The sequence below is a fragment of the Dreissena polymorpha genome, chromosome 14 (genome assembly GCF_020536995.1).
Source record: "Dreissena polymorpha isolate Duluth1 chromosome 14, UMN_Dpol_1.0, whole genome shotgun sequence".
Taxonomy (NCBI): domain Eukaryota; kingdom Metazoa; phylum Mollusca; class Bivalvia; order Myida; family Dreissenidae; genus Dreissena; species Dreissena polymorpha.
In genome coordinates, this window is record NC_068368.1 from 67275675 (window position 1) to 67347763 (window position 72089).

The window sequence follows — 72089 nt, forward strand, 5'->3', positions numbered from 1 at the left end:
ACGCTTTCGCCATTATGCGTGAAACACGTGAATTTACCAACACTCGCATCGCTCGCTATTCGACTGTTATATACATATTCGTAAATCACGAGATACCCGAGGAATATTTTTTGCATTCTGGAAAAACGTCTCATCTGATAATACTAAGCAGATGATCCAAAGTAATTGTGTATTTGATATGTCCAATTACACTTTTTAATAATTCAGGGTGAGTGCGTTTTATTATAATCATTCAATGAATGAAATCTTCAATCAGATAAGATCTATTTATTTACGAAACGATTATGCATAAATTGTGGGACAGTTGTGAATAAATCAACGAAACCACACCTTCATCCAATCAAAAAATATACCATGTGAAGTTGAACAATAGCGATTGGTTAAAGGCGTATCCAACGATCAAGTAATTATTTTTGATTGGTCAGAAGTAGTTTGTAGCAGAACCGTTGTGCATATCATTAACGGATAACTATTTTAGGCGTGACGCAATAAAGACAAATGATCGAAAGGATGCTAACACTATACTTTACACTTTGATCTTAGTCAAAGGCCGAGAAGCGATAATTGGTGGCATGAAGACACCTGCAACTGTTGACAGTTTGTATTTACACGGATTAACTTTAAATGGGTACAAGTGTCAGCAGTCGATTTACTATTGTTCTTAGCAGACAGCGGGCGATGTATCAATAGACAAATTGCCATGTATAATTTTCACCACTTTACCGTATGTCACAAATGTTTAATATTTTCGAAGTTATTTTTACATGTTTTTATTTGGACTTATTACGAAGATTAATGAATTAAAAACCAATGTAAACATGAATATTTTGTTATCGGCGGACATATAAGTAAAAGACGAGTCGGCCTTTCCGTAAACAGTCATCATTCCTCCGCTTCAGAGATTTATTACTTTAAAAAAACGGTACAGAAATATGTTTTTTTATTTTTTTTATTTAGTACCTCATCCATAAGTCGAGTTGACTTATAAAGTCAATTTTGGCAGCGTTTTTAGGTCGACTTATGGCTGCAAATTTACGGTAATGGTATTTTTGTTTGTGCCTCCAGCAGAAAACAATTTTCTGGAAAAAGTATCGTTTCTGATTAGCCTGTGGACTAAACAGGCTTTACTGAGAGGACACTATCAACATGTGGACTAAACAGGCTTTACTGGGAGGACACTATCGACATGTGCATTAAGCCTCATTTTCCCAGAGCGTAGTTTGTTAGTATACTGTCATAATTATGCATATTTTGTTCATGTCTCATTGTGATTTTATCTTTTAGGAAGCAATGTTTACAAAATAAGTAACTTGTTTGTGATATAATACCTTAGACAAACACTTGAATGAAAAATAAGTACAATACATTTGCACTTTTGTGTGTGATGTTTAAAAGTGTTTTCATTCATTTAACACTTTCCTTTCATTTTTAAGCAATTATTAACATCTGTTTTTCATCTATAAAATACTGTTGTTTCAATGTTAATTTCAAAGACTAGATGAGGCAGTTAATAATTACGTCCTTTCAATTTTAAACTCGTATGATTTTTTTGTTTATGTTTTATGCCGTCCTTTCTGTGTAATAAACATTTCACAGTAGTTTCTTTTGACAAATACCTAGCTTTCAATGTAAGAGCAGGATAAATGCCAAATTGTCCAAACTGGAAGCAAAGTATAGATTTTATAACTCAATGGTGAAATCAGATTTTTAATACTTTGCAAAAGTTAAGTTTTCTACAACAGTTATTTGTGTTATATAATTATTTTATATCAGGCACCAAAAATCGAAATCTACCCTCCAAAAAAGAGCTAGTCTGTACATGTTTTTATTTGTTTGGAATATTGCTTTGAACACTTCTAAATGGCAGACTGTTTTGTTCATATTCTGGGTTGTGGAACATTGGCGAAATCATATAGGTATGCTATAATTTGTATGTAAGATTGTTTAGTTGTTCATGAATTGATACAATTTTGTCACTTATAAATAAAGATATTACTGTTTCTGCTGGTTTGTTGTATTCATCATTAATCAGAAATGTTAGATTGTTGTTAGACCAATCAAAGATCCCAGAGTGACCCAGGAAATTGTTGTGTCCAATTTGAAGTCAAGGGGCAAAATATACCTGAACAATCAGTATTACAAAATAATCTAACGATATACACTTGTCAACCCTGTTATGATGCTGGATATGATATACACTTGTCAACCCTGTTACGATGCTGGATATGATATACACTTGTCAACCCTGTTACGATGCTGGATATGATATACACTTGTCAACCCTGTTACGATGCTGGATACAAATGTATGATATACACTTGTCAACCCTGTTATGATGCTGGATATGATATACACTTGTCAACCCTGTTACGATGCTGGATATGATATACACTTGTCAACCCTGTTACGATGCTGGATACAAATGTATGATATACACTTGTCAACCCTGTTATGATGCTGGATATGATATACACTTGTCAACCCTGTTACGATGCTGGATATGATATACACTTGTCAACCCTGTTACGATGCTGGATACAAATGTATGATATACACTTGTCAACCCTGTTATGATGCTGGATATGATATACACTTGTCAACCCTGTTACGATGCTGGATATGATATACACTTGTCAACCCTGTTACGATGCTGGATATGATATACACTTGTCAACCCTGTTACGATGCTGGATATGATATACACTTGTCAACCCTGTTACGATGCTGGATACAAATGTATGATATACACTTGTCAACCCTGTTATGATGCTGGATATGATATACACTTGTCAACCCTGTTACGATGCTGGATATGCACTTGTCAACCCTGTTATGATGCTGGATATAGGGTTTTAAAAGTTCAAATTATTGTAACTTTGCGTGGTGCAAAATGCAGAGAGGGCAGAAATTGAAGATTATGGGTAAAAATAATGGCAGAAATGCCTTTCACACATCCGTACACAGATGGACAAAGCTGACCATGTTTTCTATTTTGGGGGAACATACAAGTATTCATTTTCCAGTATGCATCATTTTAAATGCAACAATAGTGGTGCGTTTGAAATATAGGTCATCACGTGTCAAGACTACACATTATTTTAAATTGTGTTCTTTATAATTCAAAAGTCAGCAGACTGAAAAAAACTAGAGAAAAGTCATTTATTTTTGGATTTTTTGGCAAAATGTTAATATTTTGTAGTGTATAGGTTTGATTCCTAACATCAACATACCATTAAAACACTGGCATTTTTTCGTACGCTTTTTAAGCTTTCTTGTTTATAGATAATGAGTCTCAAGACGGAATCTCTGGGTGCCAGAAGCAAGTTTCTTAAAGGCCAGTGACCATTGCAATACCGGACAGAAAATACAACACAAAAGCATACACTGTGCCAATTTATACTTTAAGCCTGCCTATTTTGACATGAATTTAATACACACACAAAATTCAGTTATTATTTTAAAGTGAACATGATAATTTGTTTAAATTATTATCGGTCAAAAGTTTGTATTCCAAAATTCTACACCACAAATGTACTGTACAAAGTGTCATACGTGTGGCTAAAAACATTAAAACACCATAAAGTTTATTAATTTAATATTGAAGACTATTTCCAATTCACACAAAATGGTAAAACAATACACATGTAGTGCTTCATACTTGTTTGGTCTTTAACAGCTGATATGTGCAACTTGCAAAATTGCAGGAAAACACAAAAATGATGGTGAAACTTTGCCTCTGACAGTTCCAATGCATTATCATCTTTTCTGACAATATATAATACAACAATATGTAACATTATATATCAGCTTAAAATAAAAGGTTTTTAAGTTCTGAAATCTGCACTGGGATAGGTTATTGTAAATAAAAAATCAAAACTACACACATGTCCATTTTAAGTGACTTGTACTGCTAGGTGACATGAGATTCTGCCATTGAAAATACTTTTCAGTGAATGGTCTTACACATCGACATATTTAATTTACATGTAATAAATTATTGAATAGAACAGTGTGTTCCATGGTAAAACTTGACGCAGCACAATGTATTGGAGTTGGAATGTACAACATTGTATTGATAATGTTTGAATTTGAATATCAATGAACTGCAATCTGGGAAAACAGGGCTTAAAGGTCAATTTTAACCCTTTTGAAAACTTTATAATATCAAAGATAAATGTTTAAAATGCGGAATAAACATATTTGCAATAATTTAGCGTTACGCCTTAAGCCATAAATCACCAGGTAAAGCTCCCAATAACGCACCGTTTTCCAAAAGTTTGACTGACTTACCTCCCTTGCTGTAAGGTCAGAGCTGTACATCCGCAATATTTACAGCGTTATTTCAGCCGAGACGATCAACTGCTTTGCTATTATATCAATACTTTTATGTTAAATTATGGACTTTTCTGACGAATCTGATCATTATGAAGATGTGCCTAAAATGTCGTCCCAGATAAGCCTGTATCAGGGACCACACTTTCTGCATAAAGTGGAGGTTCCCTAGGAATGGACCTCTTTTGTGGGGTGTGTGTATTTCAAAGTTTACGAGGTCCTTCCATGCCTGAGGCTGCATTATGTGTGAACCCAGAGTGAGTCCAAAAACTCCTTCCTTATCAACTTAATAGATTCACAAAAAGATGGAATACTGGAACATTTTGTATTTAAGCTGCAATTTTCAGCTACTTAGTTGTTACTGAAAGAATTTCAATCGCTATTGTTTTGTGGGGGGAAGCTGGAGTATTCGGAGGAAACCCCACCCTTCTGGTATTGTGACCAACAATTAAACTAACATGCTTCTTGGAATGCGGCCTAAACACCGGATGCTTAGATGAGAGGCTTGTGAACTAAACATTGCGCTGACCGGGACAGCCAGAGACTTTCTTTAAATGAAAATAATAGTGGAAACTGTTGTCCGTAGTTTTGGACGAGGCATTCTACAAATGCATTAAGCCCTGTTTTCTCAGACCAATGCTGAATAAAAACGACTGTAGCAATAGACGAAAGGTCATAACTTTACTGGGCATAATAAATAGATGTGTAAAACACATACACAAATATCTCATAGTAGGTTATATTCACATATATATGTATGATGATGCATACTGTTTATATCATTATAAGTACAAACATATTGGATTGATATCCCCTGCCAATATGCTTCTGGACACAAAAGTGTTATATTTGACACTCAAAAAAGCATTTTTTCAAGGTACAAAGGGCCATAACTCCATTATTAACAGATGGTGTACAATGCCATTTGGCGTGCATCATCCCAGTATCCATATATATACTCATACCCAATTTCAATGAAATCCGTCAAAGCACTTCCAAGATATGGCTCCGGACAGACAAAAGTACGGACAGAAAGACGGACAAGGCCAAAACAATATCCCTCCACCAATGGCGGGGGATTAAAAATACCAGACTCTCACTGTGTCTTATTATCTCTGGAACATGGGAAAATGGGGCTTAATTTATGTGCGAAATGTGTCGTCCCAGATTAGCATACACCTCCATCTGAACTGGATTTTTGCAAAGAAGAGACTTCGTCTGAACAAAAGTACAATAAAAGCAGACTGCACAGGCTAATCCGGGTTGAAACTTTATGCACACGCAATAAACAGCGTTGTCTCAGATGGAGGCCCAATTTGTGGTTACACTCAATACATTCAACAAGCTTCATTCAAGAGTCACTGGTTACACTCAATACATTCAACAAGCTTCATTCAAGAGTCACTGTCGTTTCCATTTTCTGCTTCCCATTTTTTTATTATTTCAAAATATTCACTGGCTTTGATCTTCTTAGGGATTATATCTGAAACACAGATTTGAAAGAAATAACAATATTTTTAAAATCAATATAATTATCGCAAAACAAGACATATAGGATGTATGGTCAACAAGGACCATTATGGGAATTAAGACCGAAGCAAACAACAACGAATGTACTGGATTTTATTCAGTCAGATGACAGGCTCCTTCCTTATTACATATGAGAATTGTATCTGGGAAACTTGTACGTTTTCAGATATTCTTATTTTTGTTTCCATGCCTAGTTGTAAGTTTGAGTGTATTTTTTTACAGAAATGCAGAATCTCATCTACATGTACATGTATATTATGTGCATAACATGCCCGGGATTATGTAGTGAACATTTGCTAATCCTACAGTGTGAGCAATAAATGTGTGCTTGAAAACGTAACATCTAAAATGTATGTATATAGTTTAATAAAAAGCACAATAAGTGAAACACTATTTAATACATGATGTTGGAATTTACGGAAGACAAAACACCAGGCTTGCGATAGAAATTGAACATTTTAATTTCCATTCATTTTGATAACCATAGTTAATCTGTTGTTTTTTATATCAATGGATACAAAACAATTGACAGTTTCTGTTCCCATAATGTTAAGTTCTCTACCTGGTGTTTGTTCTTTACAAAATCAATCTATGCATACCAATTCTCTCAACTTAAGTATCTGTAAACAAATTGCTGGATTTTTCAGTAAACTTTGAATATTATAGGAAATCAATCGGGATTTAAATTACAACTGGCTTTGACATCAAAATGAAATTAAATTCTAAAAATACTAATTTCACAGGAATTTTGTATCTGAATACATGTTTCATAATTATATAAAGTAAATAGGCATGTTTGTTAATACTCAAATGCATCAATTAAACAATTAGTTTTTTCCAGTAAATGTTTTATGTTTTTGTATGTTCAACAAGTGTGTCAAAATGATGCTTCAATACAGGTGATTAAAATATTTTAATCAAATCACAAATGAGACAAGAGCTGTCACAAGACAGTACAATCGACTACTGTTCTGCTTTGATAGTATAATGTACTCTTTCTGTCAATCTCCTGATATAATAACCACAGAGGTATTGGGTCATAAATATCTGTAATAGTCATATAACATGTTACATGTAACTTAAAGGCAATCTGAATTTAGTTATGTACAATCTCACACTCTCTTGTGTTACTATCTCTACAAAAACAGCTGATTGGCCAGTGCTTTTTTTTCATTCAAAATTGGGTCCGGTAATCAGACCTATGCCCAATGGAAACAAGAATATCAGTGAAACTGATGGATGCTCCCCGATGATGCGCTTTGTCAATCTATGTGTTAATACCCACCTAAAAAAATATATTATAAGCCTTGGTGACCTTGACCTTGACCCCAGTGACCTCAAACCTCATCAAAAGGTAGAGGTCCATGCAAGGTACCTACATGCCAAATATGTAAGAGAACAGTAAAATAGTGAAGGCCCTATGAGAAACTGTAACAAAATTGTGACGGAAAAATCTATTATTAGCCTCGGTGACCTTGACCCAAGTGACCTGAAACCTCATCAAAAGGTAGAGGTCCATGAAAGGTACCTACATGCCAAATATGTAAGGGATCAGAAAAATATTGAAGGTGCTAAGAGAAACTGTAACAAAATTGTGATGGGAAAATCTATTATTAGCCTCAGTGACCTTGGCCCCAGTGACCTCAAACCTCATCAAAAGGTAGAGGCCCATGCAAAGTACCTACATGCCAAATATGTAAGAGATCGGTAAAACATTGAAGGCACTATGAGAAACTGTAACAAAAGTTTGACAGAAGGAAGGAAGAAAGTAAGGAACTTCAAACTGGCAACTACAATGTATAGTTATGGCCAATGTTAAAGTTTTCTGACAGAATCACAGACTGACAGACGGACTGATAGTTCGACTACTATATGCCACCCTACCAGCGGCATAAAAATGGAATTAAGCTAGGATCATATAATCACGATTGTCATTGGGTTTTTATGCCCTCCGGTAGGATGCCATATAGCAGTTGAACTGTTCGTCAGTCAGTCAGTCAGTCAGCCTGTCAGTCAGTTTGTCCGTCCATCCGAAAACTTTAACATTGGCCATAACTATTTAAATATTGAAGATAGCAACTTGATATTTGGCATGCATGTGTACTTCATGGAGCTGCACATGTTCAGTGGTGAAGGTCATCCTTCAAGGTAAAATGTAAAATATATGGCGTCTGTCCGTCCGTCCGAAAACTTTAACATTGGCCATAACTTTTTCAATATTGAAGATAGCAACTTGATATTTGGCATACATGTGCATCTCATGGAGCTGGACATTTTTAGTGGTGAAAGGTGAAGGTCAAGGTCATCCTTCAAGGTCAAGGTCAAAATTCAAATTTTGCAATATTGAAGAAAGCAACTCCATATTTGGCATGCATGCATATCTCATGAAGCTGGACATTTTGAGTGGAGAATGGTCAAGGTTATCCTTCAAGGTCAAAAATATTGCTTCAAAGTGGCGCAGTAGGGGGCATTGTGTTTCACGAACACAGCTCTTGTTCTTTCCATTTTTGGAAAAGGAGTCTGTTTTTAAAAATTGTTATTTTTTCTATATAGTACCCCTATATTCTCTGACATATTTGAACATATCAGCAGACAGTAGTCGGTAATGCTCTGTATGTTACAGCGATCTTTTTTGGTCCCATTGGGAAAATTCAGTAAAGAACTAGTAACATTCTTATTGGGAAAAGGAGCAAAAAATCCTTAAATTTAGACAAGCAAGTTGTGACATCCTCAAATTGGGAAGTCTAAATAATTACTTTGTACTAAATTTCTCATGTCCATTAAAATAATCATTACCAGGCTTTCAAAAATGAACATTTTGTAAGTTTGTATACACAAAAAAATCTAATAAAGGACAAACATATTTAATAACTTGTTGTTTTTTAACTCCCACAAAACAGCGTCTTTTTATATATATTGTTCATTTGCATTGTTCACTGAGTTGTTTGCATCTTTTTCGGCACAGCTGAATTAAAGACGCTCATCTGTTTTAGTGAAAGACAGATTCTGTTTGTTACATAGATTGTTAATGAAGTCAAACTTTGTCAATAAAATGCATCCATGTGACTGATGACCTTGGTCATTTTGTTTGCATAGTATTTATTATTATCACTTATAAGAGTAAAACCACAGATCAGGTTAAAAAGAATCTTAAATCAATATAAAGATACACCATAAACAGCTCTATTGATATAATGCCATGGAATGTAAAACCAGAATTAATAAAGCACAGGGTAAAACACCACTAATTAATTTGATTTGTTCACCAGCTGATTGTTCTATTTTGGACAGAAACAGAAGCAGGCTTAGTTCAATTTGGGATTTTGTTCAACCCCAGTTTGAGCATTTTTGATCCACTGGGAAAGTACTGTTTACCAAAAATCTCTGTTTTTCCACAAAAGAGGGTATCTATATTTTAGTATGTATTCAAATTCTAAATCATCAAGCGCTTCATTACAATAAACACTTGAAGAAGTTTAAGAATTGCTTATCCAACATTTGATTTACAAAAAAATGTGATATGGGATTGGGCCTTTTTCAAAGAGCCGAAAACCTGGACTTCTGATTGAGTATCGGTACCTTGTAGGAACTGCAGAGTGTCAATGCTGTCGACTATATCAGCCAGATCGTTGTACCGGAGCTGGTTTCTGTCGGTGCTCTGTTCCAGGGAGACCTGCGCCATACTCTGAATAAACATCTCCTAGAAATAATGCAATGAGTAAATAAAAATGAGGCTGCATTTTTGTTTGTTAATAAACTAATTTTAATTTAAAAAGTAGTACTGTTTAGTCAAAAGTTTATGGGTTTGAGCCCACTTTGAGCACACTTTTCTTTCAGTTTACTCTGTATCTGGATGGATAGGTCAAAGATACCACTTCTTGTATTTACTAGAGGATAGGGAGTTAATGTTATGGATAGGTCAAAGATACCACTTCTTGTATTTACTAGAGGATAGGGAGTTATGGATAGGTCAAAGATTCCACTTCTTGTATTTACTAGAGGATAGGGAGTTTGGGATACAACACTTTTACAGTTTTTTTTCCTTCTTTGAGACCTGCCTAATATTGGCCCTTTCCCCTAGACAAATTTGTCCACTACTTGAGAGATTTTCCACTAAACAATGATATCTAAACAAAATAAAAATAAAGTTTTTACACCTTTAATTATATAAGTTCACCTGATCCATTGTAGAAAATATAAAAATATTGCATACTTAAAATATCTGTTGCTTTGAATTTGTTTTTAAAACGGTAACATTATGTTAAACTGATTATTTAAGACTCGTTATTTTTTCCAAAATCTGGCGCATTGCGCCATATTTTTACCCCTACAAAAAGGCCAGGCCCTTTCCCCCAAATCAGATTAAAAACCCTGCTGAGTATAATTGCCTGAACACATAGGTTACAGAATTGGGTGAGTTCATTCTACTCATATAGAGCCTTACTAGTTGCAATAATTCAACTCAGCTTTATAACCAAACGGGTTGCTGAGAGTTCCTATGCCCTGCCTGTTGTCCTAAGGTGCAAAATTTGATCACTGCAACCGCTTAGAAACACTGATACTTCAAAAACGTATTAATCAATTAATGTTTACCTGTCTAAAGCACAAACTCATGCAAACAGTACCATTAAAGCAAGAAATAATTGCTTTTTGTTTACTTTGTTATTCTTTGGTACTTCTAACCACCATATAGGAACATTGTCGCAATTTTGCTGACTCAAAGTGTCACTATCAGTTAGGTTGCAGAACACCAATCTTGTTTGCACATTGTTATTTGTGATGTTGCCTATGTTGATAACCATTTAAGAATATTTACACTGTTCCAAATTTCGCCATAAACATTCCAACACAAATAGTGTGTTGATACATTGTGGTGTTTTTGAAGGGTTCATGCAAAGAATAACAGTAGGTTGCCATTCAGGTAAATTTAATGTATTTCTGAAGTTTATTCATTGCTTTCCTTAAAAGGTAACGAACGATGTCTGTTAAGAGATGCGCACTAATCCACTGTGGAGAATTGCCATTATGTTCATGAAGGGGTGCAAATGGAGTCTGTTTATATGGACTAAAGTTTTAAAAGGAAAGAATTGTAAAAAGACATCCAATTTTGCTGGAATTTGTTGAAAGCTGTGGGAATAATTGTTCATTTGATTGCACCTATTGCTCTGGTAAATGAAGTCATTGTATTTCTTAGCACAAATTGTATGTTTAGGCCATAGTGCCTTACTGTCTTAGGTAGTGATAGATTGGAATTAACGTATGTGCACTGTATCCATGTTGTGCAAGTCAACAGTGTCAACTTAGGATAAATGTAGGCATCAAACAAGGACATTGACACAAACAATAACTTTAGTGCAAATGAAAACAACTTTTATTGGACTTAATGGGCGATTAAGTTTAATCTTGAATGATTACCGCCAAATCGGTTAATGTAATGTCTGGATGTACATTTGTAACCAAGCTAACCAACACCAATATCTCTTAGACATTGCAGAAGAACACAGTCTTGAACAAGTACAAATAAACTTAACAAGAAAAGATCATAATCTCGACCTTTGCTTTATTTCCCACCCAAGTCTAGTTAAATCATGTGACACAGCGCCTGGTATCTCAGACCATGAAACAGTGATTATAGACTGCGACATCAAGCCAAAGTATAACAAGCCTAAAAGAAGGAAAATCTACAATTATAAGAAAGCAAACTGGAGTATTATACAAACAAACATGGCTGAATTATCTTCCCAAGTGTGTAATATGTCATCACCAGAAGAATGCTGGAACACTTTCAAAAATGGTATTAACAGTGCACTTGATAAGAACGTACCATCAAAACTAACATCTAAAAAAAACAGTCATCCTTGGATTACATCAAGTATGAAAAATAAAATCAAGAAAAAACATAAACTACACCAAAAAGCTAAACAAACACAGGCATCAGAAGACTGGGACCAATTTAAACTTTATACAAGTAAACTACAGAAAGAACTAAGGAATGCACACTGGTCTTACGTGAATGAATCCCTATCAAAGTCCATGGAAGATGGGAACAATAAGTCTTTTTAGAAATAAATAAAAATCAAAACGCACAGACAATGTGGGTGTATCAGGACTAAAAAGTAACGGAAAATTATATCAGGACAGTCAATCAAAGGCTGAAATTCTAAACAACCAATTCAAATCAGTACCGGTGTTTACCAAGGAAGACCCAAAAGAAAGAAACCCTGAGTTAAGTGAACCTTGTTACCATGAAATAACAAAATTAAATATAACAATTCCTGGAGTAGAAAAACTTCTAAAAGCACTGAATGTAAATGAAGCTAGTGGACCGGACAGTATTCCGAATAAAGTACTCCGCCATTGCTCACAGGAACTTGCACCCGCAGTAACCCATATCTTCCAGTCAAGCCTATCTACAGGCATCTTACAATGTACCAACAGACTGGAGAAACGCAAACGTCACACCTATATTTAAAAAGGGCAATCGTAATGAAGCTAGTAATTACCGCCCAGTATCATGAACAAGCATCTGCTGTAAAACTTTAGAACACATTTGTGCCGACACATCTTAAATCATCTAGAGCGATATGACATACTAACATCACTTCAACAGGGATTTTGTAGTGGACATTCCTGTGAAAGCCAGTTAATACTTATTATGGATGATATTATGAAAATGTATGACAAAAAGAAACAAATAGACATGGTTATATTAGATTTGAGTAAGGCGTTTGATACAGTACCACATCGGAAACTACTATACAAACTTGAAAATTATGGAATAAAGGGTAACATCTTAAAATGGATTCAATTTTTTTTAATGGAAAGAAGCCAAAAAATTATTGTTGAAGGTGAATCCTCTTCTACATGCACAGCAGACTCAGGAGTGCCCCAGGGTACAGTGCTCGGTTCCCTACTATATTGTGCCATATCAATGACCTCCCAAAAAGTGTAACATCTCAAGTACGTCTCTTCGCCGACAATTGTCTTTTGTATCGACCCATAAACTCTTTAGAAGATCATATCAACCTACAAAAGGGCTTACATTCACTTGAAAAATGGTAAAAAAACTGGGGAATGAGGTTAAACGAAACAAAGTGTTATCAGGGATCATCCTAGAGGGGGACGTAGGCGACTTTGTTGCCTCACGATGCTTGATATCGCTTTCTGATTACATCAAAGTGAAAACAAAATCGCCGACATTTTCTTATATTTTCTCCTTTAATAATCTGCCGCACGTGTGTGCAATGCCGTCACTAATACTGCCATTGTTTGCTGTGTGCAATAATCGGTTATCTGATCTACTGACTGCTGATGCAAGTCACTTTGGTTTATTCCAGTTGAGGCATTGTGTACAAGCCGGTCTTACTGACAATAGTGTATTGACGTAACCATCTATGTATAGAATGCCAGGCTTCTGATCTCATTTACAGTTTTTCAATCAGCTCTTGTTATTTGTCAAGGCTGCCGGGAACCAATACAGCCATTGTTAACATGATGGTCAATTATTGTTATGCTTGACGATTTGTTCAACTTAAAACAGTCCGAATCTCACTGCTAAATTTCAGTCATAATATATTTGAGTACTGAGCTTAACAAATATCACAAACAGAGAAACAGACTTACAAATTAAAAGTTTAATTAAAAAACCCAGTCAAGCACGTGGGAACATTCCATTTAAAGTCAATGACGCCATTTAAACATAAGAATTACTGGCACGCGACACTCAGTTGGGAGAATTACAATTTAGGGTATTTCAGAATGTTAGGGTGTGTTTCATCAATGTATGTATAATCGAATAAAACACAACAAATCTTGAAATAATTAAGCTATGGCTGGTATAGAACATAAACATGTATTGTTGAAAAATATCCCACGAAATGTTCGGGAGGTTTTTAAGAGTACAGGTTACTCTCTGTCGTTAGTCAAATTACAAATTGAGCCTGCTGCATAATGCGGAATTAATTGGGATAAATTGCCAATTTAAATTCAGTTAAAAATGTGCATAAGCAATAAAGATCGAATAGAAATAACCAACGGCTAAACAGTGACTTATTGTGCGCAAACAGTCTTCGAATTAGCCTATAAGCCCGAAGCCCGAGTCGATTTTTTGGCCGGTCGGTCGATCATAAATGCATATAAAATAGCCCGACCGGTCGATTAAATTTTTGAGCGTAAAATTGTAAACATAGTGAAATAATTACATGAACACCGGTCAGTCACTTCGGGTTAAAGGCGTATCGGTCAATGGAAGTAGTCGGTACAAATCGTTAGCCAATAAACACGTCCGTGTTCCAATCTGAACGCATCGGACAGTGGGCTACACCACACCGTCTCTCTGATGTACGAAGGCGGCCGTCATATTGGATTTGGAACTACTTTTGAAAACAAGATGGCGGCCCCTCGGTTCAAACCCGACGTAAAGATGAAAAATTAAAATGTGTTTTTTGTAGCTCGTCTGTTGCAAGATTACATTCTTTAAATAATAATAAGTGTAGATCTGTGAATTCTCACAACTTAAAAAATTGTTAAAATTTAAAGATGCCATTATTGACATTGAATTAATTTTAAAGCGACTGTGTTCGTTATAGTTTGTGACTCTACGAGGATTGCTTACATAAAGTATAAAAAACATCACTCATAATCATTGTATGAGCATGGATGGCCGAGTGGTCTAAGCGGTAGACGGGTCATGGTTCGAGCCCAGTTGAGGGTTACTTTTTAAATTGTATTCTTGTTTTTATTGGAGCTTTTAAGATCCAATGTTTACAATTACATGTTCATTTATGAATAGATCTATAGCATTGAATGACAAAAATAATTTGGGGAGTTCTTTTGTTATAGTTTGATTTTGTGACATTACAAGGATTGCTAATATAGTATAACATAAACCACTGACTATGTGAGACCCGATGGCCCATTGGTTTAAGCACTTGATTTTTACTCCAAGGGTCAGTGGATCAAGTCCAGTTAAGGGAAATGTGTCAACAAAAGATCTTTCAGACCTGTGCAAATGAGCGCTAAGCATTGTGGGGAACATACTATTTTCTAGCATGGCGCTGGTCATCAAAAACACATGGAAGTGAAAAATGGTAATTAATTATATAAAAAAAGACAGGCTACATCAAACCCGGTCAGCTATAATATATTCTTGGGTGCAGTTTGTGCTTCAAAAAGAGCCCCTTTTCATGCCAGTCTATTGTTGGAATATTCACTGAACACGTTGCAATGACTGTTATCTTTGAAATCATAAATTTAAAACCTGCTGAATTTTTTGGACTTAAATGATTCAAAATAAAACATTGCAAGGAAACTTACATGGAATGTGTGAGAGGACTATTCAGGGATGAAATGGAGTCGGAAGGATTCAACTTTTGGAGGAGGACGTCATGGTATCTTGGACATTTGGCATTTTTATATATTTATTTATCAGTAGATACTGAAAATGCTGAATGTGCTTATCGCAACATCAAAGTAAAACTGGTGAGATTTTTACAGCTTAATTATTTCTCTTGACATAATATTGTACGTTTTCCATTTAATTTATTTGCTCATTTTTTATATAATTAAAAACAATTTATTCATAACCAGAATAGTTGATGCATGTATAAATAAAAAGATACATGAACAGTGTGTTTTACTTTTTTATGTGACCACTTATAGTGGAGGAAATATTGTTTTTGCCCTATCTGTTGGTTGGTTGGTTTGTGTGTTTGTTTGCTCCAGCTTTAACATTTGCCATAACTTTTGAAATATTGAAGATAGCAACTTGATATTTGGCATGCATGTGTATCTCATGGAGCTGCATATTTTGAGTGGTGAAAGGTCAAGGTCATCCTTCAAGGTCAAAGGTAAAAAAAATAAAATCAAAGCGGCGCAGAAGGGGACATAGTGTTTCTGACAAACACGTTTCTTGTTTTTACATATGATAATTCATAAATCTCTTATTACATTGTAATTACTTTAATCTTTATTGTAGACATTATATTTGATTGGTTTAATGATAATGGGAATAATATATTCTAACAATTATTTATAACATATAAATTAACATGCAACAGGAAGCATTCCAGAAATGCCAGCGCGCTCGAAAGTGCCCTTTTCACAAAACACTTATAATCATCATCACAGTCAGCAGCAGCATTATCATATTAATCATCATCATCATTAGCAGCTGCATAATTATGTTGTATGACCAGAATTCAATACAAATACAAACACAACCACTACAACTACTACAACTGCTACTACTACTAATTAATTAACTTCTACTACAACACGAACAACAACAACAACTACTACTACTTCTTCTATTTAACTTCTACTACTATTACAGTGCTCCAGCTGGGATTTGAAAAGGGCAGGGGGGCTTTTTTGTCAAAAGGGCACTTTCGACACGAAGTATTTTGTGAAAAGGGCACTTTCGAGCGCGCTGGCATTTCTGGAATGCTTCCAGTCAGGGTTGGCATAAAACCCGGTTTTTATGGTATTGACTGGCCCGGGCTGGTAATACTGGGAAAATCCTGGTTTAACTGGGTTTTACTGGGCAATACTGGCTAATAAAGATATTGCAATATTGTATAACTTATACGATAATAATGAGTTTGTACATATTAAAAGAACATGTCTATTAAAAAAAATTAACTTTTTGTCAACTTCTAATTCATGTGAAAAAACATATTCATAATTCCTTCTCATTTTCATAAAAATGGAAATTCTTTTTCATTGTCTGTTTTGATGGGCATTTCTTGGGTATCAAAGACATTACAAAATTATACAACAGCACAACTTGCATAATGATAATAATGATTTAGTACATAACAGAAAATAACTATTAATTTTAGCAATTCTATTCTATAATTTACACATTAACTTCTACTTCATGTGGATGCATGTTAATAATTACTTTTTTTCTGCAAAAAAAGTGCAATTCATTTTGTGTTTGTTTTGGATGGTTGGGATGGGCTTTACTGGGTAATAAAGATATTACACAATTATATAACTTATATAATTATTAGTCTCTATAAAACATATCCATGAATTATTAATAATTAGAAACTATTTGTTACATTTTAACCAACTAAATCATGCGCTTGATCCCTCATTATCAATTCTGACTTTAAGTTTAATTTCTGTTATAGTAATTCTTTTGTAATCTGCACAAACATGAAACCTAGAGATCCTATTTGGGGATTTTATGATAAAATCACAGAAGGAAATAAGGCTAAAACCAAGTGTAAAGCATGTTCTTGTGAATTGAGTGCCAAAATTGAAAGACTAAAAACTCATCTTCAAAAATGTTCTAAGGCAGTGCAAGTGAGCAAAGCTACAGATAGTGCTACATCATAGGCTGACAGAAAAGTAAGGATGATAAAAAACAACTAGAAATGGCGCGGCAGAGGCCGACGCGTATCCCCACGCCGAATGTTTGACCTAGGTGTGCCCCAGGGTTGGTAATGGGGCCATGCATAGCTGAGATTGACCGTATTGTCATAAGAGAAGTTCATCATCAATTAGAAGTGAATTGGTGTAGAAATGAAGAAGTTATAGTAAAAGGCAATTTTGGGTGGGTGTGACATATGTGGGCAGGGCGCCCCAGGGTTGGTAATTGTGCCATGCATAGTTGAGATTGACCATATTGTCATAAGAGAAGTTCAGTATCAATTTGAAGTGAATCGGTGTATAAAAGAAGAAATTATAGTAAAAGGCAATTTTGGGTGGGTGTGGTCTATGTGGGCGGGGCCCCAGGGTTGGTAATGGGGCCATGCATAGTTGAGATTGACCGTATTGTCATAAGAGAGGTTCAGTATCAATTTGAAGTGAATCGGTGTAGAAATGAAGAAATTATAGTAAAAGGCAATTTGGGGTGGGTGTGGTCTATGTGGGCGGGGCGCCCCAGGGTTGGTAATGGGGCCATGCATAGTTGAGGTTGACTGTATAGTCATAAGAGAAGTTCAATATCAATTGAAGTGAATCGGTGTAGAAATGAAGAAATTATAGTAAAGGCAATTTTGGGTGGGTGTGGTCTATGTGGGCGGGGCCCCAGGGTTGGTTATGGGGCCATGCATAGTTGAGATTGACCCTAATGTCATAAGAGAAGTTCAGTATCAATTTGAAGTGAATCCGTGTAGAAATGAAAAAATTATAGTAAATGGAATTTTTTGGTGGGTGTGGCCTATGTGGGCGGGCGCCCCAGGGTTGGGATTGGGGCCATGCATAGTTGAGATTGACCCTAATGTCATAACAAAAGTTCAGTATCAATTTGAAGTGAATCCGTGTAGAAATGAAAAAATTATAGTAAATGGAAATTTTTGGTGGGTGTGGCCTATGTGGGCGGGGCGCCCCAGGGTTGGGAATGGGGCCATGCATGGTTGAGATTGACCGTATTGTTATAAGAGAGGTCCAGTATCAATTTGAAGTGAATCGGTGTAGAAATAAAGAAGTAAATGTAAAATAACCTAAAAAAATTAGTGATAATTTCTGACGCGGCCCCACCCCAACCGCTATAACTTTTGACCCAGGGGTCAGATCAAAATTCCAAATAGTGCAGGGTCGCACATATGCTCATAGCTACCATGTGTGTAAGTTTCAAGGTTCTAGTGCTTTTAGTGTAGGAGGAGATAGTGGCCAGGACGGACGGACAGACAGACAGACGGACGGACGGCGGAGATAACCACAATATCCCCACCTTTTTTTCAAAAAGCGTGGGGATAATTACAACTGCATATTAAATGAAGAAAAAATAGTATTGCCCATTATTGCCCACTTTCAGAGTATTGCCTGGGGCGGTAAAAACTGGGTTTTCCCAGCGGGTTTTACCGGGGCGGGTTTTTCGTTCCAACCCTGCTTCCTGTTGCATGTTAATTTATTTGTAATAAATAATTGTTAGAACATAATATTATCCCATTATTATTAAACCAATCAAATACCCTATAATATATATCTCTATCTATCTATCTATACTGTCTAACTCCCCTACCATAAGGATTAAAGTAATTACAATGTAATAAGAGATTTATGAATTATCATATGTAAAAACAACAAATTTATATGATGGGACTTAAGTATAAGAAAATTTGTGAGGTTCAAACAAGAAACCTGCTGGATAATGAAACATCTCAGTCCATACACAGTTCGTGACTGCCCGGCTGGTCACTATAATGCCATTGGGACCAAAGTGGAGTTTACTATTTCTTATATTACACCGAAGAGTTTTCCCTGTACCACTGTACAGTGTTGTAGGATTGTTTATGGGTTAGAACCTAAACATATGGATTAAATCTCAAAGTTTGTCGCCCTGCAGAACATCAGCAATGTTGTAATTAATGTAATTTAAGAAATACTGGTTCTTTTCAGTTTGAATAATGTTGTTATTTTCACTTCAGGAAACAACTAATTGGCTTTCTAAACATTTAATTAACATTTGAATATTTTTTGTATGTAATGACAACTATTGTTAAACAATAACAGACATAAATATTATATATTTTACTCCTCAGAGATATTGGTCCTTCTATATCTATATTATCGGTCAATTTAGTGCAAATTTATTGGTGTGTAACCCGAACTATATTTTCGGTGTAATATCTTCCGCCTAGAGGCGTTAGACATATCCTTCCACCAAATACACCCGAGTGACGATCGCCGATATGGCGTAATTGTCCGAGGAGTCCCGATTGGTCCGTGTTCCACTCTTACGGGACTCCGGTGATGGACGTAGTGTTACGATTGGTCCGTTTGTTCAAAGCGGACATCGACGTATGATGACTCATTAAAAAAAAATCCATGCGTTAAAATCGCGCTCAAGATGGCGTTCAGCCAACTTCGATACCAGAGCGGGGCGTTACCAGGTAAAAAACGTAAGCAGCCGACCGACCCTGTATCTTCTAAAAGAGCTTACGAAGTCAAGAGAGTTCGAACATTTCAACAATCATGGCAATCAGGTAGAGAATGGCTGCAATACGATCCTGAAACGCAATTGATGCGGTGTCAATTATGCATCGAATTCTATGGACCCAGTAGCAATGACAATATATTTATAAAAGGCTCGTCGTATCTCCGCATTGATGGCATACAGCTACACGAAAATTCTCCGAATCATTTTAAAGCAGTTCAAGCCAAACAGGCAAAATCAACACCCAAGTCGTCTAGCACTGCAGCCAAAGCATTGAAGACCTTAAGACAGGCGGATTATGACAAACTTGTAAACAAGTTCAGAAATGCTCATGCTGTTTGCAAGAACAATTTAAGTTTTAAAACTTATGAGATGATATGCCAGCTCGATAAAATGAAGGGGTTGCCCACCAGTAGCCAGTATGAAAGTGACAAAGCTTGTGCTGAGTTTTGTACCTCCATATCCAGAACCACTCGCAATGACTCTTTATCAAGCATTAAAAGTGCAAATTGGTGTAGTCTCATGATTGATGGATCAACCGATTTCACTGGAGACGACATGGAATCCCTGTATGTGAGATCATCATCAAATGGTTATGTCCGAGACATTTTCCTCGACATTGGTTGCAGCGCATCAGCTTGTAGTGCAGACATTCATAGTCATGTACTACAAGTATTACAGGATCTGGAACATACAGATGTCATGAAAGAAAAACTGGTTGGATTTTGCTCTGACGGGGCTGCAAATATGATGGGTAGGTCTTGTTTAAATGTATACGTAAAGGTTGAGGAGCTGTTATATAAGTTGATATTTTATCAGTATAAAGAAGTGAAACTCCAGCTGTGTCAGAGTATAGCACTTTTATCATTTACCATCTTTTGTCCTTTTAAATGGCAAATTGCTTAACAGCACGGCACAATGGGAAACAACACAAAATAAAACATCATTGAATAAAGCTGGGGCCACCGCCTAAACTGTGTCATTTTACAATCTTTTATTCCAACATGTATCACGATTACCCATCAATGTTAAAAAATCGTCCACATATTGTCATTCATTGTATTCAGGTATCCACAGCGGTGTATCCTCTCTCCTGAAGAAGGATTGGCCCCACCTTGTGGTGACACATTGCGTTGCTCACAGGTTAGAGCTGGCATTTAAGGATGCCATGAAAAAGTGTGCCCCCAAGAACTATGAGAAGCTCACAAGTCTTCTCATGGGCCTCTTCTATCTGTTTCGTCGAAGTCCAAAGCAGAAGAAAGGTACAATGCAATCAGATATAATATTGATTAATAATAAAATTGAGAATTTGTAATGTTATCTGCAAAAGAAAACCACCCTTTATTATGAACTGTTTTCATATTTTTTGCAAATTATTAAATGATTTATTTATAATCCAATTTTATTAAATTAATTTAACTTTCAAGGAATTATCATGAATGTCAAAATAAAAAAATATATGTGTTCAATTGTTAGGTCTTGAAAGAGCTGCGGAGGCTCTTCACATGAAAATGCTTCTACCTACTAGAATTGGGGGAACACGGTGGTTGCCACACTTCGAGAAAGCTCTCAATATATTCTCGAGAGGGTATAAACTCTTCCTGTATCAACTGGAAAACGCATCACATCAGAATGCCAAGGCAGAAGGGTTAGCTAAGATGATGAGGGATGGAAACCTTATCCTGTACATGCTGTCACTAAAGGTAACTTGAAGGTTTTGCTTATTTTTTCTATAGTGAACTTCTAGCACTCAAACGTTTCTAACATATTTTTTTTTAACATTAATGATTAATGATTACATATATTTGCAAAACAATAAAAAAAAAAAATTAAAATTATTAACAAAACATTAAAATCAATCTTATCTTGTTTTGTTAATGATTTTAATGTCAGTGTTCTTTGTTAAAATTTTTATAATAAAAGTTTTAAATACATTTTCAGCGCGTCATCAGCAACTTGCAGAGCCTCTCCCTGTACCTACAGACAGACCTCATCAGCCTCGCAGATGCTGCTCGACGAGTGCAGTCCTCAAAGACTGCCATCTCACAGCTGTGTGAGAAGTTAGTATTTTTTTAGTATTGATATTTGTATTGTTGTATTATATAAACTCACAGGGAAATATTATCCAATTGTTAGCCAAATTTACTGAACACAATAATGTATTCAACAATAAGTGGGTTTTCATGAAGAACAAGTTGTAGCAAATTTGATTTTTCTTCTGCAGCATTTTCTAATTTGAAGCTTGTGGTTAATTTTGTGAATAGCAGAGTAAGTCCTTGCAATTTTTTGCTAAAAGCTGATTTAGGTAATGATATTATCAGAGAATCGCTAAACTTTCAGAGATGATAGCACTGTCTCTGATGTAAGCGCATCAGAAACCTACAAGCAAGAGAAGCTTGTATTCAGAGGTGTTAAGGCTAAGGCAGATCAGAGTTCTCTTATAAAAGAGATTGTTGAAAATCTAGAGGCTAGATTTCCAACATCAGATCTTGTATCTGCAACGATGGTTTCTTCATTTAAAAACTGGCCGGACCTTACATCGGATGAAATTAAAGGTTTAACAACGTTGAAAGTGTTTGCTGGTGTTTGAAGTTAATTTCATCAAGTTGACAATGAAAGGGACCTGTTCACCGATTTTGATTAAAAAAATAAAATTGTGTTACTTATTAAACCGAAACATTTGAGGTTGAACAGGCCCCTTCCCATGTTTTTGTTTAAAGTGTTGTGTTCATGTAAAATGACATTATATTTCAGTTACTACAGTTACTTTGATTATCAGTTTTTTCAGTACCTTATAGGGCTGCCAGTGGATTCCTTTTTAAAATTATATTGTTTTACATTTTTAATCTTAGAAGAATTTACCCTCAAACATAATGTTTAAAACGATTTTGTAAACTAGTATGACGAAGTTAGAATGCAACTATTACCGGTATTTTCAAAGATTTCAATGGTTCCATAATGCTTTTGACATTCAGAAATAATATAAATTGATATTTGTCAGTCATTCACTTAGATTAAATATGCGTTGAAATTTGATAAGTGATTAAACATGATTTTGTATTTCTTAATGTGTATCCAATTTAGATAGCACTTTCGGAGACAAAGAAGTTGAGACTCTCTACAGGCAGTTTGAAGATGTTGCATTTGGGAAATCTAGTGAGGGCATCGCCTTAGAAGATGTGTTGGACCAATGGGCAACACTGAGGACACTGATCTACCACAGGTTTGTAATCTAAACTTACATAATATTCATTTCTTGTGATTAAAGTATGCTTTGAAATCAATTTCGCACTGTCCGTCTGTCTGTCCTTCTGAAATTCCGTCACACTTTGCGTTTAGGTTTTGTGTTTAGGTTTCGAAAAATGTTGAAAAAGGGGGCATATGTAATCCTACGGTGACAAGCCTTGTTTTATTTATAGATATCCATTCCAAGACAGGCAGAAGCTGACTTGGGTCACTGTAATGGGCAGCATGGCGGATCAGCAACTATATGCAGTGTTCACACTGATTGACATTACTCTGGCCCTGCCCCCCACCTCTGTCAAGTGCGAGACATCATTCTCCGCCATGAAGCTCCTCAAGAACAAGCGAAGGGGCCGTCTCCGTGCTGGACGCCTCAACGATGTGATGATGGTGAAGCTCACGTCTCCATCCATCAATGAATTTGACCCAGACCTTGCGATCAAGCACTGGATGGTAATTTTAAAGCCTATGTTATTATAGTTTTTTATTAGAAAAAATTAAATTTCAATTGTTATCATAACCGTTTCCTCATCAATGATGCAGGAATTAGTTATACTGTTATATAATTATTCATGATTGATTTAAGAGTAATTTCTTATTTAGACTTCAACACCCAGTGGACAACCCCGCAGAATCAAGAGAGAAGCCCCAGGATCCCAAGGGGACTGTATCGTGGTGTCAGAAGAGGACGAAAAAGATGTTGCCAGCAACAAGGTTACAACCCCTTAAATATATATTTAACTATAACTCATGTATACATTCATTAATTAATTGAATGATTAATGATAGGCAACCACAATTTTTGACAATAAAATAACGCATTGTTTGGGAAAATGACTTTTTATTTAGACAGACATCATTCTACTAAAAACAATCTAGCAAACATAACATTGTATGTGACATTGTGTGTCTTTCCAGGTGCCAGAGAACTCAGAATATGAAGATGATGATGATGATGATGACGATGAAGATATGGAGATGTCGGCGGAGCATGCCTTTTCTGTTGTTTTGAAAAATGAATAATAAATGTTGTAAATGGGACAGGCATATGTTTTTACTCATTAGAAGTAGTTATTTCTGATTAGAAATGAATATTTTTGTTGTTCCTAGCGAAACATTTATGTTTACCTTTTCGGGCTATTGAAAATGTCTTCGGGCTATTAAAAATTCTATCTAATTAGCCCGAAGGGCTATTGGTCTAAAAAAGTTAGCGTGAAGACTGTGCGCAAAGGGGATAAAATATAGCATTAAGAATATATAGTATTTGTATTGGTATTGTTATGCGTTTATTATATCGTCATGAGACATTGTCCGATCTTTATTATTGATTTCTGATTGGAACTGACATGAGCAGTAAATGATGAAACCTCTACGGTACTGTCCGAAAACCGTACAATCTATGGATGTTGCTAATGTCCGTAATCTTGCTATTTTAAACTATCTTTTAGCAAAGTAAATCACTGCAATATTGTATTTTAAAGCAATATGTCAACTAAATAATATATTGATTGCGTATTTGCTAGGTTACAGTTTACTGGTTTTAATTTTCTGCCGTCAAACGATATGCAAGTGCAGAAGACGTATATCGACATGTTTTCGTACAGTCGTTTTCGGATACGAATGGTTCATCGATTTTAATTATTTTATACGTTCTTTATAACATTTTTATAGAATGATGAATAAACATGCAGTGTAACGGATAGTCTGGTTGACAATATTTGCAATGTACTAACCAGAAATTGCACCTAGGAAGACTAAAATAAGAACAATATGCTAGGGCTCTGCCCTATATTCCCTTTATCTTACATCATCAGGCTCTTGGCTTAAGTAGTAATTACATATGAATGAAATGTGTATTTTGGCCAAATAAAACACACGTTTTACAGTTTTAGTAAGTGTTTCAGCATATTTTATTTCAGATATATGTATGGTTATTAATTGTGAAACATTAATATTAAAGTACCTTTACGCGTGTGATCAAATGTCCTTTCACTTCTCCCCAATACCAATGGAAGGAGAAGTCACTGCTCCCTCAAATTTTGGGCTAGGATGATCCCTGGTTATCTCACAACAATGCATAGACAACGTGTACTATCAACATTTAACTATTCTCTGAACAACCATTTCTAATCCATATCTAGGAGTCCAGATCAGTGAAAACTGAAAGTGGTCAACACATGTTAATTAAGTCTGTAACAGAGCAAGCAGTATTCTTGGATTCATCAGGAGAAATTTAAGACACAGCAACAAAAACTTCAAAGGGCAGGCATACATATCACTAGTACGTTCAATTTTGGACTATGCAAGCATTGTTTGGGATCCATATCTTCAAAAAGACATTGATAAACTGGAAGGAGTATAACGGCATGCAGCCTGTTTTGTCTGTAACAACTACAAAAGCAAGAGCAGCGTAACAGAAATGCTCAAAGAACTGAAATGGCAACCATTGAAGGACTGACGTAGAGACCAATGATTGGTCTTCTTCCACAAGATCATCTACGAATTGGTGGACGTCCCCTCTGACAATCTTCTAGAAGTCAAAAAACGCTCACAACATAACTCTAATTCTAAATCCATCAAACTGACAACATGTAACACTGACATTTATAAATACTCTTTTATTCCGCGTACTATTTGGGGCTGGAACTCGTTACCAGACAGCGTAGGCACACACCACACCCTCGATATGTTTTGCTCATAATTGAACTAGTTTCGAGTACCACATAGATACAGATAGCTTTTCGAGTTTTTAAAACAGCTATAAACATCGCGAAAACAGATAACACGAGTGTCTATCTATAAATATTTCGTGCAAATACCAGATTCATTTTACCGTAGCTTTTGCAGCTAGAAAAAGAGCTTCTTGATTTATGCTGCTAACATCAGGCGAGCTTTTCATGATAGTCCTAACTCGCGACAAAGGTAAATCGCACTTTCCTTTGTCATCCGCCATCTTTCGTATCTGGTTGACTTGATTGCCGAAAAATATTTTTTTTAAATCATGTGACTAGACATTTTCCTTTAAGATAATTTATTTGTATGTCAAACTTTTCATGCATGTAATAAAATTTTTAATCACGCTGTAATGGTTTTTTTCTATAAGCAGAGGCAAACAGGCGATTAACATATAATTAATCGATTAGATTAATGCTTGTTACACCCCAAAATTTGCACTGCGCAAAATCTCGAGTATGTGTGGATATTACGATTTGACAGCGGACAGCTGTTCCATTTTAAGCTAAAGCAATCAAAAACCCTCATGGCGGATTTTGATACATCTTCGATTATACGTGCGGATGTTCTTAACATCCAACATCAAGTAAGTGTATTGAAATTCGGATATCACTTCCGGATATTTCCTAGTTACATTATGCAGTTCCTTGATACACAGTTTTCTTTAATACTTTAAGCTTTTATGAGTACAAACGTACAGCTCAAGGGTTTTTCTCATGTAGGACAAAAACCATTTGAAACAAAAGGTGTCACATATGTCTATACAATCAAGTTCTATCAGCCGTATACAGTACCTGTAGTGTAATGTAAGAAACACAATTCCTCTAAGTGTCAACATCAATTTGTATTTCCTCTGTGGATAAATGTGGAAAACAAAACTTGATAAACACTGTTTATCAAACCAAAAACGGAAGTTTAGCATTGACCATGCAATTGAATCTGTTACACCACATTTCCGGAGACAGTCAATGTGTCTCGTAGATGAGACAAAATATCTATCTTGCGTCAGTGATTTTTTTTGCTTTTATTTGTTACAGCCTGTGTCATTTGAATGGGAAAATTAGCACAATACACCATGGAATTGGGAAAAATAGTGTGATAAACCATGAAATTGGAAAAAAGTATGCATTATAAATATGATTATAGGAACTACCTAATTTACAGGCAAAAGCTTTTTTTGATACCGTAATTACTCTATGTTTTCGGACACTCTAAGTTTTCTGACGCCCCTTTATTTTGCAAAAATAATTATTTTTTTCGTGACTCTTTATTTTCAGACACACGAGTTTTCGTCTATAATTAATGTCTCTAAGTTTTCGGACTGTATATTTTACAGCGCTATTTTACCAAATTTCGGTTCTGTTTTCGATATCTAATGACACTTCGATCATGGGGTTTTACAACCAGATTAACATCATAAAACATGGCAGGTGCATGCCTGAGGGCAACATTACATTACATTTGCGTTATTGGCTAAATAACCTTGAAAACCGGCATTGAACAATGGTTTCGCCCGATAGCATAAGCATTATGACAATTACCAGGGGTAGTGCAAATTAACAGTTCAATTATCTACCACAATGGTACTACCCCTTCTCAGTAAAATAACTGTGACAAATACTAAATGCTTCAAAGTGTGATGCACCCTATTGCAAGTTTTACGAACAATTGAAGGTGTTAGACAACAACTATCGAAAATGAACAAACAAAGAATTTATAGTTTGTTTTTTTATTGCGTTTATAACAGGTTCATACTAGCGAGTATCGGTACATCATATTCTCATCTTTGAAATCGTTGGTCAAAGTACAACCTTGTAGTAACTTTCTGTTAAATAAATTAAGCATTTAAAATGCAATGAAAACATATATAACTGTAATTTATATTATACAGCATGGTATATTACCGGTAGTCGTTGATACAATTGACGCTATTTTCGGACACTTCAATTTTCGACTCTAAGTTTTCAGACACCTTTTTTTGTGTGAATATATTTCGTATCTAAGTTTTCAGACACGAACATAATTAATTATTTTTAAATGTCTGTAAACATAGAGTTATTACGGTAACCATGTTTTTTTTGTAAATATATGGACATAATTGTGTTCAAAATATTAAAGTTGTTTCAATAATAAACTAATGCATCCAAAAAATTCAATCTTCAAATGAGTAACATGTTCCTAGCTTTAAGATCTAGCATCTTATAATTTTGTGTGTTTTCTAGCCGCAGGAATTTAAAACTGGTTCGATGGCTGCGGTATAGTGGATATTGTGTCTGCTAAGTCACTGGGAGGCCTCTGTATTGATCCCTTATATGGGAGCGTTCTTTAGAACACCTTAAAGACACTATATAAGTACTGGTTCTACCCAGGAAACAGTTTGTTTCATCAAATGTCTCAATTCAACTTAAGCTTGCTAAAGCAGTTGATTTAAGCATACACTTTTTTAACATATTCAAAATAATGTGACGTGTCAAATCAATTTTGGTTGACAGTATTTTTATTATATTATCAATGCATAATTATGTGCAATAGATAGACAGCATACTTGTTTTGCAATTAAAATAGTTCATAAATACAGGTATCTTGCAAGGTTCTAATTTTCTTTTGCAAACTATTGGCCAATAGTTTTTATTTTGTCGCCACTAAAACACTAGCCATTTTGTAGTAATTCATAAATCAGAGTGTAAACTGCATACACTTAATTTGTAGCTGTATAGTTAAAATTTGAATGCAAATAAACATAATGTTATATCATCCATGTTTTTTTATTTAAACATTCAAATAACACATACAATAAAACATAGATTATCAGTAATCATATGAGCTTATTTATATGTCAATCATTGTCTTTCTTGGCTAAGACTCTAGCAGAAGCATGTACATGATGTTAGTACATGTATATATATATATTCAGTACATATATAAAAAGGTATGAGGTATAGTGTGGAGATACAAAAGACTTCACATCACATAAAATAATAGTTACATAATAAGTAATACTAAAACACTGTCATCAACTTACATGAATATTTACATATATGAAATTTCAATGTGATTTTATCTATTGAAAAACTGTGGAATCAATGAAGTAACATTTTATTGCCTTTAACCAAATTTACAATGCCGGTTTTTTACTAGTGCATAAAACATTTATCATGGAACAATAAGAAACAACCAATTGATTAATTACACTTGAATAGAAAGGAAATCATATTAATGGCATTATGCATTAACTAAACAAACTTTTTCCTACTGTTTAGAATTACACTATCTTATTAAGAATGATCACAACAGGTACTTAGTGCTTTTACATACTTGTGGTAAGTTTTGTATTAGATCTACTAGTTTGATATGTATTGGCAGACACTCGTCTATATACAGAACCTTCATATTTCTTCAGCATAATTGCCTTCAAAATGTTTATTATACAACCCTTTGACGATGTTTGCACATCTGATCGTATAATGCCATAGCTGATTTTTGTTTATAGATAGACAGATATAGACTTTTCAAAGTTCTATAAAAGTTCACACACATTCCATCCAAGTAAATCAACAGAACCAATAAAGAAGATCACCACAGCTAATAACTGTGTGTATAGCTTGGAAACGTTGATAGAATCCCTCCTTTGTTGATTTCTGGAAACCAAAACTGTCAGTGTTGCTCAATAGAAGGGCTTGTGTGAAGCCCAGCTCTTGCCTTGGCAGAACAGCTTCTAAAAAACGGAAAACCAACAAATATCTTAAAATTTGATAAATGATGCACAATTTATAAATGTCTCGGTTTTGTTTTTGATTTCAAATTTGGGGGATTTGTTACAAAAGATTTTGGTACGAAAATCCAACGGTATTAGATTTTGTGGTTTAAGGCCTTAACTTAATATAGTGATAGTAATATATTTTGGGATATCCGCCAGTTGCGAGCAGACGCGGTGTAAATACATTTAAAATAAGCTAAAAGACTAAAAAGTTAAATCAGAGTAACGTTACATTTTGTGAATAAATGTGTTTCTGATGGATAACAACCACAACTCACCAGAATATTGCCCATGATCACATGTAAAAACTGCTGTCTGAGAGCGAATGGAAAATGCGTCACGAATTCTGACAAGTAAACACTGGACGCTGTATGCTCAGTGGTAAGCTCCCCTTAAAATTTGAGAGCTTGAAATCAACGCCGATGTTCATGAATTCAGCGAATCAATTGTTTAAACAGTTTTATTTATTGATTTGTGAGGATAATAATAACATTAAGATGTTGAATTTATAGAATGAAATAAATTTGCAACTAAACAAACGGAGGCGAACATGGACAAGATAAGTATACAAGGGAGGTAATTGCATCGCGAAAACATATGTCGCGTGTCAATTTTTTTTCAGATGCATCCCTTGTCTTTTTTTTTGGTCTAAATTTCCATATGTATGAACGGTCAACGCCCGCTACGCAGGCTTTTGCCCGTATAAGTAACATAATTAAAATTGTTTTTAAGTGCATGTTCAGGGGGTTTTCTAGCCATTTCGGGACAACCAGTCTGGTCAAATTGGGATTGTTTTAATTGATATAAGTGTCAAATTTTGGAAAAAAAATTCGTGAAAAGGACTTAATTAAAGTTATATATTTTGAAGGATGTTTAAATAAAAAGTTGAGATCTAGAGTTAAGAAATCATAAGAGACTTCTTTCTTAAAAAATATTATTTTTAAATTGGGCTTTTGTTGTGAAATTTTGGTCAGCTTTTTGGAAAACAACGTTGATTTTTGCGATTGGGAAGCAGCCGAAAATAGGCGGTAATTTTTAGCAAAAAAAAATCACTGTACATAGTGTATGTATCATGATTAATTTCCAAAAATTGATTATCTTTTTTTAGCATATTTAGAAATGTGCAATACTCTACTTTGTTGAGTGCAAAAGCTTACACGTTTTAGTGAACTGTCAAAGTCTTCAAAACTTTGATAAATACAATAATTGTTCAAGCACGCCATATCACGCAAGTTGTTTTAATTTATTACTTTTTTTCCATCCAAAATAGTAGGACAAGCCATGCAAAACCTGTTGTTGATGTAATTCCTGTTTTCTAGTCTATTCAAGAGGAAATGGAGAATGTAGCACGAGACAGGGGTGGATCAGATAACCATGGTCATCGTGGAAACCAGCCTCGACCCAGGGTCCCTACTGACCTGCGTGCCAGTCACAATGCTTCTGTCAGGTAAACAGTCATAAAGAATATGTAAGGTAAACAGTAAACTTTCCTATTTTAGGTAAACACTAATGCCAATGGCATGTTAACAGTCATCCTGTTAGGTAAACAGTAATGTTTCTGTCAGGTAAACAGTAATGTCTCTGTCAGGTAAAAAACATGGGTTTTTTATCTGATTTTGGGGAAAGGGCCTGGCCTTTTTTGAGGGGAAAAAATCACGCGAAATGCCAGAATATGGGGGAAAAAATCATGCGAAACGCAGTGATGTCTCTGTCCGCTAAACAGTGATGTCTCAGTCAGGTAAACAGTAATGCCTCTGATGTAAACAGTAATGCCTCTATCAGGTAAACAGTAATGCCTCTATCAGGTTAACAGTAATGTCTCTATCAGGTAAACAGTAATGCCCATGTAAGGTAAGCAGTTATGCCTCTATCAGGTAAACAGTAATGTCTCTATCAGGTAAACAGTAATGCCTCTATCAGGTAAACAGTAATGTCTCTATCAGGTAAACGGTAATGCCTCTGAGGTAAACAGTAATGTCTCAGTCAGGTAAACAGTAATGCCTCTATCAGGTAAACAGTAATGTCTCTATCAGGTAAACCATAATGCGTCTGTCAGGTAAACAGTTATGCCTCTATCAGGTTATTAGTAATGTCTCTATCAGGTAAACAGTAATGTCTCTATCAGGTAAACAGTAATGCCTCTATCAGGTAAACAGTAATGTCTCTATCAGGTAAACAGTAATATCTCTATCAGGTAAACAATAATGCCTCTGAGGTAAACAGTAATGTCTCTGTCAGGTAAACAGTAATTTCTCTGTTAGGTAAACAGTAATGTCTCTATCAGGTAAACAGTAATGTCTCTATCAGGTAAACAGTAATGTCTCTATCAGGTAAACAATAATGCCTCTGAGGTAAACAGTAATATCTCAGTCAGGTAAGCAGTAATGCCTCTATCAGGTAAACAGTAATGTCTCTTTCAGGTAAACAATAATGCGTCTGGCAGGTAAACAGTTATGCCTCTATTAGGTAAACAGTAATGTCTGTATCAGGTAAACAGTAATGTCTGTATCAGTTAAACAGTAATGCCTCTATCAGGTAAACAGTAATGTCTCTATCAGATAAACAGTAATGCCTCTGAGGTAAACAGTAATGTCTCTGTCAGGTAAATAGACATTTCTCTGTTAGGTAATCATTAATGTCTCTATCATGTAAACAGGAATGTCTCTGTCAGTTAAACAGTTATGCCTCTATCAGGTAAACAGTAATGTCTCTATCAGGTAAACAGTAATGCCTCTATCAAGAAAACAGTAATGTCTATCAGGTAAACAGGAATGTCCCAGTCAGGTAAACAGTAATGTCTCCATCAGGTAAACAATAATATCTCTATCAGGTAAACAGGAATGTCTCAGTCAGATAAACAGGAATGTCTCAGTCAGGTAGACAGTAATGTCTCTATCAGGTAAACAGTAATGCCTCTATCAGGTAAACAGTATTGTCTCTGTCAGGTAAACAGTAATGTCTCTCCTCAGGTTAACAGTTATCTCTCAGTCAGGTGAACAGAAATGTCCCTATCAGGTAAACAATAAGTACTCTGTCAGGTAAACAGTAATGGTTATATCAGGTAAACAGTTATGTCTCTATCAGGTAAACAGTAATGTCTCTATCAGGTAAATAGTAATGTCTCTATCAGGTAAACAGTAATGCCTCAGTCAGGTAAACAGTAATGCCTCTGTCAGGTAAACAGTTTTGCCTCTATCAGGTAAACAGTAATGTCTCTATCAGGTAAACAGTAATGCCTCTATCAGGTGAACAGGAATGTCTCAGTCAGGTGGACAGTTTTGCCTCTATCAGGTAAACAGTAATGTCTCTATCAGGTAAGCAGTAATGCCTCCATCAGGCAAACAGGATTGTCTCAGTCAGGTAGACAGGTATGCCTCTATCAGGTTAACAGTAATGTCTCTATCAGGTTAACAGTAATGCCTCTATCAGGTAAACAGTAATGCCTCAGTCAGGTAGACAGTAATGTCTCTGTCAGGTAACCAGTAATGCCTCTGAGGTAAACAGTAATATCTCAGTCAGGTAAACAGTAATGCCTCTATCAGGTAAACAGTAATGTCTCTATCAGGTAAACCATAATGTGTCTGTCAGGTAAACAGTTATGCCTCTATCAGATAAACAGTAATGTCTCTATCAGGTAAACAGTAATGTCTCTATCAGGTAAACAGTAATGCCTCTATCAGGTAAACAGTAATGTCTCAGTCAGGTAAACAGTAATGTCTCTATCAGGTAAACAGTAATGCCTCTGAGGCAAACAGTAATGTCTCTGTCAGGTAAACAGTAATTTCTCTGTTAGGAAAACAGTAATGCCTCTATCAGGTAAACAGTAATGTCTCTATCAGGTAAACAGTAATGTCTCTATCAGGTAAACAGTAATGCCTCTGAGATAAACAGTAATGTCTCAGTCAGGTAAGCAGTAATGCCTCTATCAGGTAAACAGTAATGTCTCTTTCAGGTAAACAATAATGCGTCTGTCAGGTAAACAGTTATGCCTCTATCAGGTAAACAGTAATGTCTCTATCAGGTAAACAGTAATGTCTGTATCAGGTAAACAGTAATGCCTCTATCAGGTAAACAGTAATGTCTCTATCAGGTAAACAGTAATGTCTCTATAAGGTAAACAGTAATGCCTCTGAGGTAAACAGTAATGTCTCTGTCAGGTAAACAGACATTTCTCTGTTAGGTAAACAGTAATGTCTCTATCATGTAAACAGGAATGTCTCTGTCAGTTAAACAGTTATGCCTCTATCAGGTAAACAGTAATGTCTCTATCAGGTAAACAGTAATGCCTCTATCAGGTAAATAGTAATGTCTATCAGGTAAACAGGAATGTCCCAGTCAGGTAAACAGTAATGTCTCCATCAGGTAAACAGTTATATCTCTTTCAGGTAAACAGGAATGTCTCAGTCAGGTTAACAGGAATGTCTCAGTCAGGTCAACAGTAATGTCTCTATCAGGTAAACAGTAATGCCTCTATCAGGTAAACAGTATTGTCTCTGTCAGGTAAACAGTAATGTCTCTATCAGGTAAACAGTAATCTCTCAGTCAGGTAAACAGAAATTTCCCTATCAGGTAAACAATAAGTACTCTGTCAGGTAAACAGTAATGGTTATATCAGGTAAACAGTAATGTCTCTATCAGGTAAACAGTAATGTCTCTATCAGGTAAACAGTAATGTCTCTATCAGGTAAACAGTTATGCCTCAGTCAGGTAAACAGTAATGCCTTCTGTCAGGTAAACAGTTTTGCCTCTATCAGGTAAACAGTAATGTCTCTATCAGGTAAACAGTAATGCCTCTATCAGGTAAACAGGAATGTCTCAGTCAGGTAGACAGGTATGCCTCTATCAGGTTAACAGTAATGTCTCTCTCAGGTTAACAGTAATGCATCTATCAGGTAAACAGTAATGCCATAGTCAGGTAAACAGTAATGTCTCTATCAGGTAAACAGTAATCTCTCAGTCAGGTAAACAGAAATGTCCCTATCAGGTAAACAATAAGTACTCTGTCAGGTAAACAGTGTAACATAACGCACACAAAACGCACATTTGGGGCATTGTTGGATTTATATAATGATCGAAATTTGTACCACATTTCATACAATCTTAAATAGGCAGCCATCTGGATCAACAAATCATTAGCCTCGGGTTATAATTACCGGACACGAATATTTGCTTACCGTATGTGCCAATCTTCGGTCATTTCCGTATGTATTCGTTAGGTGTCCGTTGCATACGTATATTTAGGTTGCAGACACGTGACCTAACAAACGGCTAATCAGAATTGTACATGTAGACACGTGACGTTACACAGCCAATCAGAATTGTACACATAACAATTATCAAAGCTTTCGTTGTTTATATCTATATTTATAGACAGTCTTACTTGAACGGCCGAGGATATACAAGTCGCATTATTGCTGGCTTTCGCGGAATGGGCCCGTTGCGGGCTTCGCATGTATCTTGTATTTGAAAAACATTTTGGAAACGTTGTGTTGTGTTAATAAGCAGAAATAAAACGCAAAGAAATCAGAAATGAACTTTGTTGGTTACTGTGTATTATCAACGAACAATACGCAATTACGCTACACAGTACATTTTATGGAGCCGTGTACCATGGATACGACCGAAGTACGATCACAAGTGCGATCACGTGCCGAAAAAATGAAAACATCACAACCACAACGCGACATGAATTCAGGTCAGTTGTTTAAAACAATTATGGCAAACTTGGAGAGGGAATTTCAAAATTTATAAAGTAGAAAATGAAAGTAAAAGGCGTCATGACAACGAAATTTTTAAGAATTGTTTTAAAGAATTTTATGTAGTTAGATGTTAAAATAATATTGTTGATAATAAATTATGTACGAACAAATTTTACAAGTATCAAAATCATACAGTTTTTCATTGATCTGTAGTTTTTCTAAAATATAGGGAAATTAAGAATAAAATAAATAAAAAAGAAAGTAATTTAAATTTACAGAATTTTCTGAGTTATAGAAATAATGAAATTAGAGGCGAACAAATCATTGAGAATATTTAAAGAATTTTGAATAAATTGTGTATGATTATAATATAGATTGTATACGAACGTGCGTTTTTTTGCGCACAAATCCATTTTAAATTGTTGGTATTTTTTGTAAAGTTCCATTTAATTAAAACGTACAAGGAAATAATAATATCTTATATAGTTTTGTTTATTATTTTAATAAAGAAACTTTGGCGGTGGTTTTATTTATGAATATAATAGAAAAAAACTCGGAAATGATACAAATATTCAAAGAATTTACCTAGTATTTTACATTGGCAGAATTAAGAATTTAGGAATTTAGATTATTTAAGACAGTTTTGTTTATTATTTTAATAAAGAAAATAAGGCGGGTTTTGTTTATTAGAATGATAAAGAAAATTAAAGAGGACGAATAGATAAAATTATTGGAAAATTTAAAAATAGTTTTCCGAATTGTAAAAGAAAGAAAATAGGAAAATAAGAAAAATAATGTTGATTGCGAATATGAATAAGGCAGACACACAAAAAAATATTATGTAAATATGTATATACGTCATTGTGTTGATGCAAATATATGTAGGATATCGGTAATATTGAAGGTCTTGAGTAATTTTAAGTAAAAATTTAATGCGATCTGACGCGTATAGCGCAGTTAAAATATAACGATATGTACGCATTAAATTTCTAATATAATTGTTTAAGGGTTACAATTATATTTTATGAGCACGGCTGACTGATCAGCGTTCGGACATACCGAGCCCGAGGTTCTGATAACCTTAGCGTCCTCATGAGTTAGAGAATTTATCCCTGTGCCATCGAAGCAAATTACGCTATGGACAGAAGATGCGATGTCGCATAAGAATTATTTGAGTAGTTCGATTAGGAGCAAAGACCTGAATTTTGAAGTGTACCGATACGTGTTCTTATATTATGAATGCATATATATTAAAGTCTGCCTTGTCATATTTGCACATTTTTACAAGTGCACAGGTCAAACATGTCAATAAATCTATGCCCAACGGCAAAACTATAGTGATAAAGACGAGGTTTATGAAACCATGATATGAACAGGTACGTCTATCATTACCCATTACTCTAGGTCAATAAAGTGGCGCGCGCCTGTCAAAAATTTACCGGCTGCACGTGCGTAAAATGATTATGCCTAAGGCGGTACACAAGTCATATTAAGTAAATGGCTTGTCAGATGTCAAACTGTCATGTACTTATCCGAAGTATGTTTTGAGGAATTGACTAATATTTTTCGTTGTAAAGAGTTTATTTTTTTAAATAAGATATCACAGTAAGTTGTCATGACGATATTTAACAATAACTAAGGGAATATTTATAAATGTTTGCCATGATTTTGAATAACTGATACTTGTATCACCACGACGCAGATAAAAATATCGAGATTTGAAGACAACGCCGAAGAAAAGCGTCTTCGCGAGACAACGCCTATCCACAACGAATAGAAGAAACAAACAACATAATTAGAATGGAACATCACGGCGTTTACTCTCAAAGTGAATACCTGGTTCTATCGCTAAAAGAAGACCAACGCCAGAAGATTTCGAATGACAACAAGTGACGCAACACTGGACACAATACTTGTGACGTTAAACACTATAGAGTAGATGCAGCCGTTCAACTGTTTGACGTGCGTAGATAACGAATTTGGAATGATACTTCCGAGGCCTAAGACATCAAGGAGAACACTGCTATAGTTAATACCTCGTGAGCATTATGGCCAATAGAAGATCTTAATGTCCCGAGAGAAACGAAGACGCTGGGACCATCAACAAACGTACAAACGACAACGAAAACAACAACGACGATGAATACAACGGAAACGACAATCGACGACGCAAGTTAAACATCGGAAAGCAGAGCTGAATTAACAAACGCATTCCAATCGCCACGGACGAACCTACAATCGACTTATCTTCATGACGGCGGCAATGACTTCAATGAAACATCGTATTCGCCGCGAGCTACAACTTCAAGACAACATGGACGACACCAGATGTACAGATGGCCAACGATCAACAGATGATGTTCTACACAACATTTTGATTGACATTTAAATTGTATAACAATTACTAATGTTATTTATTTCAGCAGAGATGCTTGTCAAGGAAATCATATTGTTATCCGCATATTTTCCATCATTTGAGTGTGTTTATATGAATGTAGTTTTTTTTTTTTAATTAGTAATTCAATAGTAAAATTTTAAAAGATTTTTTTAAATCATAAAATATAAAAAAATCAAATTAAGGGGGAAAGTTGTGTAACATAACGCACACAAAACGCACATTTGGGGCATTGTTGGATTTATATAATGATCGAAATTTGTACCACATTTCATACAATCTTAAATAGGCAGCCATCTGGATCAACAAATCATTAGCCTCGGGTTATAATTACCGGACACGAATATTTGCTTACCGTATGTGCCAATCTTCGGTCATTTCCGTATGTATTCGTTAGGTGTCCGTTGCATACGTATATTTAGGTTGCAGACACGTGACCTAACAAACGGCTAATCAGAATTGTACATGTAGACACGTGACGTTACACAGCCAATCAGAATTGTACACATAACAATTATCAAAGCTTTCGTTGTTTATATCTATATTTATAGTGTACGCATTAAATTTCTAATATAATTGTTTAAGGGTTACAATTATATTTTATGAGCACGGCTGACTGATCAGCGTTCGGACATACCGAGCCCGAGGTTCTGAAAACCTTAGCGTCCTCATGAGTAAGAGAATTTATCCCTGTGCCATCGAAGCAAATTACGCTATGGACAGAAGATGCGATGTCGCATGAGAATTATTTGAGTAGTTCGATTAGGAGCAAAGACCTGAATTTTGAAGTATACCGATACGTGTTCTTATATTATGAATGCATATATATAAAAGTCTGCCTTGTCATATTTGCACATTTTTACAAGTGCACAGGTCAAACATGTCAATAAATCTATGCCCAACGGCAAAACTATAGTGATAAAGATGACGTTTATGAAACCATGATATGAACAGGTACGTCTATCATTACCCATTACTCTAGGTAAATAAAGTGGCGCGCGCCTGTCAAAAATTTACTGGCTGCACGTGCGTAAAATGATTATGCCTAAGGCGGTACACAAGTCATATTAAGTAAATGATTAGCCGTTTGTTAGGTCACGTGTCTGCAACCTAAATATACGTATGCAACGGACACCTAACGAATACATACGGAAATGACCGAAGATTGGCACATACGGTAAGCAAATATTCGTGTCCGGTAATTATAACCCGAGGCTAATGATTTGTTGATCCAGATGGCTGCCTATTTAAGATTGTATGAAATGTGGTACAAATTTCGATCATTATATAAATCCAACAATGCCCCAAATGTGCGTTTTGTGTGCGTTATGTTACAACAGTAATGGTTATATCAGGTAAACAGTAATGTCTCTATCAGGTAAACAGTAATGTCTCTATCAGGTAAACAGTAATGTCTCTATCAGGTAAACAGTTATGCCTCAGTCAGGTAAACAGTAATGCCCTCTGTCAGGTAAACAGTTTTGCCTCTATCAGGTAAACAGTAATGTCTCTATCAGGTAAACAGTAATGCGTCTATCAGGTAAACAGGAATGTCTCAGTCAGGTGGACAGTTTTGCCTCTATCAGGTAAACATTAATGTCCCTATCAGGTAAACAGTAATGCCTCCATCAGATAAACAGGAATGTCTCAGTCAGGTAGACAGGTATGCCTCTATCTGGTTAACAGTAATGTCTCTCTCAGGTTAACAGTAATGCATCTATCAGGTAAACAGTAATGCCATAGTCAGGTAGACAGTAATGTCTCTATCAGGTAAACAGAAATGTCTCTGTTAGGTAAACAGAAATGTCCCTATCAGGTAAACAATAAGTACTCTGTCAGGTAAACAGTAATGGTTATATCAGGTAAACAGTAATGTCTCTATCAGGTAAACAGTAATGTCTCTATCAGGTAAACAGTAATGTCTCTATCAGGTAAACAGTTATGCCTCAGTCAGGTAAACAGTAATGCCCTCTGTCAGGTAAACAGTTTTGCCTCTATCAGGTAAACAGTAATGTCTCTATCAGGTAAACAGTAATGCCTCTATCAGGTAAACAGGAATGTCTCAGTCAGGTGGACAGTTTTGCCTCTATCAGGTAAACATTAATGTCCCTATCAGGTAAACAGTAATGCCTCCATCAGATAAACAGGAATGTCTCAGTCAGGTAGACAGGTATGCCTCTATCAGGTTAACAGTAATGTCTCTCTCAGGTTAGCAGTAATGCATCTATCAGGTAAACAGTAATGCCATAGTCAGGTAGACAGTAATGTCTCTGTCAGGTAAACAGAAATGTCTCAGTCAGGTAATACAAATGTCTTAGTCAGGTTAACAGTAATGCCTCTGTCAGGTAAACAGTAATGTCTCTGTCAGATAAACAGTAATATCACTTGTGATGTAAACAGTATTGCATCTCAGGTAAACAGAAATGTCTCTGTTAGGTTAACAGCAATGCCTCTGTCAGATAAACAGTAATGTCTCTATCAGGTAAACAGTAATGTCTCTATCAGGTAAACAGTAATGTCTCTGAGGTAAACAGTAATGTCTCTATCAGATAAACAGTAATGCCTGTATCAGGTAAACAGTAATGCCTCTATCAGGTAAACAGTTTTGCCTCTATCAGGTAAACAGTAATGTCTCTATCAGGTAAACAGTAATGCCTCTATCAGGTAAACAGGAATGTCTCAGTCAGGTAGACAGGTATGCCTCTATCAGGTTAACAGTAATGTCTCTCTCAGGTTAACAGTAATGCATCTATCAGGTAAACAGTAATGCCATAGTCAGGTAAACAGTAATGTCTCTATCAGGTAAACAGTAATCTCTCAGTCAGGTAAACAGAAATGTCCCTATCAGGTAAACAATAAGTACTCTGTCAGGTAAACAGTAATGGTTATATCAGGTAAACAGTAATGTCTCTATCAGGTAAACAGTAATGTCTCTATCAGGTAAACAGTAATGTCTCTATCAGGTAAACAGTTATGCCTCAGTCAGGTAAACAGTAATGCCCTCTGTCAGGTAAACAGTTTTGCCTCTATCAGGTAAACAGTAATGTCTCTATCAGGTAAACAGTAATGCGTCTATCAGGTAAACAGGAATGTCTCAGTCAGGTGGACAGTTTTGCCTCTATCAGGTAAACATTAATGTCCCTATCAGGTAAACAGTAATGCCTCCATCAGATAAACAGGAATGTCTCAGTCAGGTAGACAGGTATGCCTCTATCTGGTTAACAGTAATGTCTCTCTCAGGTTAACAGTAATGCATCTATCAGGTAAACAGTAATGCCATAGTCAGGTAGACAGTAATGTCTCTATCAGGTAAACAGAAATGTCTCTGTTAGGTAAACAGAAATGTCCCTATCAGGTAAACAATAAGTACTCTGTCAGGTAAACAGTAATGGTTATATCAGGTAAACAGTAATGTCTCTATCAGGTAAACAGTAATGTCTCTATCAGGTAAACAGTAATGTCTCTATCAGGTAAACAGTTATGCCTCAGTCAGGTAAACAGTAATGCCCTCTGTCAGGTAAACAGTTTTGCCTCTATCAGGTAAACAGTAATGTCTCTATCAGGTAAACAGTAATGCCTCTATCAGGTAAACAGGAATGTCTCAGTCAGGTGGACAGTTTTGCCTCTATCAGGTAAACATTAATGTCCCTATCAGGTAAACAGTAATGCCTCCATCAGATAAACAGGAATGTCTCAGTCAGGTAGACAGGTATGCCTCTATCAGGTTAACAGTAATGTCTCTCTCAGGTTAGCAGTAATGCATCTATCAGGTAAACAGTAATGCCATAGTCAGGTAGACAGTAATGTCTCTGTCAGGTAAACAGAAATGTCTCAGTCAGGTAATACAAATGTCTTAGTCAGGTTAACAGTAATGCCTCTGTCAGGTAAACAGTAATGTCTCTGTCAGATAAACAGTAATATCACTTGTGATGTAAACAGTATTGCATCTCAGGTAAACAGAAATGTCTCTGTTAGGTTAACAGCAATGCCTCTGTCAGATAAACAGTAATGTCTCTATCAGGTAAACAGTAATGTCTCTATCAGGTAAACAGTAATGTCTCTGAGGTAAACAGTAATGTCTCTATCAGATAAACAGTAATGCCTGTATCAGGTAAACAGTAATGCCTCTATCAGGTAAACAGTTATGTCTCTATCAGGTAAACAGTAATGTCTCTGTTAGGTAAACAGTAATGTCTCAGTCAGGTAAACCGTAATGTCTCTATCAGGTAAACAGTAATGCCTCTGTCAGGTAAACAGTAATGTCTCAGTCAGGTAAACAATAATGTTTCTATCAGGTAAGCAGTATTGTCTCTGTTAGGTTAACAGTTTTGCCTACGTCAGGTAAACAGTAATGTCTCTGTCATGTAAACAGTAATGCCTCTGTCGGGTAACAGTAATGTCTCAGTCAGATAAACAGTAATGCCTTTGGAAGGTACACAGTATCAGGGCTCTCGCTAGGTTAAAATTATTTTTCGCCACCCTTTTTCACCATTTAATATATTTTTTGCCTCACTTTAAAAATATGAGCAATTTTGTAAACATTATTGATGTATAGTCTTCAAAAAGTTGATATAATTCAATTTATTGTTTGTTATATGATTTAAAACCAAAATTACAATATTCTTTACTTGAATGTCCAGTTTTAAGTTTTGGTCATGATACAATTAACATTCACTGTAATGCCAATATAAGCCACAAACCTGTGTTATAATAACCGACCATGTTATAAATAACTTCAATACTCATATTCTGCTATGTTGTGTTGTCATTTTGTCAATTGCCAAAAGCTCTCATTACATCATGTGTATCATTATGAGTCAGGAACAGCACAATTGGCTTTTTGGGGAAACATAAACAAATAAAAACAAACACACTTTTGAGTTAATGTTGTGTTATTGATGTATTTACGGTAACTAGTTTTATCAATGCATTTTATCCCTAACCTGCCCTCTATGTAATAGCTGTTAAGCCTTATTACTGCTTAATTAATATCTATAACAGTGGCTGAAATGGGTGGAGGATTTCTACAGGCTGTATGTCAATTACTACAAGAAAAAAGTGAACAAAACCTTAATGTGTCTAATTTGTCATTGGTTGAAGATTATGATGGTACTTTAACAAATTTGTTTTTTACCAGTACAGGTGTATTAACTTGTACAAATTTTGATTTAACCAGTAATGTTCGGTATATTTTAACTTCATTGGCCTTGTACATTTATAGCGATACAAAATTGAATAAAATATAAATCTTGTTACAAATATTATTGAAAATAAAATAAAATATTTGAAATGTAATTTAACAGAATAGATGCCAAATTTGACCTTGAAACAAGCCCCATAGTTATTGCCAGTTTAGTGTGTGAATCTTTGTTGGTTTTTTAATGGTTTAAAATGCCAAGATAAGTTTGGCTTAGCTTATAAAACCATTTATATTTTATTATTGTATATGGTATTTTTTTTTCAGGCCAACTGTACGAAACCTTCAAATGATGAACACCCCGCATTTTTATGACTCCATAGAAACGGATGCAGACAGTATAAAAATATCTCAGAAAAAAATCTCAAAGCAAAAAATCAAGCAGTCCAAGAGACTTCCACATTGGCTGTGGGTAATAATAGTCCACATTCTGGGAATAAATCTTCCAAACCCATACCTGTCTAGAGCAGTATTTGGCATAACGGTCTTATCAGCAGCTTGTTATACCTTCCTAGGAGTGCTGTACACAGCCTATGACATTTCCAGCAAGAATTCTAAGACTACGGGTTCAATTGGCTTCATTTCCTTGCTGATTGGTTTTTCCTGGCTATGTCTGGGTATATACTCGTTCAGGCTGGCGGGGCGGCTGTTTAGTGACGAGGATTTCGCGGCCAGTGTTCGGACACATTCCAGGACCTTGCTACGTATCAGCACAGTCCTACTGTTGAACATTCTGGGCCTGGGTTTCACAGGTAGATTGGTATTGATTGTAAAATAGAATACATATTGTAATATTATTAATTGAATTTTATTGTTAAAGGGACTGTCAATTGCGATTGACGAAAAAAGAAAAGTTTTAAAATACCGTATTTTTGTACAATAATTAGTTTATATTAATAAAAATATCACGACTGGTATATTACATTACTTGAAAAAAGTTCATATTTTCAGTATATTCTGTACTAAAATTTTGCAATGTGAAATCGAAAGTACATCGCAAAAATAGGTGACATAACGATATACACACTATAAATAACGCAAGTAGAATTATCATTACATATATATAATATATACAATTCACTACGCATGCACAATTTGCATTCCTGGGTTTACCATGTGACGATTATGATCAATCTACTTGCGTTATTTATAGTTAACTGGTAGACTGGTAGTTACCTGGTAGACATACCCAGTAAAATTTATTACCAAATATACTGAATATATGAAAACGTAACAACTTTTTTCAAGTAACGTTATATACCAGTCATGATATTTAAATCAATAAAGATAAATAAGTGTAACAAAATACGGTATTTTAGAACTTTTCTTTTTTCGTTAATAGCGGTTGACAGTCCCTTTAAATTATCATGCAACACTTAAATACACAGTTGTTACTATTATGCAATCAGTTCTTTATAGACCAAAAAGCAAAGGAAGAAAGTTTCTCAATTATGAACACTGAATTAGGTTTTATCCCCACGTTTTTCAGGAAAAAAAGTTGGGATTATGTGGTTATTTCCGCTGTCTGTCCGTCCGTCTGTGCAACTATCTTCTCCTACACGATTAGCACAAAAACCTTGAAACTTACAAACATGGTTGCTATGAGCATATGTGCGACTGTGAACTATTTGGAATTTTGATCTGACCCCTGGGTCAAAAGTTATTGGGGTGGGGCCGGGTCAGAGATTTTCCTGCGACCTCGATTCAAAAAAGGCTCATAACTACTGTGTCCCTTCAGATATTGCTTTCATATTTGGTATGCATGTGTATCTAGACAACACCTTTCCATTCGCATACAATTTTTTACCCCTGTGATCTCAACCATGAACTTTAGGTCAGCGTTCAGGTTTCAAACTATGCGACCGCGCTTCGAAAAAGGCTCATAACTACTGTGTCCCTTCAGATATTGCTTTCATATTTGGTATGCAAGTGTATCTGGACAACACCTTTCTATGCGCATACAATTTGTGACCCTTTGACCTTGATCTTGAATTTGAGATCAGCGTTCATTTTTCGAAATCTGTGGCCGCGACTCCAAAAGGCTCATACATAGTGTGCATAACAGCTTCCATCACATGAAAATTTTTAACTTTGGGTCCGCATTCAGGTGTCGAACTCTGCGACCACGATTCAAAAAAGCTCATAACGTCTGTGTCCCTTCAGATATTTCATTCATATTTGGTATGCATGTGTATCTGGACAGGTCCTTTCCATGCGCATACAATTTTTGACCCCTTTTACCTTGACCTTGAACTTAGGGTCCGCGTTTAGATTTTGAAATCGATTATGTGGTCATCTCCGCCGTCTGTCCTTCCGTCCGTCCTGGCCACTATCTCCTCCTATACTTTTAGCACTAGAACCTTGAAACTTACACACATGGTAGCTATGAGCATATGTGCAACAGTGCACTATTTGAAATTTTGATCTTACCTCTGGTTCAAAAGATTTTTACTCATTTGTTTAGGTTATTTTATATTAACTTCTTCATTTCTACACCGATTTACTTCAAATTGATACATCTGTTATGACAATACGGTCAATCTCAACTATGCATGGCCCCATACGCATCGGCCTCTTCCGTGCCAATTCTAGTTTAGGAATATTGCTTATTATCAATGTTTACCTCTACACAGTAAGCGAAGTCTTTTGGTTACATCAGCAAAGTTATTTCATGTACACTTAAATCAGCAGTTTATACATTTTCTTATATTTATGCCCCCCTTCTAAGAAGAGGGGGTATATTGTTTTGCTCATGTCGGTAGGTCAGTCGGTCGGTTGGTCCGTCCTTCCGTCCACCAGATGGTTTCCGGATGATTACACAAGAACGCTTAGGCCTAGGATTATGAAACTTCATAGGTACATAGATCATGACTGTTAGATGACCCCTATTGATTTTCAGGTCACTAGGTCAAAGGTCAAGGTCACAGTGACTCGAAATAGTAAAATGGTTTCCGAATGATAACTCAAGAACGCTTAGGCCTAGGATCATGAAACTTCTTAGGTAGATTGATCATGACTGGCAGATGACCCCTATTGATATTCAGGTCACTAGGTCAAAGGTCAAGGTCACAGTGACTCAAAACAGTAAAATGGTTTCCTGATGATAACTCAAGAATAAATAGGCCTAGGATCATGAAACTTCATAGGTACATTGATTATCACTGGCAGATGACCCCTAATGATTTTCAGGTCAAAGGTCAAGGTTACAGTGACAAAAACAGTATTCACACAATGGCTGCTACAACAACTGACAGCCCATATGGGGGGCATGCATGTTTTACAAACAGCCCTTGTCTTCCTTATGTCTATCCATATTACCCTGTGCCATGTTCTCATGATAAATGTGATCCTTGGGCTGTAACAATGGGGATTTAAGCTTGTGCCTTAATTGTTGTCTTTGATTAGCCTGTGCAGTTTGCACAGGCTTATCAGGAACAAAACTTTTTGCCTACACTGGTTTTTTGTTTAGAAGAGACCTCATATAAAAGCATAAAGTGACATTCCCGATAAGCCTGTGTAGACTGCACAGGCTAATCTGGTACAACACTTTACTCAAATGCAGTAAGCCAAGTTTTCCCAGAGCCTGGCTTATTTGTTTCAGGCTTGAATCTTTATTGCTCCTACGAGCTGTATACACAAGACTACTGTGAGACTATTTCACTTCACAGTATTGTGTGCACCACCACCTATGTCAGTAGGGTGGTGTTTTCTGTGCTTGCTATGGCCTGGAACATGCTGGTAGGGTGCGTGCTTCTCTCAGTCTGCAGGACACACACAATAGGTTAGAAACAACTTATTTTATTATAATCTTTATTGCCATGATAATAAAGCTCAAAGAGTCATTGTGGACCTGAAATGGCCCACAAGTCAACCGGGGGTGACTAGTCAACCCTGGTTGACAAAAATCGGCTTCTAGTCAACCGTGTATTTTTTATCAAACGCCACTGCATCCAGATATCTAATATAGGCTATTGTGGCTTTTGAATATATTAAGTTGTTTTAGTCATTTAGCTCTACTTTCGTGTTTGTAGTAGTTTTACACAAAGTCCCTCGCATATGAACGACCAAATCATGTATTTTTTGGTGAAAAGGTAAAATTGTTGCCGAGGGTGACTTTATGCTAATTTTGAGGGTGACTAGAATCGGCTTGAAGTCATCCCCGGGTGACAAGAATAGGCTTCATGTTACCCCAGGTGACAATAATCGGCTTCATGTCACCCGGGGGTGACTAGTGTCGGCTTGAAGTCACCCTAGGGTGACAAGAATCAGCTTCTAGTCACCCCAGGGTGACTTGTGGGCCATTTCAGGTCGACAATGACCCATTGAATGATAATAAATGATATAAAGGATATACCATTGATTGCAATTCATGGATTGCCCTATCTTGGCATTTGTGAATGCATAGATGTCACCTTGCATAATGGTTAATCAAAGTTATATGTATCATAACAAAGTTTTCAATAAAGTTGAAAAGCTAAGTAATCAGTTTTCAATCATAAACATCAACAGTTTTCAATCATAAATTTTCTTATAAGGAAAATAAACTGCATGGTGGTATACATGTCCACTTGTTTGGCCAGGCATACGTCGGTTCATGCGCGACCTGGAGGAAGACGGCCGCCAGTATGAGAAGTACTGGAAACAGAAACTGTTGAAGGCCAAGGTGGGCCAATACCACAGGGACACCTCCACCATACTCAACAGTATGTACTGTAATTACGTGTAGGGACAACTCCACCATACTCAACAGTATGTACTGTAATTACTTGTAGGGACGCCTCCACCATACTCAACAGTATGTACTGTAATTACTTGTAGGGACACCTCCACCATACTCAACAGTATGTACTGTAATTACTTGTAGGGACACCTCCACCATACTCAACAGTATGTACTGTAATTACTTGTAGGGACACCTCCACTTGTGGATAACTTATTAATGAAATCGTGTTAGAATAGAAATAATCGACATTTGAAATAATAACATTGAAGAAAATTGTTTGAAGTTAATACTATGTTACTGTTAGACTTAGAAAACACTTTGAGAGACATCCTTAATACTGTTTAACTGTTTAATTTTTATTTTCTGTGATAAGAAATTGACTGTGTTAACCAGTGTACTTTTATTATTGTTATCTAAATATTAATAGTTGTTCATTGCTGAAATTAAATACAAATTAAATACAATTATTGAATATTAAAATTGTTCATGGTTCATTTAAATTGTTAATGTTTGAATAGTTTTTTTTTGGTATATTAAATATAACATGTCTGACAGGGTGACAGTAAATTGGTCAACTTTGGGAAAAATACTGTCAACCAAGGCTTTGCCTCGGTTGACAGTATTTCCTCAAGTTGATAAATTTACTGTCACCCTGTCAGACATGTAATATTTATATATTGAATATGTCTTGGTTGTATCATTATATCAGGTGACAGAAAATTTACATTATACTGTAAAATCAGAAGATAAATGGGGTGTGAATCCCTCATACAGTCAGCATCTTTATTCTTTTTATCCCCTGCCAAAGGTAGAGGGATATAGAATTCGCGTTATCCATCAGTCTGTCGGTCTAAACATCTATTGGTCTGTCACAAAATGGATTTTTTTCGTGATATCAATTCAACGAATTTGCTTGTTTATATTTATGTTTGCATGAGATTCTAATGCCTTTTTTAGCAGTATATTTATTAACTTTAACTTCTGTTTTTTAAAGACCATGAGTGGTTTTTGATGGAAGAGCAAGATAACATACTGAATGAAATTATGCGTGGAAGTGGGAGTAGATCGGAACAGCCTGTTGCCCCTAGTAACATTCAAGAACAAACAGGGGGTAACTCAGAACAGCCAGATGAACCGGTTTCATTTGGTCCTGAAGGCAACAGCTTACTGCCTGCACCAAGAAATAATGCTCCTGCAGAATCGGTATCTGTCATATTACCATCTCTGTAGATACATGTAGCTGCATTATAATTGTCTATAAAGAAGAGAATGGAGGAGAACAAAAAGTAAATAGATTATTTCAGCTATGTAAAGGATGTTCAATTCCATTTTCAAATTTAATTTGTTAATATTTTAAAACAGTTACACATGATGAGAGTTTCAAATTTGACAGCATGCTTGCTAAAGCCTTTGAAAACATTTCAAGAAACCTCTTCCAAAGCTCCCAAAATAAAATGAGTGTAAATTTGTGGTTGATCTTGAATTGTAAACGCTAAATAAGCCCTGATCAGTGTTAATTAATGCAGATCCCCTATTTATTGCCATCTGTTGTCAGTTTACTTAACTTTTTACCACTTAGATAAATATTTTCACGCATTTGTAGTCATTCAGAAAAATATATTTATTTAAAGACCTTTCTTACAAGATTCAAGTTTTTAAGGCTTCATTTGCAACCTTAGATACTGATGAGCAGAAAACAGCATTAAACCTGAACAGGCTGCGAGTAATCACAGGCTGTTCTAATTTAATGCTGATTTCACAAAGCCATTTTCACTTTGCTTCTGAATGGTGAAGGGTAAATATAATTTTTGTTAATGAATAGATTGAGTCAAGCATGGAGAGCCAGACCTCCCGGGACGATGATGGACCCCCGATTATGACTGATGATGAGCTTTTACTGTGCTACTGGAAAATATCAGTAAGATGTGGTTTCATATGAGAGGATATCCATGTAGTAGTAATGTTTGAAATTTACTTACAGTAAGGTATCACTAAGAAGTAATTACATATGTGGACATTAATGATTCAATTTTGTCAAGTAAAAATCCTACGGTTTCAAATCAGTGGGGAAAAAATAGCTCTGATTTGGAAAAACAGGGCTTAATGCATGTGTGTGAAGCATCATCCCTGATAAGCCTCTTCTTTCCACACAGGCTTATCAGTGTGATACTCTCTGCCTATATTGGATTTTTGTTTAGAAAAAACTTCCTTTAAGGAAAAAAATCTATTGAGAGCAAACATTAAAGCCTTGTTTTCCCAAACCAAAGCTCAAATGCAAATTTTTTATGCAAAAGACAGCAATTTAAAGTGTCTCAAAATTTCAGCATTTTCAAGTCTCAATATTTTGCAAATATGCTTGCTTCAAATCACAATGTGCTTAATATTGTAAGCTTAAGTGAATTATTTTGTACCCGCTGTGTGTAAACTTTTTCTTTCAAATGACATCTGCTTAAGTGATTTGGCTGAATTTCACCAAACTCCTCATGAATGATCCTTGGCAGACCATATGTCAAAGTTTTTCTTGGCAACTGCATATATAACTTATTTGTGATGAAAATTGATTGTTAGGACGGATAGTGTTAGTTAGCCAGAGTGAGGCTCAATTTTAGTGTTAGTTAGCCAGATCGAGGCTCAAGTTTAGTTTAAGTTAGCCAGAGTGAGGCTCAAGTTTAGTTTTAGTTAGCCAGATTGAGGATCAAGTTTAGTGTTAGTTAGCCAGATTGAGACCAAAGTTTAGTGTTAGTTAGCCAGAGTGAGGCTCAAGTTTAGTGTTAGCCAGTGAGGCTCAAGTTTAGTGTTAGTTAACCAGAGTGAGGCTCAAGTTTAGTTTTAGTTAGCCAAAGTGAGGCTCAAGTTAAGTGTTAGTTAGCCAGAGTGAGGCTCAAGTTTAGTGTAAGTTAGCCAAAGTGAGGCTCAAGTTTAGTGTTAGTTAGCCAGAGTGAGGCTCAAGTTTAGTTTTAGTTAGCCAGATTGAGGCTCAAGTTTAGTTTAAGTTAGCCAGATTGAGGCTCAAATTTAGTGTAAGTAAGCCAGATTGAGGCTCAAGTTTAGTGTTAGTTAGCCAGATTGAGGCTCAAGTTTAGTGTTAGTTAGCCAGAGTGAGGCTCAAGTTAAGTTTTAGTTAGCCAGATTGAGGCTCAAGTTTAGTGTTAGTTAGCCAGCTTGAGGCTCAAGTTTAGTTTTAGTTAGCCAAAGTGAGGCTCAAGTTTAGTTTTAGTTAGCCAGAGTGAGGCTCAAGTTTAGTTTTAGTTAGCCAGATTGAGGCTCAAGTTTAGTTTTAATTAGCCAGATTGAGGGTCAAGTTTAGTGTAAGTTAGCCAGGGTGAGGCTCAAGTTTAGTGTTAGTTGGCCAGATAGAGACTCAAGTTTAGTTTTAGTTAGCTAGATTGAGGCACAAGTTTAGTGTTAGTTAGCCAGAGTGAGGCTCAAGTTTAGTTTTAGTTAGCCAGATTGAGGCTCAAGTTTAGTTTTAGTTAGCCAGATTGAGGCTCAAGTTTAGTGTTAGTTAGCCAGATTGAGACTCAAGTTTAGTTTTAGTTAGCCAGATTGAGGCTCAAGTTTAGTGTTAGTTAGCCAGATTGAGGTTCAAGTTTAGTGTTAGTTAGCCAGAGTGAGGCTCAGGTTAAGTTTTAGTTAGCCAGAGTGAGACTCAAGTTTAGTTTTAGTTAGCCAGATCGAGGCTCAAGTTTAGTTTTAGTTAGCCAGATTGAGGCTCAAGTTTAGTTTTAGTTAGCCAGAGTGAGGCTCAGGTTTAGTTTTAGCTAGCCAGAGTGAGGCTCAAGTTTAGTGTTAGTTAGCCAGGGTGAGGCTCAAGTTTAGTTTTAGTAAGCCAGATTGAGGTTCAAGTTTAGTGTTAGTTAGCCAGAGTGAGGCTCAGGTAAAGTGTAAGTTAGCCAGAGTGAGGCTCAAGTTTAGTTTAAGTTTGCCAGATTGAGGCTCAAGTTTAGTTTTAGTTAGCCAGAGTGAGACTCAAGTTTAGTGTAAGTTAGCCAGATTGAGGCTCAAGTTTAGTGTTAGTTAGCCAGAGTGAGGCTCAAGTTTAGTGTTAGTTAGCCAGATTGACACTCAAGTTTAGTGTTAGTTAGCCAGATTGAGACTCAAGTTTAGTGTTAGTTAGCCAGAGTGAGACTCAAGTTTAGTTTTAGTTAGCCAGAGTGAGGCTCAAGTTTAGTGTTAGTTAGCCAGAGTGTGGCTCAAGTTTAGTTTTAGTTAGCCAGATTGAGGCTCAAGTTTAGTTTTAGTTAGCCAGAGTGAGGCTCAAGTTTAGTGTTAGTTAGCCAGAGTGAGGCTCAAGTTTAGTTTTAGTTAGCCAGAGTGAGGCTCAAGTTTAGTGTTAGTTAGCCAGAGTGTGGCTCAAGTTTAGTTTTAGTTAGCCAGAGTGAGGCTCAAGTTTAGTTTTAGTGAGCCAGAGTGAGTCTCAAGTTTAGTTTTAGTTAGCTAGATTTAGGCTCAAGTTTAGTTTTAGTTAGCCAGATTGAGGCTCAAGTTTAGTTTTAGTTAGCCAGATCGAGGCTCAAGTTTAGTGTTAGTTAGCGAGAGTGAGGCTCAAGTTTAGTGTTAGTTAGCCAGAGTGAGGCTCAAGTTTAGTTTCAGTTAGCCCGAGTTAGGCTCAAGTTTAGTTTTAGTTAGCCAGAGTGAGGCTCAAGTTTAGTGTTAGCCAGAGTGAGGCTCAAGTTTAGTTTTAGTTAGCCAGAGTGAGGCTCAAGTTTATTGTTAGTTAGCCCGAGTGAGGCTCAAGTTTAGTTTTAGTTAGCCAAAGTGAGGCTCAAGTTTAGTGTTAGTTAGCCAGAGTGAGGCTCAAGTTAAGTGTTAGTTAGCCAGAGTGAGGCTCAAGTTTAGTGTAAGTAAGCCAGATTGAGGCTCAAGTTTAGTGTTAGTTAGCCAGAGTGAGGCTCAAGTTTAGTTTAAGTTAGCCAGATTGAGGCTCAAGTTTAGTTTTAGTTAGCCAGATTGAGGCTCAAGTTTAGTTTTAGTTAACAGGAGTGAGGCTCAAGTTTAGTTTAAGTTAGCCCCGTTTGTTTTAGAGTGAGGCTGATATCTTCTCGACTGGTTTTGACTCAAATACAAAATATGTTTTAATAATTTTGCTATTTAAGTCATTCTTATGCATTAAGGCTAACTTTAATTACAGAGTTTCGTGGGGTAAAATATGTTTAATATTTAATTTTACATGCATTAAATCTTCCTTTTTTTATTTTCTTTCTTTAATTACATAGGTGTATGCATTAAGCCCTGTTTTGCCAGAACAAGGCTCCTTTCACTTACAGAGTCGTATGCGCTATGTGTCACAGTCCTTGCAGCGTTGGCTAGCCAGCTGGATGGCCTCTGTGTTGATCTGGGCTGCAGACTACGTCATCTATTGGCTCAGCCACTCTCCCAGCATCCTCGAGATTATTGAGTTCCTTGCGCCCATGCTTCTGCTTCTCGTGCTTGGATCAGCCTACGCAGAGGCCAACGGGGAGGGGCAGAGCATGATAAGCGTAAGCTTGATATTTGTTGCCAAATGGTGATAAGGACCATGCAGTACTGGGTTAGTTGGGAAAAATTAGCATGAGAACCCCTAAAATTGGGAAAGTTTGCGTTGTGAAATCTTTAAATTGGGAATTTTTGGTCTTCTTAATTGCTTGGTTCTTAATTAATTACACAAACCAATCTCAATATCCTTTCACATGCCGCTATGCTGTATAGTTCAGTTTGAGTGCTTACGTTGTTTGCTCACGTGCAGATAATGTTCATTTGGACGGAACTTACTTTCCTTTAGGGAATTTTTCAGAGCAATTGGAAAATTTGTAATATTTTCTCAGTTTTGAAAGTGCCTTTTACAGGGTGTTGCTAACTGGGGCTATGGGGAGGGACAGGGCATGATGAAGGTACAGAACTGTCTAATGGGGCCAGATAAAAGAAGTTTAAAAGAGGATACACCTGATCAGTTTGTCATTCAGTTTTTTGGTTAGTCAACTTCATGTCTTACGGACAGAGAATTATCAGAATAGGGCTTAATTACATTTTTATCCACCTGAAAACTTGGTATGAGTAGTGCATTTTGGAGTCATTCTGTTGGTTGGTTTGTCTGTCAAATTGTTAGATGTTCATCTTAATTTTTTTTGGAACAAAGCAGTATCGGAACAAAGGGCCACTGTTTGTTAAACCTTACAGCTTCTTAAGCTGATATATCATTAATATTTATGTGCATGAACATAAAAATTACCTTTTGAGGGCACAATAAGTGGATTTTTGATTTTGGAAAAATAAAGAATATGTGTCGGTCATTTTCCGATCTGATTTGCGTTGGTAAATTCGTGGATTGGTCACCCACATAATCAACGCAAATTAATGCCTCATTTCTCTACGTAGATCGTGAATTAAGAAGGATAATACTTACCCTGAGGCCAAAGAAACAAAGGCCTGTAATGATCAAAGTATGGCTATATAGGGGCTTTGAAGCTTGAATTCTGAAATGTTTTTGGTGCCCATGCTATTATTTCTTGTGCCTGGTTTGGCCTGGGGAGCATTAGATCGTGCTTAATCAGTAGGTTTAATTTTAACCCATTTTTCGTGTATTTGTATGATTGATGTCACTCGCTATGTGATGTAATTGTATGATTGATGTCACTCACTATTTGATGTATTTCAGTATTTGTATGATTGATGTCACTCACTATGTGATGTATTTCAGTGTATTTGTATGATTGATGTCACTCACTATGTGATGTATTTGTATGATTTATGTCACTCACTATTTGATGTATTTCAGTATTTGTATGATTGATGTCACTCACTATGTGATGTATTTCAGTGTATTTGTATGATTGATGTCACTCACTATGTGATGTATTTGTATGATCGATGTCACTTACTATGTGATGTATTTCAGTGTATTTATATGATTGATATCACTCACTATTGTATGTATGATTGATGTCACTCGCTATGTTATGTATTTCAGTGTATTTGTATGATTGATATCACTCACTATGTGATGTATGATTGATGTCACTCACTATGTGATGTATTTCAGTGTATCTGTATGATTGATGTCACTCACTTTGTGATGTATGATTGATGTCACTCACTATGTGATGTATTTCAGTGTATTTGCCCCACCAAGGACCGCTACAACTTGATGGGGTTCCTGCATACTCAGCCCCTTCAGATGCAGGTGAGTCTAGACCTTGGCCTGGGGCAAACAAGAGAGCCACAATTTCAACATGCATCATCTGATCTTCACCTATGGTGACATTTGTGACATATACCGAGGAATAGGTGTCTTGTCTCTCTGTTGTTTGACATCTCTGCAGCCAGCGGTATTTTCACAGGCTAGGGTAGCTAACCCTAAGCCCAAACCTCTTTTTCTCTGAGAGGCCTAGGACTGATCTTGGAGGATTTGAGTTGATACATCTTAGTCAAACCAAAAAGCCTAAAAAAAATCATGCCCACAAATCAAGCAATTCTTGTCAAAACTTCGGGTAGCTTATTTGACACACTACAGCACTACAAATCTGAGGATCCCCGGTTTCAATTCTTGCCGGGACAAATAACTTTTATTGGAATGGTCATGAAGTTATTTCTACAGTCATTATTTATCTACCTCTCATTTAACTGAAGTAATTGTCACTTACTGGCACGTAGCTTTGCCCTTAGTGCTTATTAAAAAGCTCAGCCAGGAAAAGTTTTAGAAAGTTAATTGACGGAAATTATATGCCTAAATTTCTGATTAAACAGAGATAATTCCAAATAAAAAAACAAATGTCTAGCTGGCCATTTTTGTCTGTCTGTGTATTTTAGTGCTGATGGTTCAAGTATCATAAATCACTTTATAGCAGAATTGATTAAGTAATTTCCCTTTTTCAAAAAAAAATCTATATATCTTAGTTTGTAAATCTGAGTGTAAAAAGGTTTACTTGTTAGGCTTAGCAGACTTTCTGGAGTATGTTCCTGTACAGGCTGATAGATCTCTCTTGTGGAAAATTTGATAAAGCCATGTTTCAGGTAATAGATACATTCTCATTCCAGGTGTTTATTCATTTATGTATTTATATAAACATATAAAACAATTAACTTAAAAATATTATTCTCTAAACCTCAATCAATAAGAGTACACTATCCATCTGGTGGTCCACCACTTAGTTGGTTTAAATTGTGCCCTTGGGGTCCACCACTTAGTTGGTTTAAATTGTGCCCTTGGTCCACCACTAAGTTGGTTTAAATTGTGCCCTTGGTCCACCACTTAGTTGGTTTAAATTGTGCCCTTGGGGTCCACAACTTATTTGGTTTAAATTGTGCCCTTGGGGTCCATCACTTAGTTGGTTTAAATTGTGCCCTTGGTCCACCACTTAGTTGGTTTAAATTGTGCCCTTGGGGGTCCACCACTTAGTTGGTTTAAATTGTGCCCTTGGGGTCCACCACTTAGTTGGTTTAAATTGTGCCCTTGGGGTCCACCACTTAGTTGGTTTAAATTGTGCCCTTTGGGTCCACCACTTAGTTGGTTTAAATTGTGCCCTTGGGGTCCACCACTTAGTTGGTTTAAGTTGCTCCCTTGGGGTCCACCACTTAGTTGGTTTAAATTATGCCGTTGGGGTCCACCACTTAGTTGGTTTAAATTGTGCCCTTGGGGTCAAAATTGCCCCTCTATAGGTTACTTATGATGTTTTTATTTGTGTTGATAGGTAAAACTTTGTTCTAGTTCTGTCTGAGGCAATATCAAATGTCCATCATACAGAGTAAGAAACCTTGATAAAAACAACTGTTATCACACAAAGTACAGACGATTTGCATGAACAAAGTGAGTCCAACTTGTCTTAGGTGAGCAGCCTAGGTCCACAAGTCCCTCTTGTTATTAAATAACTGTTCATTATATAAAGAATACATACTTTCTAAATGGAAAAGGTTTTTTGTAAACAAATGAGTCTTGTTCTGAGAATACTGGGCCTTATGCATATGCGTAAAGTGTCGTCCCAGATTAGCATGTGCAGTCCGCACAGGCTTATCTGGGACGACACTTTATGCACATGCATTATGCCCAGTTTTCTCAAAACGCGACTCAAATATTTAACCTCACTCTGAGAAAACAGGGCTAGATGCATATGCGCGATTGTTGTCCCAGATTAGACTGCTGTGCTGTATGTACAGGCTTTCAGAGTCAACACTTTGTGCCGGGATTGTTTTGCTATATTAGAGGGGATTTCCTTCAAACAAAAAATACAATAAAAGGGGAAAGTATTGTTACTTATTAGCCTATGCAGACTGACTAATCAGGAACAACACTTAAAGCACTTGCATTAAGCCCTATTATCCTGGAGCGCATCACAAATATATTTCTGGATATTTCAGGTGTTCAACATGTCCATCTCTTACCGTGCAATTCTCACAGTGCTGCTGGCGTTTGCTGTGGCCTTCGCCTCTCGACTGATACTTGACGAGATTTCCAAGACTTAACAGTATCCCGCTTGAAAACATAGTAAAAACAGCTCTAAGCAAACAGCATAACACTAGTTTCCCACTCAAACTGGACATGACTCTCTGAAAACAGCATAAAACCAGAACCATCTGCGAATCACTCACAGTCTGTTCAGGTTTTATGATGTTTGCTGCTCGTCAGTTCAAAAGGTCCCTGACCAAGATTCATAAGTCTGACCTTCAAGTTAGCAGACTTATGCCTCTCGTTTGTACGTTGAAAATAACGTTTGTGTTTGAGTGCAAATACTCCATATCTCTATATTTACTACAGATATTGACAGAAAACGTTACATGTGTGCCAAAGATCTAAATAAACGTTTCAGCCATGCTTTGTGAAAAGGGGGTTTAATGCATGTATGTAAAGTATTGCTCCGTATAAGCCTGTGCAACCTAAAGTCATATCAGGGATGACACTTTTTACCTAAACTTGATTTTTGCTAAGAAGATACTCTATAAACAAAATATATCATAAAAGCGGAAAGTGTTGTCCCTGATTAGCCTGTGCAAATTGCACAGGCTAATCTTGGACGACACTTTGTGCACATATATTAAACCCCCTTTTCACAGAGCATGGCTCATTTATTGAACAAGAACTATAATTGGCAAGTTTTTAGCAGGATTATGCCCCCTTTTGCCCGGTCAAGGTTTGCATGTAAGTTGAAATTCAGGTTGGAGATGGCATTTAACAAGAACATATATCTTTTAACTAAAACGCAACTAAGATTATATTAAACTTCTCACAAGTCATTTTTAGCTAGGCTGTTTTCGGAGAAATCCTGAGGTATTGTCATAGCCTCCTCGCCGTCTGGACGTCGTGCTAAAACCTTTACATTGGCTCTAAATTAAAGTGCTTCCACCTACAACTTTGAAACTTCATATGTACATGCACCTTGATGAGTCTTCACACCACACCCATTTTTGGGTCACTAGGTCAAGGGTCAAGGTCACTGTGACCTCTAATATAAAACTTAAACTTTGCCTCTGACATCATAGTGCTTCCACCTACAACTTTGAAACTGCATATGTACATGCACCTAGATGAGTTCTACATCCCACACCCATTTTTGGATGACTAGGTCAAAGGTCAAGGTCACTGTGACCTTTAATATAAAACTTTAACTTTGCCTCTAACATCATAGTGCTTCTGCCTACAACTTTGAAACTTCATATGTACATGCACATTGATGACTTCTACACGCCACACCCATTTTTGAGTCACTAGGTCAAAGTTCAAGGTCACTTTGACCTCATCAACAAAAAAATTGACAAGCTTTCACAGCCGAGGGTTGCACCGGTTATGCGGTGCTCTTGTTTTGGTATCATCATGCGATGTCACTCACCAAGGCCCATAACTCAGATTAATGCCTCTTGCATACTTAGAATATTCATTTTAATGCTGGAGTGCAACATGTTTGTCCTTATTATGTCTTCATACGTGTTCCGAGTCTGTATAAAGTCAATGACCAAGACTTATTACTTTGACCTTCATCAAAGAAGAATAGTTGAGTGGGCCGTCTTGGGACAGGTCTTGAGCTCTTGTTCATGTCTAAATCAAATGTGTCTTGTTCTGTGAAAGCTGGTCATAATGCATGTGGGTAAAGTGTTGTCCTAGATTAGCCTGTGCAGTCCGGACAGGCTAATCAGGGACGACACTTTCTGCCTAAACTTGATTTTCGGTAAGGAGGGACTTCCTTGAAACTAAAAATACCATTAAAGCGGAAAGTGGGGACTGCACAGGCTAATCTGGGACGACACTTTATGCACATGAATTAAGCCCAGTTTTCCCAGAACACGACATAAATTTGCAGGACATGTGTTAATGGGTTACCATGGTAAAACTGTATTTATTTAAAAAGTGAGCTAAGTTTGTTTTAATAAACATACTATTTTCTAAGGAGGTAACATTCCAATTATATTCTCTGTTTTTGTTTGTAAATGTTATATTGTTGTTAAAATGCTTATATCACATACTTATTGTTTTTTATGATATATTATTGTATTGTTACTATATTTTCTAGTCCCATTTTGTTGTATAAAAGTTACAGTCATTTTGTAACGTAAATGTAATGAATAATCCGATAAAGCATTTATTTATTTCATGAACAATGTAGCACAATATATAGGTGTTGTAACATTTTTTTCTATTCCCTGTTTTGTCTTGAAAAAAAAATTGTATGGATCGTGAATCATTACATAAATCTATTCAAAGAATGCATATTCACTCTTTGCAATCAGATATATATCCACTTTCAATATTTTAGTGATGATATTGATGAAAATGATTATTGTTACAAAATATATACCCGCATAGCCAAGTAGTATTTACTTCTGATGAATGAGTATAGCGGGATCAAAATAATACAAAAAGCTTTCTTCATTGAAAAGTTTGCTATACTACAGTAGGTTAATTGATGGTGTACATGCCTTAATCTATACTCTATGTATCTGTCATTTATAAAAATTTGACCTCAGCCACTGATTTTCCAAAGTTATTTTAACTTGTGTAACTGTTATTTGTTTAAAAAACCTCTTGCCAGTAATAAATGTTATTAATTATAAATGTTATTGTTGATGTTACACTAAGTCTTGCTATTACAGTATAAATTAACCAGTTTTAAGCTCACCTGAGCGCAACGTGCTCATGGTGAGCTTTTGTGATTGCCTTTTGTCCGTTGTGCGTTGTGTGGCGTCAACATTTGCTTTGTTAACTCTCTAGAGGCCACTTTTATTGTCCAATCTACATGAAATTTGGTCAGAAGATTGGTCTCAATGATATCTTGGATGAGTTCGAAAATGGTTACGTTTGCTCGAAAAACATGGCTGCCAAGGGGTGGGGCATTTTTCCTTATATGGCTATAGTAAAATCTTGTTAACACTCTAGAGGCCACATTTATTTCTGATCTTCATGAAACTTGGTCAGAAGATTCCTCCCAATAATATCTTGGATGAGTTCGAAAATGATGCCGGTTGGTTGAAAAACATGGCCGCCAGGGGGGGGGGGGGGGAATTTTTCCTTATATGGCTATACTAAAACATTGTTAACACTCTAGAGGCCACATTTATTTTCCGATCTTCATGAAACTTGCTCAGAAGATTTGTCCCAATGATATCTTGGATGAGTTCAAAAATGTCAACCTTTGCTAAAAAAAACATGGCTGCCCTGGGGCAGGGAATTTTTCCTTATATGGCTATATATGGCTATAGTAAAATCTTGTTAACACTCTAGAGGCCACATTTATTGTCCAATCTTTAAAAACTTGGTCAGAAGATTCATCCCAATAATATCTTGGGTGAGTTCGAAAATGATGCTGGTTGGTTGAAAAACATGGCTGCCAGGGGGCGGGGCATTTTTCTTATATGGCTATAGTAAAACCTTGTTAACACTCTAAAGGCCACATTTATTTTCCAATCTTCATGAAATATGGTCAGAGGATTTGTCTTATTGATATCTTGGATGAGTTCGACAATGATGACGTTTGCTTGAAAAACATGGCTGCCATGGTGTGGGGCATTTTTCATTTTATGGCTACATGTATATAGTTTGATTGGATACTGATTAGACTGCGATTTTCTTGTGATCTGGCTCAAATATTAGAATTGTCATTAATCAAATGATTTTATTTCGAACATTAATTAATTGTTTTTTTCTGGTCCCTTGGGATCAATGACTTCAGCACTTTCGTGTTGATAATTGAATACTGCTTAAGGCAATGCAAGGGGGGCAAGAGAGATGTTGCACCTTCCATTATCGCTCGATTGTTTATTGTCGGCTCGGGTCCTACTTACATGTACCCCGGATTCTCTTAAGTATACTTACATGTACCCCGGGTACGGTAAATATAATAAAACGTACCCGGGAAATTTAACGCTAAATGGGTCGTTGTCGGCTATTTTTTTTATTAATTATATATTCACATTTATGTAAATTTTCAGTAAAATGGCCTCTATGTTATCGGAACACATACGCAAAAAGCATGTTGCTGCAGTATTTTTTAAAGAGAAGTTTGTTTAAGATAATCGGTTGCGCGTTTCACGACATCGGATTTTTGCGGGAATACAACTCGACCCGTACAGTGTAATATCGACCGAGTATGAGTATGTATATTTACCGTACCCGGGGTACATGTAAGTATACATAAGAATACCTGGGTAACATGTAAGTAGTACCCGAGCCGAAAATGACCAATTGAGCTCCAGTATCTCTTATGAACCGACTCAATAAAACCGAGTATGCAATATTTGACTTATTTTTTGTTTGGTTGCTCTCGAGGGATCGAAACATTTCAGAATCTTCCTAAAAGCCTAGTGGTAGAATGTCGACTTTGATTGCAGGAGGTTGCGCTGCGGGTTTGAAGGGACATTGAAAACTAGCCAACTTTGTTATCTAAAAGGCTGCTAAACCTGATATACTAAGATAATGTGAATTTTCTCTCACATAATGGTCATCAGTTATATTATATAAAAACTTACAGCAGAAGTAACCAATGGGACAATAATTAATGAACACATCTTTCATTTGCCTTTGACAGTTTGATTTTGACATGGCCTAGATTTCAATATGTGACTTGACTTTACCAGCACTCTTGTAACAGAGCTTAAGTTTAAATATACCATTGAAGATAACCTAAATTCTGATTTGCAATTATAGAAGTGTGGAAAGCTTTAAGGGTGTGACAAGTAAACAAAAATGGGTCATTACCGAGAGGCAACAACTGATCTATGGCTGTTTTACAACAAGGAAAATCAGTGCCTGTTTTAGATTTCCTAACATAGTTTAATAAAAACCAATTTCAGAAGCCTGGTAACAGTTTAACGTTAATGTTACCAACCTGTTGGACCAGGGCCTTGGTTTTGAAATCTAGGACATGCATGGTCAAGTCTTCATGAAATCAGGACAAAACATTGTATTTTAAGTCTTTAATTGACCTGGCTATAGTTCTCATATTATTATAAGTCAGTATATTCATATCTTTATGTATGCTTTGTGTATTGTAAGCATATACACAATCATGCAGTTACATGATAACAATAAATAAAAACAAAGCATCCCATACTATAAAGGTCATTGACACAGACTATGGTAAACATGTGAACACATTGAGTGTAATCGCCCTCTCGTGCCAGCAAAAACAACTGTTGACAGGTTGTCATTTTTTACAGTTCTACTTTCACTTTCATTTTGTGATATCAAACTATTAACAATTATGTGGCTGAGAAAAATATCGCCATTGCTAATTTAATATATTTTCTGCACATTTCTTTAAAAAAAAACTTACATCAATGCACGATTGTCTTCGTTAATTCAAACATTCCTGACAGGCTACCGCTTTGTTTACATATTTTGCTTACATTTTGACGCGCATAGGTAGGACCGAATTACCGCTTCCGAAATGTGTATTCATACTATTGACTTCGAGGTAACAATCCGATATTTGACGGAAAGAGCCGTAAATGTGCGATTGTGGGTCAAGTTCCCCCAATTTTTTTCCCGTACTCAAAAATTTTCGTATCCATTTTTTTCGATTTTTTTCGTACCCAATTTTGTTCGTACCCTTATATTCTTTTCGTACCTAATTTTTTTTCTTACCCGAATATTTGTTCGTACCCAATTTTTGTTCGACCTAAATTTTCGTTCGTACCCAATTTTTTTTCGTACCCAAAATGTTTGTACCCAATTTTGTTTTCGTACCCACATACACAATTGTAGATAAACTTAAAATGATGCTTTTATATCCATCCTCTTCAAAAGTATCGTCACACCAGTACTGTCTGTACTTTGATTAGAAGAACGGAGGCAATGTCCTGAATGTTATTCCGGGACTATAAAGTCTCGGGTAAAGTTGTATTCTAGCACGATCGAACCAGTTATAGCAAAGGCATTGCTTATGAAGTGTGGAAAACACCCATACGTCTAACGTTTGGCCTTTTCGTGCGGCTGACCATTCAGTTTCTGTTCAATATTTATCAGAACATACCAGTTTAATGATGCCCATAGCATGCTTCTATTGCATTTACCAAGGAATGCTCATCGAACGAACTGCATCTGGAATGGAATGCATCTTGTTCATTTTGGTAACAAAAAAAAAGGCTTTGTTTCAGCATATTTTGACAAAAACTCTCAAAGACCATAATGCATGTTTAAATATATTTATAAAATATAATTTCTCAAAGCTATGAGTAAATTGTTTATGTTGTATTCTCAAAATAACCGTGAATTACTCCTCACCATCATCATCATCATCAATAAACTCGTTAGTCTTAACCCATTTAAGCCTAGTGGACTCTCCCATCCTTCTAAATTGGATCAATGTATTTCTAAAATTACGGATTTCTAGTAAATTTATTTATTTCTATATTTAGAATATTTCTAGGAATTCATTTAAGCATTATGCGGCGTCTCATCTGTGTCAATGTTTGCCAATGGCTTTGCCTTTTTTCTAGACGCTATGCATAAATGGGTTAACCAGTTCTTCTTTTTAAATAATTACGCAAAAACAACATAACTTTAGGACTGGGTGTTTGTATTGCACAAGGCCTTTTATACTGAAGTGCAAACAATTATTTTGTCGCCCGTATGTTTTTTTAATGTGCAACGGAGATCGACCTAATAGCACCTCTCCGTTGGTAAAAACTTCAATGAAAATAAACTTGATATCATGTAATCAATATCAATGCGAATATACAGAAACGCAAATCATTATTATTTTTACATTCTAATGTACATAAAGGGGCGGGAGGACGAGTTTATCACATTGTGTTTGTCCTTTTCCGTATTGAAATCCAGCACAATACACACTTCGATTGGCGAATCTATAAATTTTCAACTTATATAAACCCCAAAACGAGAAACCAGTGCATTCGCGCTTATTTATAACCGTTCTCTTTCTTCTAATTAAAGTATACGATACAAATTTATCCAACCGAGAATTTGCAAGTCATTGTCTGAATGCAAACATACACATATCACTTAGATTATTGTGATCTAAACCCAAATAATAAGTACACTTTTTCTACAGCCATAAATCTTGTTCAAATACACCTTCACCTATTCATATGTTCCAATATCATCTAGATTACCACCATTCCCCATTCTGTTCAATTAAGTTTTAAGTTTCTCATCAATTATGTAGTCATGGTTGGATAAAACTGACGATTTATGAAATAAGCGCAAAGAACAGATTACAACAGGGGAACAACGTATTTGAAAATTTCACTCTCTTAGTTTCAAATTCTAAACCAGTTCATTTCCGAAGGATAGTTGCACAGATAAGTTTAATATCAACTTTACGCAATTTAACACATAAGCACACAAAATAATAAGAAAGTGCCAAATGAAAAGTAGTTACAATCATTCTGCACACATGGAGTCTAACAAATCGATCTCAGTCATAAGTGTTATAAATGGATTATACGAATAATGTAAAAAGAAATAATGAATAAGCTAACAAAGAGTTCGATATAGATGGATGCACTGAGGCTTGTGATAGACGTTCTCACATCTGTGGGCATATTTAGTGAACAGTTCAACAAGTATAGCAGTCTATTGTTGTTATCTACTTATCTTGGTCTAAGTAGATTACTTTTCGTTATTATTTTCACTAATAAATAACAACCCCTTATAATTGGAGAAAAAAAACACAGATATATATTCAATCAGCTGAACAAAATGAATGCAAAAATGAGATTCCTATTAGAATTTGAATTGTCCTTTGTTAAACTTGTACAGCCAAGTTTGTTTTTGTGATCCGATCAAATCATGTACGTACATTGTTACTGTTGTTACTTTCAGTGAACCCTGATATGAACAGTTTTGAAGATCTAAAATATAGGTGAAAATGGTTTTAACAAATCTTAAAAGGCTCTGGTTTAAGCGTTTTCTTTACATAGTCTCATATTTGTTTAAAGGCTTATTTACCTTTATCGAATTTAAATGCCAACACTTCTCTTTATTTGGACCGTTCTCTGTAAAAAGGGGGTTTAATGCATGTGCGTAAAGTGCCGTCCCAGATTAGCTTGTGCAGTCCGCACAGGCCAATCAGGGACGACACTTTCCGCTATTATTATATGTTTCGTTTAAAGACAGTCACTTCTTAGCACAAGTTAAGTAGAGGTGAAGAGTGTAGTCCCTGAGGAGCCTGTGCGGACTACACAGGCTAATCTGGGACGACACTTTATGCACATGCATTAAAACCCCTTTTCACAGAGCACGGCCCATTCATAATTCCATTCTTTGTCATTAGTGTATGCGCTTATTAAAAGTTTGTGTTTGTTTGATGAAAAGATGATGCATATTTGGAATTTAACAACACATATTTAAACATTCCAGTCTTTTATAGGCATGCTGAAAAAACTACATGAAATATCGAACCCATAACATATAACATCTCCCTAGATAGTAGATACTGTCAGCTTTCTTATAAAATTCTTAAAGTACTGATCGCGAATTATTAAGTTCAACTTCTAATTTATTTTGTTTGCAAACATGAGGTTCTTTGCATTTGCAAAGTCAATTTTATATCAATCATTTGAATTTAATTACCACTGGGAATCTCTACGCATCATGTTGGTTGGTGAAGATACAATTGAAAGAAAGCGATTCAAGTAAAATGTCTGTCTACTACATGATTATATAATATATAATTATATATATATATATATATATATATATATATATATATAAATAAATATATATATATATATATATATATATATATATATATATATATATATATATATATATATATATATATATTAATGTAAAACGGCTAACTTAATATTTGCGTTAAGTCGACTTACGTATTAGCATTGGCACTTGTTTCATACATATTCGAATCTTCTGTATACTTTATTATTTTGTCGTTTTGATTATCTACTGATTTTTTTCCTTTTAAACTATACTTTTAAAGAACGCGTTGGTTATTACGAAATGTATTAATATCAGCATATGTTGATATATCTGAAACAAACTTGTATCATCGTTTGATCAGCTGGTGTTGTATTTCTTTTTTGAATTTTAACCCATTAATGCCTAGTGGACTCTCCCATCCTTCTAAATGTGATCAATTTATTTCCAAAATTAGGGATGTCTAGTAAACTTATTTCTATATTTAGAATATTTCTTACAGAAATTCCTTAAAGCAAACAGCGCAGACTCTTATGAGACATCGCATCATGCGGCGTCTCATCTGGGTCAATTCTGTTTGCCAAGGCTTTTTTTCTAGACGCTATGCATAAATGGGTTAAAATAACATTATACTGGTCTTTCGACATTTCACATCGTATTGAGTGGGTGGCTATTTTGAAAACTCAATCGTGCGACCTATATACCTGAACCATCTGATTCAATCATAGCGACAACACTTTTTCTTATTGCAAAATATACGAATGTCAACCATACACGGGTAACTTAATCCGCCCCTACCTGACATCGATGGCTTTAAATATGACGCGGCTAAACATGACTCATGAAAATAATATCCAGTGTACTTGATAAGTAGAAAATATAATTAAAGGGTTAAAATCGATGACAAAATTAAAACGTGCGAAAGAACCAGAAGAACTATTTAAATAATTATCCACATTTTTGTCAAACATTTTGAAATGGGTTTTCTATTCAGTTGTGAACGGGTGAATATTTGAAAGATTAATGTATTCATATGGGCAAAAGTTGAAAAGTATTTGTTCGCTCAGATGAAATAAATTAACGTATGTTCAAACGAGGCCCGCTCAGAAATTTATTTAGACACATTCACTGTTAAATGGTGAAATGGTGAACAACAGATTAGTGCCGTTCTTGTAGGATTTTTAAATCGTGTATGAACATATAGAGTATGTTTTTAAATAGTTTACTAATGACAATTGAGAATACAATACACACAAATGGGAACGACAAGAAAGTTAGCAAAAATGAATTGCAAACTCTTTTGTTTTGTTTATTGAGTAAATCATTTTATGTACTAAAAGCACTGTGGGCCTACATTGTTGAGTTTTTTTTCTCAATAATTCGACAATATTTCATGCGATACATAGACACGATAGTTGGTTCAGAAACAAACTTGACTAAACGCTTCGGTTTCGTCAAAGGCATTATAATAACTCAGTAGTTATAAATCTCATTCAAGCAATTATGATTTAATTTGTGGAGCCATCAGCACTTGATTATAATATATATTGTCACTTTTCATATGCATGCGCTGTTTATCGGTTGAGAAAATGAATTGATGGCATTTTGAAAAAATAAAATAAAAATAGAGGCATCTGTATCAAAAACTTGCAGTCGCCTAAGTTCTCATGTTTTGCGTTCGTCTTACCCGTATAAGGATGAGACGATTTCATTTTCCAAATTTGAGCCGTGCTTCTGTAAAAAAGTGGTTTTATGCATGTGCGTAAAAGTGTCGTCCCATATTACCCTGTGCAGTCGGCACATGCTAATCAGGGACGACACTTTCCGCTGTTGTGGTATTTTTCGTTTAAAGAAAGTCTCTTCTTAGCAAAAAATAAGTTTAGGCGGAAAGAGTCGTCCCTGATTAGCCGATGGGAACTGCACAGGTTAATCTGGGACACTACGCACATGCATTAAACCCTTTTTTCACAAAGCACTGCCCATATATATATATATATATATATATATATATATATATATATATATATATATATATATATATATATATATATATATATATATATATATATAATTAGTTTTCTATATATATATATATATATATATATATATCTATCTATATATATATATATATATATATATATATATATATATATATATATATATATACGTGCGGTGAAGTTCATATGGAACGGAATGCAACGATTTGAACAACTTTGCATTTAAAGGTTCATTATGACTTTCCTTTGTTTATTTCATACTGAGCTTTATTTATTACTTAACTCTGTCTGACACGTGAATGATATTCATCACACAGTCGTCATCTAACAAAATTAGCCATGAAACCAAAAATTTGAAACAAAACAAGCAGATTCTTTTGAATTAAGTTGCAGGTGGAGATTTGAGGTCTATACGCCATAGTCGGTTAAGCATGTCAACGAGAATCATTGTGTCGATTTAAACATAAATTCGCCCACTACAAGAACATTATCATATTTCACTGATAGACGCCAAGTTGTTGAAAGGATGTGTTTCGTCCACACCCTAGTAATTTGTTCTGCATGATTGAATTTCGTTCGTCGCAAATGTGGAATTAAATAAAAAGCGTACTTAATTTATTACTCTAGAACAAACTCAAGTTAGCTTTAGATTGTTTTGATATATTAGGTGAATGCATTTAATGTAGCAAATAATCACAAGTACCAGTAAAGAGTGATAAATAGAACCCGACCCGTTGCAAAAGACAGATTCTTCACGTGACCGAGAACGACGCATATACCCTATACCATATATCAGAACGACCAAACTGGCGACACGATTCATAATTATCGCATTCACGCACTTTTTTGAAGTTTATTGGGGTGTGTGGCCGCGCTCTGTGAAAAGGGGGTTTAATGCATGTGCGTAGAGTGTCGTCCCAGATTACCATGTGCGTAAAGTGTCGTCCCAGATTACCATTCTGTTCATTCAGTTCGCACATGAATATCAGGGAGGACATTTTCAGCTTAAATTGGATAATTGTAAGAAGATACTTTCTTTAAACGAAAAATATCAAGCGGAAAGTGTCGTCCCTGATTAGCTAATCTGGGACGACACTATACGCAATTGTATTAAATGCACGGCTGATATCATTATTTTGTGCATGCCGGCGACCTTCTTCAAACCCGCCAAACCTCCAAGGCGGTATTGCAGAAAACATAACATTGACAGTATAAGCCATTTCTTCTTTACTTTTTTGTTAACGCTTTATCTCGTACGAAAAACGCAAAAAGGTCGTATATAACCGCTTAAATCTTTTAATTTGAAAGTTTATGTGTCAACATATATCGGAAAGTAGTCCATTCGTTTGCGTCAACAAAAGTTTGTATTCGTAAAGATCACTGGCATAGTTTAATTAAAGTAAACTGTGGACAATTGACGTATACCTTATTTGTTTCAATCAGAGCATTAAATACAATGACAAGAGTTAGATTGCCATTGCACGAAAAATCCATACATATTAACGCATATAAAGTTTTTGAATTGATAACCCATTTTCTTCAAACATTTACCTACACTTTTCATCTTAACCAACCAAAATAAAGACAACACAAGCATCAAAACCTTCGGTTTGTCAGCTGCTAATCACTTCATACATCATAATTTTCCTCCTTACTCAAGACCTCAAGTCTTATACCTATACTTGATCAAGAACCTTACTGTTTGCCAAGACCTTTTTTTCTAGACGCTAGGTAAAAATGGGTAATATCTCTCCGCAAAGGAGAACATTTTCTAATACGCGATTAATTCGTAACAATATGGACCATGATCTGTGAAAAGGGGGTTAAGTGCACGTGCGTTTAGTGTCGTCCCAGATAAGCCTGTGCAGTCTGCACAAGCTAATCAGGGACGACATTTTCCGCTTTTATGGTATTGCTCATTAACAGAAAGTCTCTTTTGTGCAGTTAAGGTGGAAAGTATCTTCCCTCTTATCTGATTAGCCTGTGCGGACTGCACGGGCTAATCTGAGACGACACTTAACGCACATGCATCAAACCCCCTATTCACAGAGCATGACCCATATTTAATACGTTTAAGGTTTCAGCGTCAGCACGTTTACAGTAACCGCCTTTCCATGTCATCATCGGGCTGTATATTGTTTGTCAAGGGCATTTATTGACCTCTTTGCATTGCAGTTCGCTATCTGGTGGATATACATTAATTAGCAACCTTCAAAACAAGTTAAAACTGGTAACAGGTCGCTTTTTTTAAAGAAGAAAATTAAATTGAAAATAATGTCTATATTAAGACTGGGTTCAACGGGTTTAATTTTGCGCATAAAAGCAATAAACTTTAAAACTAATCAACGCCAAGTGATTGCAAAAGAACCGAAAAGGGACAGTAGTCATTTATATCACATATGTAATTTTCTTAGCAATAACCAAGTCAACATTTTAAGAAGAGTTAAACCTGTACAAGTTTAGTTATACGTGAAGGACTTATATTCCTTATAGTAACACACGGAAGTAATGGAAATATGAGTCGTGTTCTGAGAAAACTGGGCTTAATGCATGTACGTAAAGTGTCGTCCCAAATTAGCCTGTGCAGTCCGCACAGGCTAATCAGGGACGACACTTTCCGTTTATGATATGTTTCGTTTAAATGAAGTCTATTCGGACTGCACAGGCTAATCTGGGACGACACTTTACGCACATGAATATGCCAAGTTTTCTCAGAACGCGACTCATATAACCGAATATCTTATCCTGCCAGAAAACAGCGTACCCTTGTCATAAAAGACTTTTTTCGTTAGTATTACTGCCTTTGTTGTTCGAAATACATTGCTAAATACATATTAAAACATGGTAAATTGTTACACATCTCAATTCGGGTTTAGAGATAATCGTGGCACGATTGATTGTATTTTTATCTTGCACACTATAATCCAGAACATTATTAATAGTAAATCAAAACTCTATTGCGTTTTTATTGATTATGAAAAAGCATTTGATACTGTTATACATGAAGCTTTGTGGGTCAAATTAGTACAAGCAGGAATAAGCTGTAAAATGTTAAAAATGATCAAGTCTATATATCAGAATGTAAAATCATGTGTTAAAAACAATAAAGATATGTCTTATTCTGAGCTATTTGATGTTACGTTAGGAGTAAAACAGGGTGAACCATTATCACCTTTATTATTTATTTTATTCATAAATGATATAAATGATTGTATTAATATTAATAATTTAACCGAAAAAGATATTCGTTTATTATCTAGTTATATGTTATTATTTGCTGATGATATTGCATTATTTACTACAAATCAAGAAAGTCTACAATTACAATTAAATTCTATTTATCAATACTCCTGTAAATGGGGATTAAAAATAAATGTAAACAAAACTAAAATTTGCATATTTGAAAAAAGGAAAAGTACATGAAAAGTACATGTTTGTACAGTTGGACTATTAATCAACAGGCTCTCGAAATTGTTGATGAATTCTGCTACTTGGGCCTTAAACTTCACTACACTGGTAATATATCTAAAGCTATTAAGGCAAATAATGAACAAGCCTTAAAAGCTTACAATCATTTATTGTCAATTTTTAGTAAAGTGAAGCTTAGCACTAAAACAAAACTCTCTCTATTTGACTCCCTAGATGTTCCAATTATTCTATATGGATCTGAAATATGGGGAATTTACAACATTAAAGAAGTAGATAAACTTAATTTCAAATTTTGTAAAACTATTCTTGGCTCACAAACTTCTAATGCTGCTGTTTTGGGTGAATTAGGCAGATTTCCTCTTTCTATAATATGTAAACAACGTGCACTCAGTTATTGGGTTAAAATTAAGCAAAACCCGAACTCTTTGATGCACACGGTTTATAACGAACACTGTAATATTTACAATGAGAATAATAATAATAACACAAATATGTGGTGTACATTTGTAAAACAACAATTAGATCAACTAGGACATGGTATATTTTACAATAACTTAAATGACAACTGTTATTATTCTTATGAAATTAATCAAAGAATAAAAGATCAGTTTATACAAAATTGGAATGATACAATTAATAGCCAACCGAAATTAGAATACTACAAAATGTTTAAGACTGAATTCGCTTATGAAAAATATTTAGATTGCATTAATAATAGAAATAATAAACAACAGTTATCCAGATTTAGACTTAGCGCCCATAAATTAGAAATAGAGACTGGTAGATATAATAACATACCCAGAGTTGAACGTAAATGTAAACTATGTAACGCAAACACTGTTGAATCGGAATATCACTTCTTTCTAACTTGCTCCATCTATAAAGATCTACGAACAAAATATTGTATTCGTTCTAACTGGCCAAACTTAGTCAAATTTAAAAATATACTATCTTGTCAAAATACTACAGTAATTAACAATGTTGCAAGATTCATTACTGAGGCAATGAAACTCCGTGATGAAAAATTAGAAGTATTTGCTGCTTCTTAAATTAATGATGTATGGAATCGTTAATATATTGTTTA

General features: G+C 35.7%; 3 protein-coding genes across 5 annotated transcripts; 2 read left to right on the top strand and 1 right to left on the bottom strand.

Moving 5' to 3' along the window:
• Positions 1-3578: 3578 nt before the first annotated feature.
• Positions 3579-25996, bottom strand: LOC127857654 (chromatin accessibility complex protein 1-like). The gene is made up of 3 exons (XM_052394233.1): positions 25830-25996; positions 9442-9562; positions 3579-5815 (listed from the first exon to the last, which is right to left on the bottom strand). Exons 1-3 carry the CDS (start codon positions 25947-25949, stop codon positions 5727-5729), a joined length of 330 nt encoding a protein of 109 aa, XP_052250193.1. The 5' UTR covers positions 25950-25996; the 3' UTR covers positions 3579-5726.
• On the top strand, positions 19655-24037 carry LOC127857653 (zinc finger protein 862-like). 3 transcript variants are annotated; one of them, XM_052394231.1, is made up of 8 exons: positions 20968-21015; positions 21230-21456; positions 21695-21813; positions 22094-22308; positions 22838-22976; positions 23173-23449; positions 23600-23710; positions 23915-24037. In XM_052394231.1, exons 1-8 carry the CDS (start codon positions 20970-20972, stop codon positions 24017-24019), a joined length of 1239 nt encoding a protein of 412 aa, XP_052250191.1. In that variant the 5' UTR covers positions 20968-20969; the 3' UTR covers positions 24020-24037. The 3 variants fall into 3 exon arrangements, with proteins under 3 accessions (XP_052250190.1, XP_052250192.1, XP_052250191.1); XM_052394230.1 differs by lacking the exons at positions 20968-21015; positions 21230-21456 and adding an exon at positions 19655-20102 and having other exon boundaries at positions 21687-21813; XM_052394232.1 differs by lacking the exons at positions 20968-21015; positions 21230-21456; positions 22094-22308 and adding an exon at positions 19655-20102 and having other exon boundaries at positions 21687-21806.
• Positions 25997-26116: 120 nt separating the features above from the next.
• LOC127857652 (uncharacterized) lies at positions 26117-59516 on the top strand. Its single transcript, XM_052394228.1, has 10 exons — positions 26117-26315; positions 30806-30933; positions 43045-43529; positions 46379-46558; positions 47358-47480; positions 48495-48703; positions 49323-49418; positions 52768-52980; positions 54591-54659; positions 56831-59516. Exons 1-10 carry the CDS (start codon positions 26256-26258, stop codon positions 56933-56935), a joined length of 1668 nt encoding a protein of 555 aa, XP_052250188.1. The 5' UTR covers positions 26117-26255; the 3' UTR covers positions 56936-59516.
• The last annotated feature ends 12573 nt before the right edge of the window (positions 59517-72089 follow it).

Coding starts and splice junctions, on each gene's coding strand:
- LOC127857653 (XM_052394230.1), top strand. CDS start 19,667: ATGGCGTTCAGCCAACTTCGATACCAGAGCGGGGCGTTACCAGGTAAA. Junction 21,814..22,093: donor ATCTCACAGCTGTGTGAGAA/GTTAGTATTTTT, acceptor CTAAACTTTCAG/AGATGATAGCACTGTCTCTG. Junction 22,977..23,172: donor AGGACACTGATCTACCACAG/GTTTGTAATCTA, acceptor TTTTATTTATAG/ATATCCATTCCAAGACAGGC.
- LOC127857652 (XM_052394228.1), top strand. CDS start 26,256: ATGGCGGATTTTGATACATCTTCGATTATACGTGCGGATGTTCTTAAC. Junction 47,481..48,494: donor CACCTCCACCATACTCAACA/GTATGTACTGTA, acceptor TGTTTTTTAAAG/ACCATGAGTGGTTTTTGATG. Junction 48,704..49,322: donor ATAATGCTCCTGCAGAATCG/GTATCTGTCATA, acceptor GTTAATGAATAG/ATTGAGTCAAGCATGGAGAG.
- LOC127857654 (XM_052394233.1), bottom strand. CDS start 25,949: ATGGCGGATGACAAAGGAAAGTGCGATTTACCTTTGTCGCGAGTTAGG. Junction 9,563..25,829: donor TTCTAGCTGCAAAAGCTACG/GTAAAATGAATC, acceptor CATTATTTCTAG/GAGATGTTTATTCAGAGTAT. Junction 5,816..9,441: donor CACTCTGCAGTTCCTACAAG/GTACCGATACTC, acceptor TCTGTGTTTCAG/ATATAATCCCTAAGAAGATC.